Raw genomic sequence first — 72,089 nt, forward strand, 5'->3', positions numbered from 1 at the left:
AAGGTCAAACCCTGATGCACCAAGCGCTGTTCTACGCAGTTAATCCAATGCACTGCAGTAAAATAGGAGGTGTCAAATCGATTCCACCTCCTTTTCACCACAAAAACGACAAAGACTGTCATGCTTAGGAATTTGGGACCACCTACCTACAATCTGAAATGTTTTTACAGCGTTGAATTTGAGGCGCAAGTAATCCCACACAATATGGTTTCCAATACAATTACATATATATGGAGGAGCCATCTGACTGTCGAGAATGTAGGGGAAAACCTGTCAGCCGTAGACTTGAAAGCCAGGGTGATAATCAGTTGGTCATGATTGAAGTCCTCCAAGGAGGTCCTCATTGTTCTCTTGAAATGGTTCAAAACCCAACATGAAGAGTTCAACCTGAGAGCTCTCAAGCTACCGATCAATCAGGCGCTGCATCATTCCCAGCGTAGATGACTTCATAAATGGGACTTTGGTGGTAAAAACCTCAAACAAAATCCCCATAAGCGTGTTACTCTGGGAATGGGCTAGCTTCCAATAGAACATCAGAGAGTTTAACAGGATTCGTTCTTGTATCGGAAACAGATCAAACTCCATAACAATCATTTCAGCAGAGACATAAGGGGGCATTCTCACAAGTATTCTGAGCATTTTGGCTTCAAGCTTTGTCAGAACCCCGAATGATCCCAAGAATAGCACAAGAATACATGTAAACTGCTTGCTGACGCTGAACGTAACTAACATTCTATCCCCATAAAACGGCTCCATGATACCCTTGGTATCTCAGAGCGGGCACTGGACTGGCATACCTTCCTTCCTAACTGACCATTTGTCCCAAGTAATTTTGGACACCTTCCCCGGGCCAACTTCCTTCTCCACCTATGGTGCCCCCAGGGCTCAAACCTCTCCCCTTGACTCCTCAACACTTACCTTGCTCAGCTAGCACTCCTCATTTCCTCCTTCTCCGCCATCCTCCAGTGCTACGCCAATGTCAAATAACTATTTTTCAAACTCCCCGCTGACCTTCTTGCATCTTCCATCATCCCTAACTACCTATCTGCCATGCAGTCCTGGTGCACTTCCAACAATCTCTGCTTCAATGCCAGCAAGACTGAGATCATTCCCATTGGGACCCCTGCTTCCTCTTTTTTCACCTCACTCTGGCCATCCTCTATGGGCTCCCCCACAGCTCCTTTTTGTGAAACCAGAAACCTTGGAGTCATCTTCAACTCCTCGACTTCCTCCCTCACACTCAGGACATAGCCAATAAGTCCCACTTTCAACTCTTCCTTCTCAAAGGAATTCTCCCTTTTCTCACTTTCCCCCAGAAGCTCAATGCTACCCGAGCCATGGTTCTCTCTAGGCTTGACTACTGCTATAGCCTTCTCCTGGATCTATTTCTTCCACTTTTTGACCAATCCAGCTAATCCAGAATAGGGCAGATAGACTTATCCTTTGCCTTAAGCCCAGGGACCGCATCTCTCCTGCCCTAAAAACTCTTCACTGGCTCCTGGTTGCAGCACAGATTAAATTGAAATCCCTCTGCATCATCCACAAGGCTGTCTGTGGCCTCTGACCACACTATCTGCAACTTTCTCTTATTGATATTGATAATGATATTTTATTTCTATCGCGCCCATACACAAGTATTTCAGAGCGCGACAAAGACAAGGGAAGGGGAACAGGGGAGAACAAAAACAACGATCTTACTGGGCCCAGTGACATTGAGAACGTGCAAGTGCAGGATAGAGGTGGGAGGGGGAGAAGTGCATGGAAGGGGGAACAAAAGGAGAGTGCGGAGCGAGAAGGAAAAAACAAAAATAATAATAAAATAATAAATAAAAAGGCAACAAACAATGGGAGTTCAGCCAGTAAGTGGCAAGTGCTGGGTTTATGGCAGCAGGCCAGGTAGGTCTGAAAGTGCAGGAAGAAAATGGGAGGGCTGTATGGGTACAGATACAGACCCCAGTGCAAGGGGTGGCCCAGAGGCAGTGCGTGAGGGTGGCAAGATGAGCAGGTACCTGGGCTCGGAGGACAGAGGGTGGCCAGGTGCATGGTGCTGAGGGAGAGTAGAATCAACAGGGGAGAGGAGAGGAGAAGGAAGAAGTAAAGAGGAAGGTTTTGAGGTGCTTCCGGAAATGGAGATGGTTCTCCTCAAGTTTTCGAGTTGCAGGGAGGCTGCTCCAGAGGGAGGCCCCAGCCGAAGACAGAGATCTACCCCCAGCTTGTTTCTTTGAGAAACGACTGACCCTGAGGGAGTTAGAGGTAGAGGAGCGGAGTCCTCCTTACTACATACTCTCCATCTAGACCTCTGCAGTCCTTTGGCACCAACTCTCTGTGTTTCGCTAAACAAAAGGGCCAATGGCTGATCACTTTCTTCAGCTGGCTTCTTCTTATGGAACAGCCTCCCCCTTCCAATTTTTTCTAGAGCAAGACTGCCTCAAATTCCCGGAAACTCCTCAAGACTTACCTCTTCACCTCCTCCTTCCCTCCTTCCCTCCTCTGCTAATCTCACAGTCACTGTGATTGGTGACCAGGGCCCTTATGTTTCCTTTGGGACCTGGCCTCCTATTCCCAATCGCCCCAGCCTCTGCCTCCTTGCAGCACTTGCCTCAGCATCCACCGGCCTCAATCCTGTAGGCTTGCACATTCTACCCAATGCGGCTCCATGATGAATAGTACTTACCATACTATGCACTTCATCTGCTGCTCACCCACGAGCAAAGACTTTCCTGCACTTACTCCCCACTTCCCCTCTTCTCGCTGCACTTGCACGTTCTGAAAACTCACAAAGCATAGTAGGTTCGTCTTTATCTTTCACTGTATTCACTGTTTTCAATCCCATGTTCCCTCCCTGTTGCCCTGTGGGTGCTTTCAAACAGAATTGACTTACTCTATAAGCACCTAAAAAATGCACAATAAATAAATAAATAAATAAACAAATAAATAAATAAATAAAATAAGTAGCCATGTAAACCAAGATGGAAGTCGCAGTCACATCCAAATGAATGGAAATCATTAGGAAAGCCCGAGAACACGGAGAGCGGCCTGACACATTGATTCTGCTGAGAAGCCAAACCAAGCTGCCCATGGACACCAAGGGAGAGAAAGTTTCAAATTTACAGAAGATATAGGACAGCCTCAGGAGTAGAAGCCGAACATTCTCATAATTGCAAGCAGGAATATTAAGTTTGTGGTCCCTGCACACGTGATACGAACTTGATTGACACAGCTTATTCATTTGAGCCAGACATGGAACACTGTTCCTATCCAACTGAAGCCAGACGATACACAAGTAATGCTAGGATGAAAGGGAAATGTCCTTTGTCAAGGCCTAGAGGATGGGAGATGGTAACTTATTTGGCACAGACAACACCTTTGTGGCCGTTCTCACCACCTTGAATTGTTGCTCATTGCTGGTAACTGTCCAAAATGCTATGGCTGAGAAGACACTCAGTAACGAATCCCTACCCGCCTTTCACGCAATTCCACACTTTGTTGCAGGAGCCAATCATATTGCTTTAACTTGACATGCATGCAGTTTACACATTTAGGAGGTGGCCACAAGAGAAGCCATCAGGTATCCTTTTTCCAATGAGATTACTAACCCTATGGACTCTCTAAAGGTAACCTGCCGTACTAACCAATCCTATCCTAACTTAAGTCTCCGCAATCTATCATTTGTTTGTGATGTCAATGTAAAATAAAGCTCCACGGCAAGCCAGTAACCAATGAGAAAGAGTATTGGAATCGTGAGATGTCCATGCCTTCACCCATGTTATGAAAGCTTTCAATCAACAGTGAGTTTTGTCACATTTTTGGACTTTTCGGTTTTTGAGTACGGGGTCTTTCCCTGAACCAGTTCCTCTTGCTTGTATTTGGGGAAATTAACAGTCCCACCATTACTTCAAACCCATGTACGTTTTTGGCAGCAGACAATAATGCAAATCTCTGTGGATAGCCCCTATACTGCCTCCACACCTACTGCACACTTAGGGACTGTATCTGGAATCCTACAGTCCCCTGCCTTCTTGCAAATACCCAGAGCTGAGCTGCCCTGGCTGCACTTACTCAGAGCATTGCTGCCCTGACTGCACTTGCCCCTCCCCCTGGAAACTTCCCTCTCCTGCACCCAGGCACTTTGCGTCTTGCACTTGCAACATCGAAATGACACAAGGCCTAGTAAAATCATTTGTTTTGTCCTCCCTCTGTCTTCCCTCCCTTGTCTTGCAGTGCTTCGAAGCACTTATGTACAGGTGGTTTATAAATGACATATCATATAATATCATACGCCTGCTCATTACAGGTTAAAAAAACAGGCAGAATCCATAGGGATTCAAGCCCTTCACACAACAGAAAAATCCATTGCTGTTGCTGGCGTATTTTCTGCAAAAAGCCGGTGTAAGAGGCAGAGCGTACTTTACGCTCCATCCGTCAACATCCTGCTGAGAATATCTAAATAGGCTACAACGCAACTGCCCGGACCCTTACGTTGCGTTCCCACTCACTTAGCACTGCCTGCAAAATGAAGGTGATTGTGAGTTTCTCATGTCCCATCCACATTATAATCGATGTGAGAAACAGATGCAGTATCAATTAAAAAAGGCGAAATCCTCGTAGATTGTGGGTCACACAAGTATGCTGAGGCTGATCTAACACAGCTTGGTCTGGGGCCATGGTTTACTTCCACCAGTAAAAGGATGGCTCGAAGCTGCCTTGAAGGCAAGCAACTATGTTGGGAATGCTTATTAAAATGCATTTTTGGGGCACTGCCAAGAAGCCGGCGAAGATGGCTGCTTAGCTTTAGAGCTCCTGTTGGCGGCACGGAAATCCTGTCACTTCGTCGGTTCCATAACCTATCTCATACTGGGACCTTGCTGAGCGAAAACCCTGGCGATCCTCTGGCAGCCCTAAGAACTCGGTTCATGACTGCTTCTGGATTCTTGGACCGCCTGGCCTGCGCCTGCCCGCCCTTGCGCTTGATCCACAGTCCGTGACCGTTATGGCATTGCTGGCTGCGGGAGTAGTAGCCCGCTAACCCTGCGGCGTACGCGGCCCATTTGACCATCCAGGCCCTGCCTGCCCCCCCCGACTCAAAACAATTATTGAGTGCCACTGCCTGGGGGATAGGAGAGGCAGAGGCTCTCATGATCCTGGGCCGTGCTCTGCATCTGAGCATTTGGAGCGCCGACAGTGAGATGGCTCCGGTCGGGCCATCTAGACCCTCGACACACATCGGCCCGACCAAGCGTTGGGGGGCCCCTGCACCCGGAGTGACCCTCCGGCTCAATAGATCCTCCATCCCCCAGCTGCCAGGGACCTACAGCCCCTGCCCCTGACCTTCACCAGCAGGCGTGGCACCACAAAACACCCATAGCCCAAGTGGCATCCACATATGTTTGGAAATAGCTAGCCAACCAGACATCACACTTCTGGCCCACACTCTGGGCTCCACTCTAACCAGCAGGCCCGGACTTCATTGTAACACAGTGCTGCTTGTGCTCAAGGTGAGGATCCTACTTGCCCCCTTCCTGCAATAGGCCAGAAGTTCACTTTTCAAACTACCAAGCCAATAGAAACCTCTCTGAGGTTTCACTATCCGATGTGCCAGGTCCCCCTTGCAGTGCAAGGAGCACATAGATGAAAGAGTGGAGCCTGCTCAGCCCTGTCCCCCTGCAGGCATTCAGGATCTTACTCCCCTGCTCTTTTACACTGCTGAGCCACTGGAGAGTGCCCTGGCCAACATTTCAAGGTCCCTTTATACCTCATCTTCCAGTTAATTCTCTCAAACTCCCTGCAACCGGGGCGACCTAGGTCTGGCATACTCTATCATCCTGACTGCCGGCTGGTCCCCACCTCTAAACATCGGATTTGCGGTCACATTCTGCCTGGCAGCCATGACCAAGGGGGCAGGAGGGGGCAGGAAAACTGAAGCCATGGATAGGTTCGCCATAACAACTCCCTGGAGTGAGCGGGGCAGTCGCCTGAACTCGTGGCCCCTGACCTCAAACAAATGAATTAGACGATGACCAGGGGATTCGCTGCTGTTCATGAAAAACTTGATGAAATCACAGCCAACGTGTCATCAATCCGCACACAACTAGCAAAAGAAGTCCTGAGAATAAATGAGGCTTAAAAGTGGATCGGGACCACAGAAGATAATGTACACAATCTACAGACTGCTGTCGCATCACTGACCAAAGACGTCAAGCAGATTAAGAATAAATGCGACGACCTTGAATCCAGATCGTGAATAAATAACATCGGCATTGTGTGGGTACCCGAGGATGCGCTTAACAGAGGAATGGAACACTTGGTTGAGGGACTACTCAAGGAGCTTCTCAACGACCCTCAGCTTTCTCCCTTCCTTGCCATCGAGCGGGTCCACCGTTGGGACAGAGACCACATATTAAAACGTGCCAGGGAAAAAAAAGAACTGTGAATGGGATACCAAATTATCTGAATTTTCCTGGACTTCTTGGTTGCAGTCCAACAGGAGAGACGTCACTTTAACGGAATCAAGAAACCACTGCGAGAGTGAAACTTTCAGTATACCTTGCTTTTCCCCATACGCCTCAGATTCCAGTTTCGGTCAATGTTCTCCTTTTACAGGAAATCAATTAGCCTCACCACATGGAAGACTCATATAGACACGAAAGGGTGATACGTCATTGTGCACTGCTCCTTAGCGGGGTCAACAATTTTACTTGTAAACACCTATGGCCCGAACGTGGACTCCCCAGAATTCTTTGAAGAAGTTAGCGGGGTCATCTCCACATATATCGGGTTTCCAATAATCTGGGGGGGGGGGTGACATGAACCTGATCCTTAACTTAGAGCTTGATAGAACAGGACATGCCCCCAGACCGCTTTCAAGGCTGCTCACCGGTTATTGTCACATATGGAGGATCTCCAATTAAGGGACACTTGGCGCCTATTGCATCTGACTGCCCGGGAATTCACCTTTTATTCCCCACCACATGACATGGCCTCATGCATAGACACTTTTCTGGTCTCCAGCGTGCTGCTAGGCAGTGTAACCAAGGCAGATATCCAAGCACGCACATTGCCTGACCACTCTCCGGTAATCAAACAGTTGCAAAACAATATGCCCCCCACACCGAGCTACCTGCTGGAGATTTAAGTCAGAAGCATTAAAAGACATAGCCTCATCATAAGTTTGGCGGTCCGGAAACAAAGGTGCCGGTAAGCTCACCGGCTGCCTTGTTTCTGGACTGGCACACTACAAGTCTGCCTGCCGGGGCCGCTGTGCCTGACAGGTCTGACCCTGCCGGGCACAACTGCCATGGTAGACAGACTTTTCACAGGAGCACCAGCACCATTAGCAACGGTGTCGGTGCTCCCATGTCCCCACTCCCATAGAGTCCCATAGGACTCTATGGGTATGGGGATTTACCAATATACTGGCGCCTGACTTCCCAGCTGTCGGACTTGGAATGAGCTGGTGGCACCGGGAGGTCAGGCACCAGTAAATTATTCCGAGTCCTGCATCAACCAGCTGGTAGCACGAGCAGGATTACCGCAAGACTCTGAATGAGGCCCATAGTTATGTTATGCTATGTTATTTTGCATTTATATAGTGCCTTATATGTATTATTGGTATGATCTCAAAGCGCTGGTAGGTTGAACGCCCTCGGGAACTGCAGTTCAAGTCAGTTGAGAGAGATAGAGTGGTAAAGTGCGCGGGCGCACCAGGTATGTGTGCAGCTGGTGTGGTTGTTGCATGATAGCTGCTTCTTAGTGGTAGGTGTGGTGCTGAGGAGATCAGTTGAATGTGTTCAGTCTGGAGGGTGGACATCCAGACTGAGTTCTGGCTGCATTAGGCCCGAGGAGACGCCTACACTAGCCGGTGTGTGCTAGCTAGCTGTTTTTTATTAGGATGATGGGTAGATTGCTAAGCCATGTTAGTATGAGAACAGCTTTCCCGAATGTGTCATAGTACTGCTGTGTTCTAGTTGAATGGTGGTGTATAGGAGAGAGTAAGCGTAGTAGTGTGATATTGTGGTAATCAGTAAAGTGTATGCGACCAGGCACACTCAATGATGTTGGGAATACCTTCTAAATTCAACTTTTAACACTTTAACGCTATTAGGGCATATTTCTAAGTTCAACTTTAAGACAGTGACGCTATTGGGCATACTCAATGATGTTGGGAATACTGTCTAGATTCAACATTAGCACAGTGATACTATTAGGCACTCTTTCTAAGTTCAGCTTTAACACAGTGACGCTTTAGGCACACTTTCTTAATTCAACTTTAACACAGTGACCCTATTGGGCACACTCAATGATGTTGGGAATACTGTCTAGTTTCAATATTAGCACAGTGACGCTATTAGGGCACACTTTCTAAGTTCAGATTTAACACAGTGACGCTATTAGGGCACACTTTCTAAGTTCAACTTTAACACAGTGATGCTATTAGGGCACACTTTCTAGATTCCACTTTAACACAGTGATGCTATTAGGGCACACTTTGTAAGTTCAACTTTAACACAGTGACGCTATTAGGTCACACTTTCTAAGTTGAACTTTAACACAGTGACTCTATTTAGGACACTACAGTGATGTTGGTTATCACAATTGCGTCTAAATGTGGTACATGCTATCACAATTGTGTCTAAGTGTGGTACATGCAATCAAAATTCAGTCTAAATGTGGTACCTGCTATCACAATTCCGTCTGAGTGTGTCACAAACTCACCTGCTCGCCTCAAGATGGAAGTGGCGAGCAGGTTGCAGTGCAGGGACTCGGGCCGGCAACACAGATCCTATTGACCAATCAGGGCCGGGGGCGGGATGGGAAGTGGGACTCAGAAGGGGAAATGGGACCGGTGGCTGGGGGCTCATGGACAAAGCGAGCAATTGGCAAAAATAAGGCCCAGGAGGGTCTAGGGTCTCGCACACTCACCTGCTCGCTTCAAGATGGAAGTGGTAAGCAGGTTGCAGTGCAGGGACTCGGGCTGGCAACACAGGTCCTAGGGACCAATCAGGGCTGGGGGCGGGATGGGAGGCGGGACTCAGAAGGGGAAATGGGACTGGGAGATCGAGGGGCTGGGGGCTCACGGACAAAGGGAGCAATTGGCAGCAATAAGGCCCAGGAGGGTCTAGGGTCTCGCGCACTCACCTGCTTGCCTCAAGATGGAAGTGGTGAGCAGGTTGCAGTGCAGGGACTCGGCCCTATGTAAATTCATGTAAATGTCCTCCTAATGTTACGAATGCTTTGCTTCTTAGGCATGTGATGCATATACTGTCACATTATCAATGGAATACTGGCCCAATACTTGCTAAGGGGGAGAAAAATTGATCCAACCCATAACCAGGGGCTTAAATTGGGATAAACCAACTACACAAGATGACGAGTCACAGGACTAAAATATCAAGAATTCATAAGGTAAGTACCCCACCCGCAATCCTTACCAGACTTTTTGCACATAGCACCGTCCTTCTCCTGGGCGAAGTTAAGCCGGTTCTGCTCAGTGGCCATGTCATTGGTCTCTGGACTACTGTCTCGTGATGCCTGGACGGTGTCGGCTGAGGGATTGAGCTGGAAGGCCATGTCCACATTCTCCAGGGCCATCTTTAGGTGCTTGCGTAGTCTTCAAGTCCGATATCAATTCTGTCATTGAATCCTTCTTCTCCGACAATAGAGATGGGGATACATCCCTGGGCATCCGCTGGCAAGCATTTAAAGTGATCATACAGGGAATGTTGATTTCCATGGAGGTGGGGGTCCTCAAAACAATCAGGAGAGATCCACAGAAAAGTGAAGACCATCTTAAAGCTCTTGAGGGGGAACATGCCAGAACGTCAGGCAATAACACGCTGGCGCTTATTCATTTGGAATTGGAACAATTTCGATTGCACGCCGAATGCGAGGTGCGGTACCTAATGCGTCCGGTGGTAGCCAGGAAGTATTTGGAAAGTGACCGCCCCAATAGGATGCTTGCCTAAGTGGTCAGAAGGGAACATAGACAAATACGGGTAGATAGCATACTAGACAACTTAAGGGAATCCAAATGTAATGATCAGGACATTCTTGTGGTATTCCGGAAATGTTATAACTCGTTGACCATCGCCACAACCCTTCGGACATCATGGCCTGGTTGGAGGGTGTTACATTCTCGAAACTTAGCCCCCAGGCGACAGGAAACTTGAGTGCCCTCCTAACCATGGAGGAACTAATGGCAGTGATGAGGGACCTCCTTAATGGTAATGCCCTTGGCCCTGACAGACTAACATCCAAGTTCTACCGCAAATACCGCAACCTGCTAGCTCTGCGCCTTATATAGGGTTGGGATAATTTGCTGGTCAACTCTATTCTCCCTGAGTCTATGTGAGAGGCCACTATCACAGTACTATTGAAACCAGGGAAGCCCGGTAATGAGTGCAGATCCTATAGCCCACTCTCTCTTATGAACGTTGACACAAAAATCTTTGCAAAAGCACTCACTAACCGGATACTCCCACTTCTTCCTCATACTATCCAACAAGATCAATTGGGATTTATCCCCGGCAGAGCTACATCCCTTAACATGAAATGGCTGTTCAATGTGCTTGCAAGAATAGACCCTTCCTCCAAAGCGATGACAGTCACGCTTGATGCCGAGAAAGCATTTGACATGGTCTCCTGGGAGCACATTTACATTGTCCTAGATAAAATGGGTTTTGGCTCCTAGATGCTCCGATTCATCAAACTCCTATATTCGGCCCCCCTGGCCAGGGTAATGGTCAACTCCTGCTTGTCTGACTAGTTCATGCTAGTGAGAGGCACACGTCAGAGGTGGCCCTTCTCTCCTATACTGTCCGCACTGGCAATTGAGCCTATGGCAGACTTTACACAGTATTCGTCTCATGGGCTCTCCAGAAATAATCTCACTCTATGCAGATGACATTCTGCTTTATATACGGAATCTGCTAGTCAATTTAGACCCAATTATCCAAGACATTAAACTATTACACTTTTCGTAAATTAAGCTAAATCTGTGATTTTCCCCCTCACAGAAAGTACGATGAAACAACAGAGGGCGTTCCCCCTGCGTTGTTCCCCAAATGGAATTCGGTATCTGGGCGTGCAGACTTCTCGAGAAAAGACCTCCCTTCTCCTAGATAATCATACGCCCATCGAAGGGTACATCAGGGACAAGATGACCAGATGGACCCCGCTTCCCATAATTGATGCTGCTGCCCAAACCTCGGTATACTTTTACCAACATACCAATCTGGCCAGGCAAGGTATTCTTTGCCGGGATACACGGCATCCTTGCACAGTTTTATGGCATGTGGGAGCAGTCCGTAGGAAATGGGTCAACCTGACTCCGTCCAATGCAGATGGGGAATTAGCAGCCCCCCACTTCAAAATCTATTGGTTAGCGTCCCAGAGCCAATTTGCATCTCACAGGTTCGGGACTGCCCCGCATCCCCCACATGTTAAATTGGATGGACTAGCTGCGGGGAGGTCAGATCGTAACACTCTTATCCAAGATGGGAGGTACACAGATAGCTGCCCATTTGTCCCCGTGCACACAACAGTACTAGCATGGCGCTCTATCTTTCTCCGGACTGGGGCTCATCACCCATTCTACAAGTGGCTTCCAATAGGGAAATTACCGAGACTCGCCCCTTCATGGGACAGTGCTGTGAGCAGATACAGGGTCGACCAGGGTTATCATGCTCTGGCAGATCTATTCCGGATGGGTCCTTTATTTCCCCACAAACCTGGCCTCAGGAACATAAAGGAACAGCCACTGAACTGATACAATACCACAGAATAAGAGCAGCGGTCACCACGTGGTGGCCTAATTACCCCTTTCAACCCCCGGAAAACACAGAGCTACTATACATTGCTAATTCTAGTACCTGTCAGAGTATCCTTTCCACCCTGTACAAAATGATTCTGCACAACACACCTCGTTCGGCCCTCACAATCAGGGATAACTGGACGGAGGATCTGGGGTCGGAAATATCCGATGCACAGTGTAGGAATATGTGCCTACATCCGTGTAACGTCTCCCTAAATTCCAGGTTTAGACTGATACAATACGAGCTACCGAACAGACTGTACTACACCCCCGGAGACTGGGTAAAATCCCCGTCATGGGGGAACATACCTGTCCATGGTGCCGCTGCCCAAATGCTGGTCACCTACACATGTTCTCGGGATGCCCCTCACTGGGGGATTTCTGGATTTCTGTTAACAGAACTCTGTCAGAAATGGTCAATACTACACTGTTCCCTGTCCCTTTGGGGGCACTATTTGGGGGATGGCCCCCATTAACTAATCAACATCTTCGTACATTTGTTAATACGGGTTGCATGATTGCTAAAAGATGCATACTAATGAGGTGGCAGCACAGACTCCCACCCTGCGCTAAATCCATGCTTGTAGACTTAACATGGGCCCCAAACTGTGAAGACGCTTATGTAGAAACATGACCCTCTAACTCCAGACCTAAAGACACTTGGGTGGAATTCCGATCCTACCTTGCCACCGTACCCAGGAGTAGGGTTCAGAAGACTGGACACATTGTTGCCACACTCCAGCTGTTTACTGTTGTTATCATTCAAACGAAATGCAATCCAACTATTTACTCACTGTCGTATGTGCCCCTACTCGCTTTTACCCTTGTATAACATTTTACCGTGATCCTGACATTGTTTTCGGTGTTTACGCTCTGGGTGTTTAAAACATTTTTTTTGCTAATTATTTTTATGTGTGTCTGTATATATGTTTTATGGAAATGTATTTCCAAAATAAACTTCAAACATCAGAAATCATCTTCCTGCGTGTTATGGAGCACATTTTGCCTGGCGCAACGTAAACAGCTGGGGGAGACCACTTACATTTGCACTTATATGCCAACAGGTCCCCTCTGTGCAATTGTTGTCATTTGCGTTGCAGAGTACAAATGAGAAGTGTAAAGGGATGGTAGAAGCCTCTTCACACCTGTCTTTGCACGCTTAAGCACAAATATTGCAAATGTCACCTTCCATTTATGCATGGCAGGCAGCATTTAGAATGATCTCCTATGGAGTCCGCCTTCTTTTTGTTGGTGCAAAAAGCAAGGTATTCAGTACGAAATCATCGGTTTTACCGCATGACAATCTCACTCAGCCGTAAAGATGTTTTTGCGGGAAGAGGGCAAATGGGGGGCAAAAACGTCAACCATGTTCAGCCCCCACCATTCATTTTCAAACCCTACCCCCCAACATTACGCCTTTCTTTAGTGCTTCCATATATGCCCAGGGGGGACTTGAACATGTGCCCCCTACCTGCTAATAATACCGTAAAACATGTAATACCTGCATACAAATATGCATATATATTTATTTATTACAGTATGTTTGTGACATTACTTCACACCTGCAAGAGAAAAAGACACCAGCACTCACCTGTAATAGCGTCACCGTGCTGCTGCCATGCGCAGCTCAGGACAGAATGCCAGCTGCCTCTGAAGCCATTAACAATAGGTGTGCCAGCTTATCTGTCATCCTTTCTATGAAATGTCTGAAGCAATTCACAGCCTATCGATGATAAGGAAATATTTGTATTTGTAACAAACATATTTAGGGCCTCATTACGACCCAGGCGGTAAGTTACCGCCTGGGTCGTACCTTTACCACCATGGCGTAAACTACGTTTACGCCATGGTGGTTGGCGGACTTACAGCCCCATTCCGAGGTCGGCGGGGCGGTAAGTCCCCAATCCCCATTTACCCTTCCCCATTCCCATTTTTGCCCCATAGGGCATAATGGGAGTGGGGAAGGCGTTAATTACGCCACCATAAATTACGGTGGCGTAATTAACAACATGGTCCCTTAGCGCCATGGATTTTAACACCTGCTAAAAGCAGGTGTTAAATCCGCCATGGCGCTAAGGGACCTCGGAATCAGGCGGTAAGGGTCGGCGCTGTTTACGCTGCCGTAAACCCCTTACCGCCTGAGTCGTAATGAGGCCCTAGTCAGTTTGATACTAGAGAGCTGCCAACTGTCTACTTGTTCTAAACCACAAAAATGGCTTTTAAATGCATTTCATTGACTCTTCTTTGAGTATTTGTTTGCAACACATTACTAACTGTGTTTTTTGGGCCCGGCTTAACATATTTCAACTGCATTCTCGACATGAATATTTGGAAGATATCTTGCATCAGCGTGAATGCAAGACCAAGTATTGAATGATGGAATAATGGAGTTACAAAGTACTAAGCAGTAAAATACCATCTGTACTGCATACAAAAGTATATTGGAAATCACCACTGAGTTCCCGGAAAGGTACAGTCTCCAATGGGCATAGGAAACAGGGGGAACAGAGGGGACAAATCCCCCCCACAATTTTAAGTGGGGGGATATAATGTAATTTATCCCCCCCCACAATGAGAAGCGAGGCGAGGGAAAGGCAGGGGTTATTTTTCATTTCAAGTGGGAAGGCTTTGCCTGTGCCACTGCTGCGCTGCTGCAAGGGGCCAGATTACAGAAACTGTAGACCAGATGCATTTTCAATGCGTTTTTTTACCAGAGCAAAGTTTGCCCCAGTGCTAATACCATTCCGTATTAGCACTAGGGCAAACTTTGCTCGTTGCAATAATGCAGTCAAAATGTATCTTTTTTGGCCAAGGGCAATTTTTGCCCTGGTGCTTATACCATGCCAAACTGCACTTGTTATGGTGCAATCGTTTTCTAATATGTCCCTTTGTTTTAAAAAAAATAGGGCAAACTTTGCCCTAGTGCTATTACCATGCAATTTTGCACTTGCACCAGTCAAAGGTTTCTGTAATCTGGCCCCAGATATTTATTTTCTGCATGCACGTTTGAGGGGCACAACACTGCCGGGTCGGGAAGTAAACCACAGGTGCCCTCTGAGTGACTGCTGCTCCTTCCCCCAGTGCTCCGATCACATGATGCGCAGTGCACTACAGACAGTGCAAACCCAGCCCGGGGAAGGGAGGGGGAAGGGCAGGGGCAACCAGTGCCGAGTTTGCTGCATGTTGAGGAGGCGGCAAGTGGAGCAGGCAGGCAGAAACATATGCTCAGACTGGCACGTGTGTCGGGCGCCTTCAAACTACCAATGATTTTGTGCTTGACAAGTTGACATTGATTTCAGGTTAGGACAGGACTGGTCCGTCCAGTGCTGTGCAAATGCCTCGGGCTAATCTGTGTTTTTCTTTGAAAATCACATTTACAAATAATGTTGTCACGCAACTTTTGTTGTTGTCTGCTCCGTGTCTGTCAGGGTTGAGCAGGATCACTTTATCCTCCATGGCTGTCATCATGCAGTACTGAACAGACAAAAAGATGAGGGGAGGGAGTGGGACAGGCTGCTGGGCCTCCACAACCCCGCCCTCCCCTCCCAAAAAAGGATCTGCCTAAGACACAGACCCTCCCGAGGGCCTGGCCCCTCTCTCTTCACCTCGGTATTACACTGTGCAGGGCTAGAACGTGTTCCACCAACAGGACCCGACCGTTAGGACAGTGGCTACCAGTGCTGTATTTCCGTGGGATCAGGCATGAATTGTTAAAGCTGCTTTCAGTGGGTGCACCGTGTCCAACTCAGGAAAATGTCCTGTGCTGGGATTGCCTGTTAAATGCATCTACAGAGCACTTTATTGATATGCTGAAAAAGGCAAGTATTGACCAAATGAGTTCAAGGGGTGCAAACAGCACCGCATTGGCTTCTCATGCATTTTCCTGTGTAAAGCAGGTTTATTTCCCTGTCTCTCCATGGATAGGACTGTGGCAAAAAAAGGACCAGGTACCAAAAATATGGCCAGTGAACACAAATTGTGATTTATTGCAACAAGCTAGTGCTTGGATGTGGGTGTATTTTATTTCTGAAAAAATGTGTGGTGAATGAAGATCTTTAAAGCCATTGGGCCAGCATTATTATCAAAACTACCAGATGTGGCCCGCCAAGTATACCAAGTCTCAAAACTCCCTCGCGTTGGCCCACAAAACTGGTGCACACTAGTCTGTCAGGCCAGCACTTCAGACAAGCCTTAGTTTGGTCTTCTTGTCTCAGTTTACTTGCGACAGACTCATGTTCTGAATACTCACAAGGCATAGTAGGTTCATCCCCCTCTCTCTTCCTCCTCTGCTCTTAAATATTGTATTGTAATTGCTGTAATGTACTTCCCACTCTCCCTCCTTCCCTGCCCTCTGGGTGCTTTGAAACAGTATATTCTTATTGTATAAGCGCTTAACGAGTAAACAAAACATACATAAATAAATAAATGTTGCTTCTATCTCCTGTTTACAGCATCTCCCAAAGCATGAGCAAGAGCTTTGCTTCTGTGGTGTTTTAGTTTTGAGTGGTGGGGTAGCACCGAACATTTGGCATTAGCCTGTGTGTGATGTGAGCGCCTGGGTCTCTGCTGACAATGGTTGGCATATGGGTCAAATACTTACCCTTTAATGGAAATGCCGAGCACACGCTGATCATTTTTTTTTTAAACTTTGGTTTTATTGGCAATTTTTCAGAAAAAGAAACAATGACAACACCAGGAGCAATATGAATATCACGTTTAACATCATTAAACCCCCGGGGTCTCCATCCCCTCCCGCCCCCCTCTCCCCCATCCCCAACTGCTCCCCTCCCCCAGATCAGTGTCCCATCGAAAAACCAACCGCAGGAGTTGTCATCAGTACTCGTAGTTCGGTGCCTTGGAGCTGTGCTATGCGTTCGCGTAAATGCTGGCTTAGACAGATCCGCTGTCTCCCGGGGTGTGGATTACACCATTATCCTTGAGTGGTACTCTCTGGGCTCCATCGCCCTCATGCCCCAGGTTGTCTACATAATGTCAGTGAGCGTCCCACCCCATGCCTGGTAAACCCCATACCAATTTGCCTGGCGCTCGATTCGTTGTTTACCATGGCCGTCAGTTTGTCCATGAGGAACATGTTCTTAAGTTTTTTTAGCCAGTCTTCCTTAGAGGGGGTCTCCGGGCTCTTCCACCTTTGCGCTAGGGCCACTCTTCCTGCTCGCAACATAGTCTCCCACATTCTTGGGTACCTATATATTTCCGCCTCCTCCGGTGGGAGGCCCAACAACATTGTCAACGGATTGTGTGGGAGTAGTTCCTCGGTGACCTCCGCCATCTACCCCCGTACCTTCTCCCAGAACCCCTGTAGCTTAGGGCAGAACCACCATATGTGACCCTCGTCCCCACTTGGCCACATCCTCTTGGGCATCTGGGGGACACCCCCAAGAACATCTTGGATAATTTCAATGGGTCTCTATGCCATCCCTGTAAGATCTTAAAGTTGTGCTCTATGTCCGACGTAGAATGGAATGCTATTTTAAATACCCTGGACCATGCTTCCTCCGAGAGAGCCTCTCCCGCCAAGTCATTCCAGAACCCACGAAACCCTCTCCTCCCTTCCAAGTTAACAGTGTTCAATATTTGGTACATTTTGGATAATACCCCCTTCCTTGTTGTGGCCGTGTCCAGTAACTTTTCAAAGGGGGTCAACTGTCTCCGCAGGTTTAGGCCCCAAGTCTGGTCACAGAGGATGCCCTTCAGGCGCAAATATTCAAAGACTGAAAGAGACCCCCGCCAAAGCGCATCTCGCAGCTCCTCTTATTCAAGGAACTTGCCCTCCTTAAACAGTTGCCCCGCCCATTCCAACCCCCCACCCGAACAGGACTGGGCATTCCTGAATCCCCTGCTGTCTAGTTTGAGCAGGTGGCCCCAGAGCGAGGACATCGGGGAGAGCCATGAAGTAAGGTGTGCGGTTGGGGGTCCTTCCTTCCAGATCGACCAAAGTATTCCCAGGGTTGGTTGTCTCTGCAGTTTGTTTGGGATGTGTTTACGCGGCAACCACAGAAGGTCGCGTACTTTCAGAGGGTGGGCATCCATGTCCTCCAGATAAAACCAATAGGTGCCCATCCCCTCCTTCATATGCTCCAACAGGACCCTTAGCTGGGCGGCACGGTGGTAGAGAAGGAAGTCCGGCAGCCCAAAACCACCCTCCTCCCTAGGTAACGTTAGAATGGCCTTCCCTATCTTCGGGTTCCGCCCTTGCCATACAAACTCTCGGACTGCCTTCTTTAGGTTTCGAAACATCTGGTCGGGGACCCCCGTTGGGAGTGCCGTAAAAAGATACAGCATCTCGGGAGGATGTTCATCTTCACCGCCGTCATGCGCCCATACCAGGATAGGATCATACCTCCCCACCTTCTCAGATCCGATGTAATCTCCGCCATAATGGGCCCATAATTCGCCGAGGCCAATTTTGAGAGATCTCTCATGAGGAGCACACCCAAGTACCTAATGGAGTCCCTCCCCACCACAATCCCCGCAAACCTATCCCGGTGGTCCACCCCCGGGTCCTGAACCCTCATAGGGAGTAACACTGATTTAGATGCGTTCATTTTTAGCCCCGAGAATAGCCCAAAGGTCGTCATCAGGGACAGGAGGGGGGAGCGAGGAGCTGGGCTCCACCAGGTATGCTAGAATATCATCAGCAAACAGGGAGAGCTTGAACTCCACCTCTCCTCTTTTAATCCCTTTAATGTTGGGGTGGGCTCGGACCGCTATGGCCAGGGGCTCCATCGTCAGGACATATATTAAAGGGGAGAGTGGGCATCCCTGCCGCGTCCCCCGCGTGAGAGGGAATGAGTCGGAAAGTTCTACATTCACCTGTATTTTCGCCGTTGGGGCCCCGTATAGGGCGGAAACCCAGTTCCTGATGTGAGCCCTGAAGCCCATTCGACGGAGGAGGAGTTGCATGTACCTCCACTCTACCCTGTCAAAAGCTTTCTCGGAGTCCAGGGAAAGCAGACTTGCTTCGAGGTCAGATTCTTGGGCATGGTGGATTAGGTCTATCGTCTTCCTGATGTTATCAGAGCCTTGCCTGCCCCATATGAACCCCACTTGATCCCCGTGAACCAGCTTGGGCATTATCCCCTCCATCTGTTTACCTATCACCCTGGCCAGAATCTTAACATCTATATTGAGAAGGGAAATCGGGCGATATGAGGAGCATTCAGTGGGGTCTTTGCCCTCTTTGGGCAGTACCACTATTATGGCCCTCATCATGGTATCCGGCAGAGAGCCCCCCTCTAACACCTCGTTAAACACCTTCACCATATGTGGGGCTAGGATAGCCCGAAACCTCTTATAGAAGTATACGGAGAAGCCGTCTTCCCCTGGGGACGTTCCCACCTTCATCCCACTGATCGCGTGCTCCACCTCCTCTTCCGTCACCCGGCCCTCTAGACCCTCCGCTATTTCGCCTGACAAGGACGGGATCTGGACGGAGTCCAGGAAATCCTCAATCTGAGTGTCATCTCCGTCATATTCTGACGAGTATAACTTTTCATAGTAACGGCGGAAGGCCGCTCCAATGTTTGGGGTGTCGTGATCTAATGATCCCCGATCATTCTTCACTGCCTTCACCGTTCTGTTCCTCTGAATCTCTCTAAGTTTCCAGGCCAGGATTTTGTCAGCTCTGTCCCCCTTCTCATAATACTTTTGTTTCACTAGTTAGAGGCTCTGCACAGTCTTATGTAACAGGAAGTCTTTCAACTGAAGTTTATAGTTTTCTAGGGAGGCAATCTGATCCCTTTCCAGGGGTACCTCTGGGAGGCCACCCGGCTGAAGTTGGGCTATCTTTTCCCTCAGGGACTTTTCCTGGGCCTCCCTCTCCCTCTTTTTCTGGGCTCCCATTCTAATGAGAACACCACGTAAGGCCACCTTAAAGGCCCACCTCGCCATTGTCGTTCAGCTCAAAATACTCCGAGATGGCATCCTGCACTTCCTGTGCCAGAACTTCGTCCTTCAACAGGGAGTCATTACATTTCCAACGCCCTCTACTGCCACTCCGCCACCCCCCCACTATGGTGGTACGGACCAAGTCGTGGTCGGACCAAAGGACCGGGTCAACCCTGTGGCCAGAGACATGTGGAAGAAGGGGTTTGTCTACCAGGATGGAGTCTATATGGGAGTATGATGTGTGGATTGCTGAGTAGTATGTGAAAGAGGGGAGCCCCGTACTGGGAGTCAGAATGGTGTCCACCGGGCCCAGCTCCGCGTGACCCTCTGGAAGGTACGGGCCATGGTTTCATCTGCAGCCCTAGTGGGCTGGGGCCCCAAGCGTTTTCTATCTGCGGTTGGGTCTAGGACCATATTAAAATCCCCCCCCCCCACCACCAACATCCCGTGAACAAACAATTTCAATCTGTCCTTCACTCCCTCCCCGAATTGCGCTTGGCCTTCATTGGGGCCGTACACAACTGCCAGAGTCAGAGGGGAGCCCCGCAAACAGCCCCTTGCCAACAGATATCGGCCCTCTGGGTCCTTCACCATGGCTTCCACTTCAAAGCCAACATCCCTTGTTAGCAATATGGCTACCCCCCTTTTCTTGGTCTGTGGGATGCACTGAGGACCTCCCCGATCCCGCCTCCTCACAGTTTCGGTTCCTTCCCCCGAGCCCAGTGTGTTTCCTGAAGAAAGAGCAGATCAAGCTTTGCCCTCCTGAATTCCCTGCAGACTAAGGATCTCTTGGTTGGGGTGTTCAACCCCCGCACATTAAGGGAACCGACACCCAGGGCAGGCAGATCCTCAGCCATTGTCTAGGATCAACATCTTACTGGATAGCTGACTCATGGCACTTTTCCTTTCCAGCTCCTTTTGTGTTATGTCCTGATCCCCCTTGCCCCCACCCCCCGCCCCCCAGGTGGTCCTTAAACCTGTCCCCAACTGCCCCCTGGTCCCCCCTCCAAACTGAACAACCCCAACTATTCCTTCAACCCCCACCCCACACCCCAGCGTCCAACCAAATAGTTCCACCATTGCTGGTATTTGGCCGGACCACCAGCCTACCGCCTCTGGCTGGGCTAATGTTGGAAAGCACTCCTCCTTGAGTCCCCCCTTCCCCCTCGCCCCCCCAATCCCCCTTCCCCCAGGTAGTCAACATACTTGCTGTTCTGGGAGGCCCCTTACCTCCTTGGACCCCATGTTCCTGGAAGTCAACTCGTCTTTGAGCCGGGCCGGACGTTGTGTTCGTGAACTGAGTTCCCGGTACCCTTTTTCACTTCCAGTTTGTTTTTTCAGCTACCAGACTACCCCAGGCCCGACTGGCCCGCTCCTCCGTGTCCGGGGTCAGCGTCCTCCCTGTCCGTTGTCGGGGATGGCGGGTTCAGTTTCTTAAATTTCCGTGGACCCGTCTTCTTTCTCCTCTCTCCTTGTGGCCTGCGTTCTCTGGCTCCTTCCGCTGCGAATCTCGTGGGTTCTCTCTGCGGGGTCGGGTCCGACACATACTCTTGGATGGCTCCCCTTATGTCCTCCTCTGTAATCAGGGTCGACCGTTGACCCTCGTATTCAAACGTGAGGGAGAAGGGGTACCCCCATCTCTAGCGCACCCCCTTCCCTTTTAGCATTTGTGTTAGAGGGCGGCACATCCTGCGTTTGGCCAGCGTGTATGAAGAGAGGTCCTGGAAAATGGACACTTGTGCATTATTATAAGTTATCTCCCGTGTCTTCCTGGCCTCCTCCAGAACCTTCGCTTTCTCGGTGTAGTAATGAAAGCGGACCAGAATTGACCGGGGGCCCCCAGCTCTGCCCCCGCTCTGTGGACCCGATCAAACGTTGGTTCGTTCGTCATCTCGTTCGAGAAAAGGAGGGTGATGATGTCCCTCACCACCCGGTTCAATTCTCTTTCCGTTTCTCCCTCCGACTCCGGCACCCCAAAGATCCTGAGGTTGTTCCTCCGTTCCCTATTTTAGAAATCGTCCATTTGCCTGGCCCTTTCCTCGTCTCTGTTTTCTAGAGCATCTATTCTCAGGGAGATGTCCATCTCTTGGGTCGTTGCTGAGGACTGGTTGGTATCCAGCTGCAACAGTCTGTCTTCGACCTTGTCCACCCTACGGTCCATGTTCTCCATTTTCTGGGCAATGTCCGCCCGCATGTCTCTGATCTCCTGCAGGACCGAGGCAAAGCCCTTTTGCATTGTAAGGGTGGGCGAGGTCTTGGTCTCGGGCTGGGTCATTTTGGTCGTCCGTTCCGGGCCGCTATTCTCCCTTCTGGCATCCTGTTAATGGTACTCCTGGAGGGTGCTGCACCAACGCATCCGATCTCCCTTCCTCTCCCTCCGGCCAGCGGTCCTCGGGGGCCAAGAGCGATGATCCAGCTGGGAGACTGCCCTCTCTCCTTCAGGCAAAAACGTTCCGTGGGGGGCTATCTTTGAGCGGCTACGCCCCACCGGCCACTGGTGGGGGCCTCACACTCTTTACATGCCCTTTTCCCACTGCTTGTGGTCGTCTGTCCCTGTGGTGGGGAGGTGGCGACGATGTGTGTCAAATTGTGATCGGATGAAGGTCCAGGCTAGGCCCCCGGGGAAAGGGGGCGCAGCGCCCATGGCGTGCTGATTAGATTCTATCGGCCATGTTTTCTTCAGAGTTCGTCTCCAGGCGGGCACTCGCCCTGGGAAGGAGCCCAGGGGCCACCACCTGTGTAAGTCTCCTCCCGCCTGGGCCTCTCACCTTCCTCACCAGCCTTGTCCCGCTGTTGTCTGCTGTCCACCGCTCTGATGGCCCTCACCAGGGTCCGCTGGATGGGGCCTCAGCGCCCCTGTTGCTCGACTCTGTGTTCGGGAGCTTGGGTCAGGCGGGCTGCCTCTCCTTTGGTGGGTCCGGATCCGCAGCTGGAGTCACAGCCGTCTGGGACTTCTGCCCCGCACCGGTACCATCCTCCTGTGCAGCGGGGCCCCGACAGTGGAATTCCCGCCGGTGCACCGGGGTGCTCTGTAACTGGGGCGGGGTGGAGAGGTCAGGCGCGCTTGCAGGCCTCAACGGCTACCGCGCACCACGACTCCCCACGCAGCTCCGGAGGCAGGCGGGGCCTCTCGTGGATCCTCTCGTTGGGCCGCAAGGCCTTGTTCTCGGGCACCCGAGGGTCTTTCGGCATCACTCTTTCGCCCGGGGTGGGTCCCCCGAGGTTCACCGCCACTGAGAACCGCAGATGTTCCATGGGGGGTAACAGGGGGGCTCTATCCCTCAACATGGCCCAGTTTCGGCGGGAGCAGCGTCTTCAGGCAGCCATCGCCTGTGCGCCCCCTGGTGGCCTTCCACACGCTGATCATTTGATGATGATGTCTGCTATATGATCTGAGAAGCTGACATTTGATGGCACTACCTGGAACATGATTTGCTTACTTCAGCATATGAATGCAATATCTAAGGCCGCTTACATTTCATTGGCATGCCTGCTAGATGATGTCAATTAGTGGAATACCTGGCCTTGGATGTGAGCACTTGGTAATTCATGTAGTTGCCTTGCATCAGCATTGGTGGAGTAATCTTCAGAGTGGGGTGTGCTGGCATCACCTAACCAAACAAATAGTGTTTGCTAGCAATCATGGTGCGAGTGTAGCTAATAAGTGAACACTTTCGACTGCAGCATGTGTGTCAGGAAGTCTGCTTGAGGAAATGTTTGATAGACCACCACTCTTGTCGGTTACAGGAAACTATCAAATGTTTCTTTGTTCTGGCCGAAATGAGAAACAAATCACACCATTGGATAAGGTCTTATTCTTACAAGTATATGACGTCAGTCAACAAATATGTTAGCAGGCCTCAACATTTTCAGTAGCCATTGACTAGTGATAATGGACTCTTGGCGAGTAAGAAATGGAGTGCTCTGTGAAGAATTGAGGGGGCAAGTGACTATTAATGCCTGGCTAATAGCTTGCAACTTGAAATGTTTAGCCCTGATGGTAGTGCATTATAGTTGGAGCTTCCTTTGTGTTGTTCCTTTAAGTAGTGCAGCTCAGTGTGTTGCAGGAATGGGATATCTGAAAACCTCTCTTCCGTCCCATCAAAAGCTTATCAGCTCTGCTGAAAGGAGCAGTCATGACAGTATAAAGCTGTTTTTTCAGATTTTAATGTATTGAAGCTCTTCCGAGAACTGCCTGTTGTTAAGTATTCCAATCGGGCGTCACACACTGGACCAGGACACTTGGTCTTAGCCTGGGATGTGGTGCTGAATAGGAATGCTTTTTCTTTAATTTCCATGAATTCAAATTGAGCCGGTACCCGACCCGTCTCACACCCCCTTTTACAAATACCCTGGGTCTCAATGGACTATGAACCAGGCCGGTTGGTGAAAATACAATATTTAGTTATTTTTAAAATTCACAAAAATCACACAAATTTTAATATTGGGTAGCAATCACCAATGGGGTGATAATGACAATGGAAATGTAAGCAATGCGCTTGTTTAACCTTCTAGTAGAACATATCCAAAGCACAAGTGAATAGGAGCACTTTTTGAATTAGGATAGATAGCACCAAGTTAAGGTTTCCCCCTGCAATGTTCCATCAACCCACAAATAATTGAATTCTGAGTGGATAGAGAGAAGCAGCAGGTAGTCAAGGATAAGAGGCAGCAAACACAATCAAAATCTGACCTTCCCTCACAAGATAAGGATTTTAAACCCTTTGCAAAGGCCTACAATGACACTCTGATTTTGATAAATAATGAATTATATGTGTTTAAATAATGATATGCACATGTTTTATCACAATATCAGGAATGTGATATCACTATCAACCATAAGGTGAGGTATCACAAAAGCATACAGTTCACAAAACAGATTGAAATTGAAAACCCAGTGCAGCTGAATTCACACATGGAAAAGTTGAATTTTTCTGGTTTGCAGTTTTAAATGTAAAAATGTTTTTATTTTTTAAACAGGTGAAAAACACTGAATCGGAATGTGGTTTTGGGGCAGGGGAATGGATGCAATGCACAGGGACAATATAGAAGTGAAATGAGGGATATAGCTGAGAATTGCGAGAGATTTGGAAGGTAAAATGAGGTTAGTTTTTAGGAAAATAGAGCAGTTCACAAGAGAAAATCGGTTTTAAAAATGAAAGGAAAATTTTGCTTAAACTAAATTATCTCGACTATATTGTTAAAGAAAACCATGGTACGTTCAAAGATGGATTTGCAATGCCAACCTTTTCCCGCTGTGTTCAGATCTATGTGGGAATTAATTTAAATTACTCCAAATATACAAGATGAGATGATGGAAAGAATTGCGCTAACACTAGGAAACAAGAATAGGGTGCACAGAGAATTAGAACAGTCTAGACAAGTTATCAGGTTATAGATAGAGTTGCTTAGAAAGTGGAACAAAAACAAAAATCAATATGGGGTAGACTATGTGTTATGGGACACTCACAGTCCGCTCTTAAATTTGGGATTAAGAACAGTCAACCAGGTTCTGGACTCCAGGGCTCGGGTCACCAGGTAGCGGCGGACTCTCCTAGCAGAACAACAGCTGGCCCTGTCTGGTCACTGGATACAAGGACAGCTGGATGGCAGGGTTGCAGCGGGCATGCAGTTAGTGGGCAAAAAGCAGGTTAGGCCTCAGGATACTTCCCAAAAGAATACCACAGCTTTTCCCTTTGGTTATTGGGATTTTTTTGGTGGGATCTCTGTATTGAGGTCTTGCTGGGATGGTCGCAATGCTTTGGCATTGCTGTGGAATCTGGGATCTGCTTTGCTTCGGCTTTGCAGTGGAATCTGGAGTCAGCTATGCTTTGGCTTTGCAGTGGGATCTGGGATCTGGCAAGATGAATGTAGAAGATCAGGACCGCAGGCGCAGGAAATTCAGGAAAGAGTCCGTCTAGAGTTTTGTCAGCCACCCTTTTAATAGAGCATGGTGACATCATAGAATTATACGGCAGGGCAGGCTTAGCTGAGCACGCCTCTAAACAACTGGATTGGTCAGGGGTGATAGTTGCCACCTTCCTATCAGCTGGCTGGGATTCAAGGGCATGATGTCAGATTTATGATGTGAGTTTTACAATGTCCAGAACCTCCCACAGTTACTTTAGCTACAATTCCATTTTGCCATAAATGGCACATTTGTACAGTTGGGGCATCTTAACAAATTACATTAATAGGTTACATATTTTCTGCAGAGCATGCCAGTACAACTCTACAGTTTGTAAGACACTGTTTCGCCCTTCTACCAATTTTTTGTAATTTTTAGTACGAAATATTCGGCCTAATATTCTATAACTTTACACTTCTGTATGGATTTTCATCAGGCATATCAGTATTGATTTTTACCTTGGCATCATGTACGCTTTCCGTGGAATACCCAATTCTCTGCCATTTCTGTTCCCAAGGTGGCAGTGAAGGCTACAAAGTCTCAATTTAAACCCACAAAATTACATTACAACTGTTAACTTTTTACATTCCTGCGAATTTCTGTTGCAAAAATAACCGTCTTTAAAAGTTTCTTAATAAAATAATCTTTTGAAACAAATGGGCATCCTTTGTCCTTCACTGGGACCATTTTTCGCTCTTCAGCTACCTCCAAATGTCACTCCAGCCCAGTGTGGTGAGAGGTTTTCCCAGTTTGATTGAAGGTTTATGGCCGCTTCCACTTCACAGGTTGGTGTCCCGGAACTTCCATTGTAAGAGGCCTCAGCCCAGATGAAAGTCTGCCAAGGAAGCAATTATCATTTGTGTGTTCTAGCATCTACTGTGAGGGGCTTTCTGTTGCTGGCAAACCCCAAGCAAAAACCTGTTTGGGGCTGATTTCCCCCATGTAGCGATTTAATTCCTCATTTCATTTATTTTTGTTATAAATCAGAATAAAGCCTCCTGAATAAGAGCTCCGATATCTGTTACACAGCACAACACCAATTTCACATTGCTAGATAAGGGCAGGGCCTTATCCAACATACACCTTTAAACAAGTATTTTTCTTAGTTTGCAAAATTACATTTTAAACGTGTGGTGACTGCTGATATTTTCCTTGCAAATCCGGTTTTTCTCTACCCTCTGAATTCCCACATTGTTTTGTAGCCAGAGTTAGCTTCTTATATGCAGCAATGGGTTAAAACACAGATGCACTGAAATTGATATAGGCCCAGAGAGCCAGGTCCTTTTTGACATATTGATCCTTGACATTTTGTAGCCAAAAAGTAAAGCGTTTCCTGTGTAGCTGAAGTACCACTTCTTTTGATTTCTTCAGATATGAACAACAGCCTGTCATTCAGGAATACTGCTCTTGTCTGCTAGAGCATAATTTGAAGGTGGATAAGCATGGCAAGGTCTCATTAATAAAAGTATTTTGATGAGGAACAGAGGAAAAAGAGCATCAAAGCGGCATCATTTTTACATGTAAATATTTCCCTTTTTCAATGGGAACTTTGGCCTTGCAGCAAAGCAGCGCTGCTTTTCACTCGCTTGCCTGTGTACCTGTAAGAACACACTGGCAGGCTTTCTCAGTGTGCTCCCTTGGTCCATCCTGCCCAATATGTACTTGGCAAGATGGTGCAGCCATCTTTTTATAGCTGAAAACGCATTTGTGTTGTGAGGCAGTGGTGCTCACTGGAACCAGCACAGCCATTTTGCTGCTTCTGCTGAAGTGCAGCTTGGTAATGGAAGGGAGTACAGCAGAGTGGGTAAATATATCCCACACTGTACAGTGCCATGAAGTGGCTGCGAGGTGGCACTGAGCGCTATGTAAAAATTGCATTGGGCTGTTTTCCTCTGAAAAATGTATCCAGTACATACAGGCCAGGCAGCCCTATTATATTACATACTGTGGCTATAATTTAAGGCCAGCCATAATAACATATACAATTCTAAAATAACGCATACAATAATATGTGGGTCTGCAGTGTGGGCCTTAAGAGGCCTTTTTGATACTAAACAATTTGAGGGAAAGTGCTGGAGACTTTTGTTGAGATTACCCCAGAGCAACCCTATGGAATTAATCTGGGGCGATTTTGGACAGGCAGCTACCGAGTTTCTAATCCAGGGTCGTGCTCTGTGTCTCTGTGTTAAACTAATGAAATCATGGGCGCATACTCCTAATTCGTTGCTAAGCAAAGCATTGCTCAGAAACTCAGTTTGCTAGAAGGTGTGTTCACTTGCTGGTTTTGCAGCGGTATCTGAAGGCCTTAGCCGCATACTAGAGGAGGTACAAATCAAATTGAACACTCTTGATCGTTTTCCAACACCTGTGTACTAAAGTCAATTCAGGAGAATATGTAAAATAGTGTCCTGCAGTACTGCAGTAGGCATTACACCATCTCACGTGGCACAGCTGCTTCTAACAGGAAGAAGTGCTGAAAATATTGTTAAGTACCCAGAAATTGAATATTTCCTCCTCTCTGCACAATTATTATCAAGCGTCCATATGTATTCTTCCATCTCAGAATTGGTAGACATCAAAGGACTCCTCCCACAGAAAGAACTTTATTTGCACAGGTGGAGAAGCTACTGCAGATCCTTCTAACTGTTTCAGTATCTTCCTGTGAGGTCGAGAGGAGCTTCAGTGCTTTGCGATGACCGAAAACGTGGCTGCGTACAACTACGACTCAGAAAAGACTCAATCATGTTTGTGTGTGCAATATACTCAAAGATATAATGGATCTAGTTGACATACAAACAATAGTAAAAGAATGTGTCATGTTTAATGAATGCTGCAAAAAATATTTGTTTTTTTGGACAAATGTGCATGATTATCACTCACTACAAATACATGGGCAGATTTTACTCTGTGGTTTGTGTCTGTAGCAAAGTCTTCAAGGTGTCTGCTGCCCCCCCCCCCAGATTTTATGCGTCTCCTACGCCCTGACTCGTTTTGCTATTTGGTCACAGAACTCCTCAGTGACCCACAAAATACTTATAACATGTAGTTGTGGGGCATTTTCTCATATTTAATATAAAAATGTTACAATTTCTCCTAATTCTAGAATTGTATTTTAGACACTTTACTTGGACTGGACAATTTTCACTTGATGTGTAGACACAATTCTAAAGCTATTGGGCCTCATTGTGAGGTTGGCAATAACCTGCCGGTGCTACTGCCGGTTTGCCGCCGAACTCGAAACAACAGGATATTACAAGTCCCAGCAGTCCAGGATGTCAGGCGGAGGGAGCTGTAAGTCCCTATTCCAGTGGAGTCCCATAGGCACCCTTATTTCCGGACCGCCAGACCTGTGATGAGACCCATGTCTCTGAATCCACCTTATTAACAATACATTGTATTCTTCTGTGAAAGTCCATGTTTAGACGTGTTTTGTTCCCAAATGCATTTTTGATGAAAATTTGAAACATTTGATGGTGGAGTGGCATTGCCCTGCCGGCTCCCTTGGACTGCCATTTTCTACTGTCGTCTTATCGATTTTGCTAACTCTGTACATCCTGGGGGTCATTTTAGAATGTGCATCTCATTTTGCCAGCATTCCGAGGCGTACTCGGGCAGCGAATCAGAGATGGCCTCTACGCTGTGCTTGCCTCCTCCATCTCAGAAGAACATTTGGTTTTACGCCTGCATGACATTTTCACGCAGGCGTAAAATGAATGGAATCCAAAAGAATACGCCTCTTATTAGCACCTGCTAGTGATCACCATGCCTACCCCATTGAAATGCATTATAATCCGCAGTCTGCAAAGCCTAGTCACAGGCAGTGTTTTATTTCTCCCAAAGCAGAGAGTAAATGTGAAAAGTAAAGCTCAGTTGACCTTGATTTACTCTTTACTGTTAGACTCCGCTTAGGGAGGGCAGAAAATGGTATGCACCGGACCAGGAATACCTTAGTGTACGTGCTGGCATCATCTGCATTAAATTATTATTTTTTTGAAAATGTCCCCCGTCCCGTGTTTTTTTTTCTTCATTCTTCATGTTCTAGCACAAACAAAATGTCTTTGTTTTAAGGAACTTTTAACCCCATTTTAATGTTCATAATGCCAAACATATCATATCATGTCACTTCTTCTATATTGAACAATGGGAGCAGGATTTAGGTGCATGCTGCAGTTTCATGACATCTTAAACATCAATTCTCTGTGCTCTATAATACTGTTAATGGATGTCATTTATTTTTGTTCACATGTAATGCACGTTCACAGTGTTTGGCATTTCACCTGGAATTTGTTCCAATCTGGGTCTATTGTCTGCTTGTCATATCGTACATTTTCAGCAGCCTTAGCTACTCTGCAACAAGTATTTCCTCCCCAATGATACGTTTAATTACTTGTATTTTATCATCACACATGCATGCTTTATTAAGATTGCAGAGAACGTCCTTTCTGAATAAATCGATTTCGCAACTGATCCTCTGATTCCACTCCATTCAGTCTTATTTTTTTTTTAACACTTAGGTATTGTCACATTTACTTTTGAAACGTTGTCGTGGAACTGCTACTCAAGTGGAACCAGGAGCTCTTCGCTTTCGATCGCATGGACTATAGCTGGGGAGCACAAAATAAAAGGTAGGCCACAGACAAGGAGTTGAGGCATTTACATTTTCAAACTGTGATATAGTAAGCGAGGGGTGAATTCCAAGGGCTGGTGCGGGAGGTAGAAGCAAGAGCAGGAGGCACTGATAGGATGCTGTTGGGAAGGAGAGAGGATCTTCCCACCCCCCTAAGCGATTCCAAATGAGAAACAAACTATAAACCGCACCTCAAGGGATTAGCGGTCAGGGGGGCATACACACAATAGAGTGTATGCAAATTGTCCCTGCATTACTGAGTCCAACATGCCGCTGTCGTAGGCCAATGGCTTGTGGCGCCACGTTGAGCAGCCCCCTTTCCCTTACAATGCATTACCAACAACACAAATAATTGAGTTACAGGGACGGGCCCCCGAAGAAAAAAGCAATTATGTTTAAAAAGAGGGTGCAAACAATCCCCTACTGATTTATTATAGAGACAGGAGATAACTGGAAAAGCAGTTATGCCACACAAGTTACTGTGAGTAGAATTGGACCAGCTTCATCATCCATCGTATGTTTCTAAGCAGCATAGTGCTGCAGACACCCAGGAAGACTGATTTGTCCTAAACATTCAGGAGCACTTGGCAAGTTTAGTTATTCATTGCACCTCATTTCAGAGTTACAACACGGTAAACAAGGTCCTGGCCCAGGTGAATGTAGCATGTGCACCCTTCCGGATTGACCATATCGCAAAATTGACATGTACGGAGGCTATGGAAAAACCAGTCAAAGTGCACAGAGAAGAAACATATGTACTAAGCTTTTACAATGAGGGGACTGTTTCTGTAGGGGCCAAAGAACATTGCGACAAGACATTGCTCATTCCAGACCTCGAGAAAGGCACAGCTGCAGTTATGAACTATTATTGGGTGTGTGGTCAGTAGGCGTACTTGCACCTCCCATCAACGTGGCGGGGCTACTGTTTGCTAGCTACCTTGCACTCGATACTGTAATACCCAAAAAGCATCTCCAAGGAGGACAGGTGGTCTCATCACCACCAATGGCAGATTCCATCTCCGAAGGGCCTACCTGAAATCCATTACAGACCCAATAGTTCTGCATGCTCCCTGAAAGCTAAAGAAAAGAAAAGTTGCGGAAGAAGAAAAGAGCAAACTATTTATCTCATGATTCATCTGGCCTTCTCAGTGAGATACCCGATGAGAACAGACTGTTAAGTGGCGCGAAAACGTTCTTTGCATCACTGTTATTGCCTGGGGTCCAAGCAGCAGCCAACGCTAAATGGCTGCATATATTCTGCTGGAAACTGATACAGCTGGCAAATGACATGGAACAAGGGTTCAACGCCATAAAGGCAGAGTTGCCAGCATTGCGGCAGATGACTATGCCGAACCGCTACGCTATTGACCTTCTCACGGTGAAGGAAGGAGGCGTGTGCAAAAATACCAGAGATTCCTGTTGCGCATTCGAGCCTCCTAATGATGCATAGAATGGATCCCTCTCACAAATAATAGGAGCCGTACACACCGTAGGAGTATGCATGAAAAAGGAAGTTGGAATACAAAGTAAAGACTGGTTTGGCAGCATTTTCTCCTGGGCCCCATCTTGGATGGGAACAATAGTGAAGATGCTGGTACCGGTGATCGTGCTTGTGTTGGCCATCTTCTGCACCTGCCAGCTTGGCCTCAGATGTTGTGCCAAAGCAGTACCTAATAGAGCTAGGATGATGATCTCAATTGGTTTATCCAACGCACCTCGCGTAACCACAGAACATTTTACCCATACCAACCAACCAAATAAGCCCCACATGGTCCTACTCGAGGATGGCTTACAGCCCCATTGCACCATTACCTCACCCCGACTAGATCCTGAGAAGTATACTGAACATTGGGTTGATTTAGCTAGGGATGGGGGTTGTATATCTATATATATATATATATATATATATATATATATATATATATATATATTCAGTGAAAAAACTTTGTTAAAGGGACGTTATGGTTAAGTTGCGCTACTAAAAACCTATGAAATACAGTGAAAAAAGATTGCTCTCTTTCAAGCCTGTGTCTTCCGCTATGTATATGTTTCATATGATTTGACTTGACCCTAAGTCTACAAATATCGTACCTTTTCAATTTTTACTTCCTGACTGTTACTGAAGAAAACTATGTGGCTTAGATATGTCAGTAAAGGATAAAAAGAGAGAGCCAGCCATGTGATGTCATCAGTGATGTCATCAATGACATTTGTGATGTCATCTTTGATGTCCTGGGTGTTAGTGTTAGCAGTGCATGGTGGCGCGAGTTATGGTTGCTTATCTTACCATAACTGCCGAATTTACTTTGAACCATAACGTCCCTTTAACAAAGTTTTTTTCACTGAATTTCATAGGTTTTTTAGTAGCGCAACTTAACCATAACGTCGCTTTAACAAAGTTTTTTCACTGAATTTCATAGGTTTTTAGTAGCACAACTTAACCATAACGTCCCTTTAACAAAGTTTTTTCACTGAATTTCATAGGTTTTTAGTAGCACAACTTAACCATAACGTCCCTTTAACAAAGTTTTTTCATTGAATTTCATAGGTTTTTGGTAGGACAACTTAACCATAATATCCCTGACTTCATATACATGTAACATAGAACATACTGAACCCCCAGGTAGTGATTTTGATGTCCGCGGACTACCGCCATGTCCGCAGACATATCGAGAATCTGAGCGTGATGAATGTAAATTTAAATAGTGTGCCCCATTTCCCCTTTGAAGTTGGCTCTGAAAAGAGCCGTTTTTTTTTAAATTTTTTACTGATGCTTAACAGACACCTGTTATTTTGTATTTTTTTTCTTGGTTTTTTTTCTTACTTTACTCCTAAAATCTTCACATAACCTTCTCCAAAGCAACCCTTACATTCCAAAATATGAAGGCATTTCCCGTAAAAGATGAAGAGATGCCATCTTCTTTAAAATTAACAGTATTACTGGCATCGATATTCTCATTATTACAGAAGAACATACCAGCTCTAAGCATGAAGGCACATATGCCTCGGTTGATGACACACCTAGCAATGTTTTGCTGAGGACAAAAAAATGAACTATTGTCCCATATTGCCCTAGGTAGTAATCCAGAAAAAATTACTTTCGCATTTGGAAGGATCTTCATTACGGCTTGAACCAAGCATTCCAAATCAGCCAACAAAGTAGGGGCACTGACGTTGCCCAAATGGAAAGCACCATAGTGCAAAACTACCACATGCGGACTGTTCATCGTGGCCATATCCTCACAAACTTGTACAATTCCCTGTACATTGCAATCAGGCACAGTGCTCCACACCACCTCCACTCCTTTGACATCAAAGTTCTTTTCAACATGCCTGCATTGAGCGTACTGTTGTAAACCATGCACAAACATATCTCCAGGCACCAACACCCTGACTTTCTCTACTTCTGCCATCTTCACCACACACAGTCTCTTTCAACACAAATCCACAACCTCGACATCTGATTGGCTAATCCGTACAGTCTTCTTTCCATGTTGGATTTGCTGGAAAACCCTGGATGTAGCACGCCCTGTCCACGGACAGTCGCGGTGTCCCCGGACCGCGTAACTCTTCGACACCCCTTCTACCATTTCCACTTTACGCTCTGTGCCATTCCCTCATTGCATACAGCTAAGCAGTCACACAATACGAAGAACGTCCTCAGAACACCCCCATTTTGTTTATTTTCGAACATTTCAGGACAATTATCATTTCATTATTCAACATATTAACATTACAAATATTATACTTTCATCTTGTACGCTGCACACAATGCTATGTTTCTCCATTAGTAGCTCAGTATACTAGATAGAACCCCATAATACAATGCTATTTATATCAATGCATCGTTCAAAGCACTAATTACGGTATGATATTTATTGCAATGATCCTTGACTTTTTACGCAACATTATAATAAAAATCCCTAGTACACAAATTTCATGAAAAGTAAATGCACATGTGATGTCATCAGTGATGTCATCAATGACATTTGCGATGTCATCTTTGATGTCCTGGGTGTTAGTCTTAACAGTGCACGGTGGTGGAGGGAATTATGGTTGCTTAGCTTACCAGGGGTTTTTCGGCTTTACTTGGAACCATAACGTCCCTTAAACAAACTTTTTTTATTAGCACACAAACAATATACAAAGATGTAGTGTAAACAGCAAGTTCTCACAGATGGCTTTACACAGAATCTTGCAAAGTAAGCATTTATGCTCGTTCACAGTGAAGGTCAGCTGCTTCCATTTTTTTATCGCGGCCCGGAGAGGCCCACGACTCCCAGTATAAGGTTCTATTTTTTTTTTTACCTTGACAGACAGAGATTGTGCTGAATGACTTCTTTTGAAGAAGTGTAGCAAAAACGTAAGACACGATAAAGATGACATTTCTGAAATGAAACCACTTTTGTATATTATATCACTTTGAGAAAGATCGTTGGCACATGCGGAGTCGTATTTTGGGACTGCACTATACTTGGACAATGGAAAATGCAATTATAATGTAAGTAACCCTTTAGATTATTTTATACCGGAATATAATAACAATAGCGTGGCATTAAAGCCAGGCAAGTTGTACTTGTTCGTTCAATGTGACATATTGTTTTCTACCGCGCACTATCCCCGCCGAATTGATCCCCTGTTGTTTAGAGGGCTCTGAAAAAGGCAGACGACACAGGGTGGGTTAATAGAAATAATTCAACCGGTCTGTAGCCGGTCAAGCGCTCTACTCGCTGTGCCACTTCGCTGTAGCCGGTCAAGTGGCAGAGCGAGTAGAGCGTTCGCTTTGACATCCGTGCCCAGCTCGCTAACGCAGGTTCGAATCCTGGCATGGCCAAACTCAGCCTTTCATCCTTCCGTGGTCGATAAATGAGCACCACACACCGTGGGTAATAATAAGCAGCGCTGAGATACCTGATGGTTCTTAGCGCTATATAAATGCGAAAATATTATTATTTTATTATTAACATACTCCGTTGCACTATCTTCGCTAGCACATAGTTTCACGCCCTAATAAATAAAATGAATATTTTTAATAAAGATCGGCTGGTTAGACTAATTTATGTTTTTTAAAACAGGTATGTTGCCCCATTTTGCCAATGTCACGATTTTCAGACTCAAGCGGATGGATTTTTCAACTGCCAGGTGCAGCTAGATGTAAGCAACTTCATGACCCTCACCATTTTATGGGACAATTGCAAAGGACCAATATGCCCTTACGCAGTACTAGCGGCTAGAAGCAACATACCAACCATTATGGTGGTCTAATGCCTCGTTGTTGGACCAACCTTTCCGATTATCAGTGCGACCATTTCCTGCTTTTATCATAAACCAACAGCCTATCTACCGCAAAGGAACAACGCGTGGCTCAAAATAAACTTTTGCTGATCGACAGCAGAGACAATTGCAAATCGCTGAATATTCACTAAACATTTCATGTGAAATAAATGTACTTTACCAAATGTACAATCCTGCTTTTTACTTTTAAACCACAGTTTCATATTCCGAATTGTGGCGCACTGTGTTCTAAGCTGATCTAACACCCTCTGTACCGCAAAGGAACATCGCGTGGCTCAACATGAACTTTTGCGGATCGACAACAAAGACAAATGCAAATCGCTGAATATTCTCTAAACATTTGATGTCAAATAAATGTACTTTACAAAATGTACAATCTTGCTGATTGCTTTTAAATCACAGTTTCATATTCCGAATTGTGGTGCGCTGTGTTGTGACATAATGTGTGTTGTCTTCTGGGTTCTGTGTAAAGTCGCGTAGGACTGGAGACGACTGGGCGCGTTTGATAACACACCCTGTAACGTCACGGAGAGAGGCGGGGAATATGAATGCTTTCATAATGTCAGGCTATGGGGCGGGAGATATGATTTAGTGTCGCAAAAGCAAGTCAGTCAGGTCAATAGCGCCAGTCATAGGATTATCACATAATGTCGGCGCACACCAGCCTGATTTATCGTTTCTTTAGTGGACAAAAAGTAGGGTGAGGCCCATAGGAAATTGTGCTATCAGCGGACAAAAGGAGGGTTCGTAGAACACTTTCAACCTGACAACTAACAATACAAACAACGTTTTCAGAACACCCTCATTCTGTGTAATCGCAACCATTTCGGGACACTGCGAGTGTTCTTAGAACACATTCAACTTGACAGATTACAATACGGACAGCGTCCTCAGGACACCCCCAGTTTGTGTATTTACGAACATTTAAATACACTGCAAGTGTTTTTAGCTCAATTTTACCTTCCTTGCGAACAAAAAGGACACATACTCCATCCTCTGAACACCCCACCATTTAGTTTATTTACAAAATGTCAGAATAGCCGTGTTCTCCGCGGACAAATCGAACACAACAAAAGCATATAGCACATAAAAAAACAAAACATTGAACCTATGTCTTACTCCCCCACCCTCCCCAAACACTCTTACACACCAACACACTCCACTAAATACAAATTTTAATCCAAGTTTCACCGCGCTGTCCGCGGTCGACGGCAAATACAAGATGGCGGGCGCCACAGAAAATCTGACGCGCTCCACGTCCCATGCCGTCCAATCAGCGAACACGTTGCATGTCCGCGGACATGACGCAAACCCATGGACCAACCAGGGTGCTGTCCACGGAGCGAACAGGGAAGTCCGTCCGCGAAGCGAACACAGATATCACTAATTTTTTTGCCTTACATTTTGGTCATTTTTAAAAAAACTACTGGACGGATTTACACCAAATTTGCAAAAGCACGCTTTCGGGACCAAGCAGCCGCTCCTGCTGCAAATTTGGTGTAAATCCGTCCAGCGGTTCGGGCTGTAGCCGTGCGCATATTTTTTTCCCATTATGTCTATAGGAAAAAACAAAAGTTTTGGGACCCCCCCAATAAATTTGCCCCCCCTGGACCAATCCTCTCCAAACTTATATATATATATATATATATATATATATATATATATATATATATATATATATATATATGACTTGCACACTTGAAGAGTATGCCCGGTCTGGAGCAAATTTGTGCAGTGTGTGTAAAGCATGGGTTCCTAAGGAGGAACTGCTACCATATTTGGAAGCTGAATGGTTAGAAAGGGTACAGATCGTGGAAGAGAACGATTATTGGGGGATAAGCGGGGGCAACAATACAGGGACATTTGTTAATGTAGAATTAACACATGGAAGAATGTTGGGAAGGAGAGAGGGTCTTCCCACCCCTAAGCAAATCTGAATGCGAAACAAACTGTAAACCACACATCGAGGGAGCAGTGGGGAGGGGGGCCTACACACAGGAGAGTGTATGATTGCGTAGTGCATGCATTAGGAGCTATTTAGTAGAAGCAAGTTCAAATGCCATCTTGGTTATTGGCAGCCATTTTTGTGCGTAGTCCCAAGCGTGGCAAAAAGCACCAATAGTGTTAGTAGTGGATTTCCATGGCCCACACAGGCATAACCCTCATCACAAGTGGCCTTCGGCGAGTTACAAGCCTGCCATTGTCTCAGATGCTGTAGGCCTTTGCGCCCTGGAAATAATCTGCTCTGCAAGGAAACGGGAAGGGGGCAGAACACCTCTTGGCAGTTACCATTCCACGATACAGATAGCATGACACCTCTGCACCAACACCCCATATGCAGGGATGTCATGTAGGGGTCACGAGAGGTCGCAACTGCGACCTCTGTGGTCTCCATCGCGACCTCTAAAAAAAAGAAACCTTAAAAATATATAAGTTTTTATTTTTTATTTTTTAATACAAGCTCCTGGGCTGTGGCCGCACCATATGGCTCTTTACTTCTGGAGTGGCTGGCTTTCTTGTTCAGGCGCCTTAAAAAAGAAGAAAAATAAGAACAGGAGTGCCACAAGTCAAACACTTTCAGCACTGACCCTAAATAAGATGTAATAGGAATACCAAATAATGTGTCTTTCTGGAATTCTATGCAATAATTGCTGCACTCATTAAAGGTTTATTTCAGGCACACTTCAGGGGGTGAGTCACTGATTTAGTCTGTTCTTAAACACCTCAACTCAGCCGTTCATCCTTCTGAGGTCGATAAATGAGTACCAACACAAGTTGGGTGATATTGGGTGCATAATTTTTCTATATAAAGCGCTTAAGCATAAGTGCTATATAATAACACATCATTAACATTTGATCATGGACGTCTGCTTGCATTCACAGTAATTTGGAAATATGGGCCTATACACACTGATCTTAACGATACATATGGCGATCCATTCTTGTGTGAAATGTACATCACATTATAGTGATATTGTAACCATATTTTTCGTAGTGTACAATGCTATGTGATGCCACTTCCTGTTTTGTCAATGGGTGAAAGTTCGTGTTCCTCCATCGCTTCCCGCGATATCACTTCGGAGTGGGGTCAAATGACATCACTTCCTGTGATGTCATCAGGTGTCAAGGGTCGTGTGGTGTCATTTACGCTACCCCTGACATTTTGGTGAAATGACGTCCCTGCCCATACGTTAGAGTTAAAGCCCTCCTATGCTCTGATCACAAGACCCCAACATGCCACGGCACCAGCGAGGCCTAGGCCGCTGACCATAAAGCTGCAAGACCCCTGATCAATCAGAAAGATCAGAAAGCAAGGCTATCTTGCCTTCAAATTTGGGTTATGTGATTTGTGCTGCGGAGTGGGCCGCCTATGTATGTGGTCACTCCAACCAGCCTCACAGGTTTTTACTTAGGCAGTATGACCCGAGGATGGGGGACATTACCGGTCGGGTAATGCCCTCAGAACCATAATTAGAAGCGTGAGTTAAGCTAGGGTTCTACCAGAGCCCCGGGGGCATTACCAACTTGTAATTCCACATCTCCAAGGGCCATATTGCCATTAGTACCCTGGCACAACGCACCAGGTCAGTAATTGAATTTTTTTACGTGTTGAGAAAACAGTGCTGCGACCGTTTCTCGACTCGGAAAAGAAACGCTAAATAAATACCAGCCAGGGATCGAGGAGAAGGGACTACGTGCAGTTCTTTCTCCCTTTCCATCGCTTCCATTAAAATCAATGTGAAAAAAAGTAAACACAAAAATGCCTGCCATGGAAAGGGCAAGTCCTTTCTCCCTTTCCATGGCAGCCAGTCGTGGAAAGAACTCCGGACGCCGAGGAGGTCAGAGCCTTCTCGGGCAGGTGAGGCCAGCGCGAGGGCCAATGAGCTTGCGTTTTACAAGTTAATTGGCCCTCGCCGGGCACTAATGTATGAAATGACGACAGTGCTGACACCAGGCGTCCTTTTAACTTGCTGAACGGCCCCAATTTACTAGAACGTTCGACGGCAGCAGAGTTCTTTGCTGATGCATTTATATTTTGTAGAAATAAATACTTGTTATGCTTGCAAGCCGTGACTTGGGCCTTTTTCCCTAGCGAGTTGTATTTTTTCTGATGTGAGCGTGCAGGGGCGTTCCTTCACTCCCCACAATATGTAGCTAGCATTACTCAATACATTTGCTCTGAACAACCGGATTGGCTCCTGTAAGCTGATGAAGTTTTTCTTTCCCTTCCTATGAGTGCTGTGGCAACTTGTTGCATAGATTGCTGCCACACCTTTTCCATTTTAGTGGAGAGGTAGCCAAAATGATGTCATACAAAGTCACGGTTTGCATAAAGATACAGAGGATGTGCTAGATTGGTGCTTGCTAGTCCTGTAACCAGTGGGGGGCAGTTGTTGCTTTGGATTGTCCTCTTTCCAGGCCTTAGCTACAGTCATCTCTTATTGTCTCTCTCAGCTCAGTGCTGGGTGGAAAGAGTTGTTTGCTGCCCATGAGGAAGCAGCAGCGTGTATCTGAAGGCATTCCTGCTTGTCTGACCCTTCCTGGTACCATATCACATGTTTAGTCGGGTGACAGGAACTGTCTCTTTGTGGTATGCCCCATTAACCCTCTGCACGGTAAGGAGCCCATAGTCATTCCTCGGGTAGGCGATCGCCAGGTCTTGTAAACCGTAGACACAGAGGGAAGTGAGTGGGGGAATGCTTATCAAAATGCGGGTGATATGTGGGTGGCCTGCTCATATCTGAAAACTCCCAGGGATTGACTGCAAGTTTCATGAACTTTACTGAGTCAATTTCCTTAGGGCCCTCTGTACAGCCCCCAATCATGTCTGCGTTCAGCTTTACAAAGCTGGTAGATGGGGATTCTTGTGAACTATATGCATAAATATGTCATGCACAGTTGGGTGGAATGCTTAGTTTGTTTAATAGGCGTCCATGTATTGATGCTAACAGAGAGGTGCAGCTTAGTAGGGATATCATGCTTTTAAGGGGTACTCTGCATTTGTGTAAGGAGACAACGGTTTGGCTTGCTGCTTCATCCCTGTAGTGTGGGGGTTTCCAACTCAAGTCCTCGAAAGCCCCATCTACACAAGGGATTCCGGATAACCATTGACTCTGAATTTTGTGCCGGTATGATGAAATCATGGAGTGGATTTAACTTTTGGTGACCGGGCTTGCTGAAGTGAATGTATCCAATCACTATAGGATGTTGGAAAGTGGGTGGCCTAGTATTTCACATTAGACATCACCTCCAAAGCAGATGGTCACACTTCATTGCAAACTGATACACGCTCGCTCTTTGCCTTGTCGTGTCTTGAAAATGTGTCATTAAAACCCTGTCAACTATTTATCCTTCTTAGGAATCATGGAAAAATGGTTACAATCCCACCCGGGCCCTTTGCTCTTCTGAGCCTGTCCTGAAGAATACTCAACTCTTAAAGCTGAGGGAGCAGAAGAAGGGCAGGCAGAGAAGCTTTGGTATTTAAACCATATTGAGATTAGAGAGCTGCCCCTGGGCTTTCATGGAGCGTTGGTAGATTTTAAGTGTTAAGCTTCAAAATCAGGCAACCGCCCTCTCCATATGCAAGCATTGTATCCGCTGCCAGCATTGGAGACCAATGTCACAGTGGGCTTCCTTGAGCTTATACTGCCGCTGATGGAAGGAGCAGGCACACTCTGATTGCAGGCATTCATAATTCAAGGTTCATTGACCCTTCAGTTGCACCAATTCTTTATTTTAGGACTTTAATCAGACTTTAAGGCTGCCAGAAAAGAATTGTACCCCAATTTACACACACACAAAAGGCCACATCTTTGACTGCGTTCTGGTATACAATATCATCTCGAAAACTGCCTACTGTTAAATGTTACACTGAATTGAACATCTTAAAGTTCATTTAAAACTTCAAAGGCTCCAGCCAAAGGAAGTTCTGAGTCCAAATGTTGTATCCGTGATACAGAGTGTCATTCTCTGTGAATGAGAACATTTAATGTGCAAGCAGAGAAGGCATTGTCTCTAATATATATATATATATATATATATATATAAATATATATATATTCAATGAAAACACTTTGTTAAAGGGACGTTATGGTAAAGTTGCACTAATAAAAACCTATGAAATTAAGTAAAAAAACGTTGTTATAGGGACGTTATGGTTACAAGTAAAACCGAAAAAAGCCTGAAATTCGCCAGTTATGGTAAGCTAAGCAACCATATCTCGCGCCACCACCGTACATTGCTAAGACTAACACCCAGCACATCAAAGATGACATCACAATTGTCATTGATGACATCACTGATGACATCACATATCTGGCTCCCCCTTTTTTCCTTTATTGCGATATCTTGGCCACATGGTTTCCTTCAGTAACAGTCAGGAATTAACAATTGAAAAGGTACTCTATTTGTAGACTTATCCTTCAAGTGTGTTCTTACAGTAATTCCCTTAGGGTCCAGTCAAATCATGTGATACATGTGCATAGGGTAAGTGGCACCTTTGAAATAGAGCAAACATTTCTCTGCATAAACGTAATCATTTAGAACATGAACACTTTCTGCTACTACTGCTGTTTTTTTCCTTACTTCAAAGTCCTTGTATATACTCATATTTGTATGTGTTGTTGTCTCTTTGTGTTTTGTCTATAATAATGCAATTATGTAGTAAGTGGGTTTTATTACCTATCTATCACCTGTTTCACAGTACGCAAAACTGTAATAAGAAAGAAGTTATCATTTCACTATTCAACTTGGCAAGCTTATGAATATTACACCTCCATCATATATGCTGCACACAATGCCTGTGCTTCTACATGAGTAGCTTAGTATACTGGATAGAACTTAATAATAGAATGCTATTTATATCAATGCATTGCTTAATCTATGTACTAATTAGCACTTGATATTTATTCCAATATTTCTTGCCACTTTTTGGTCAACATTATAATGAGAATACCTTCCACAGAGTTTTCATGAAAAGTAAATTTACATGTGATGTCATCAGTGATGTCATCAATGACATTTGTGATGTCATATTTGATGTCCTGGGTGTTAGTCTTAGCAATGCACGGTGGTGGCGCGATTTATGGTTGCTTAGCTTACCATAACTGGCGAATTTCAGGGGTTTTTCGGTTTTACTTGGAACCATAACGTCCCTTTAACAACTTTGTTTACTTAATTTCATAGGTTTTTATTAGTGCAACTTTACCATAACGTCCCTTTAACAACGTTTTTTCATTGAATTTCATAGGTTTTTATTAGTGCAACTTAACCATAACGTCCCTTTAACAAAGTTTTTTCATTGAATTTCATAGGTTTTTATTAGTGCAACGTAACCATAACGTCCTTTTCAATAGATGAAGACCACTAGCCTCCTAGGTCCTCAAAGTGGGAACCCCGGGTGGTAAAAAAAAGATTTTTCTTCCCAAACCGGTACGCCTGTGGCATCCAGGTGTAGGAAGGAAAATCTTTTACCAAGATGGCCACCATGGAAAGGGAAGGAGGGGTGTATAAAGAGAACACAACAGGGCATCAGCGGGGGGTGTGGGGAACAAGAGATCAACAAGGGGCATCATAGGAGGGGGGGACAAGAGGAAGACATGGGGCTTGAGCGGGGGAACAGGAGGAAGACACAGGGCATGAGCGGGGGTTGGGGGGGAACGGGAGGGAGACACGGGGCATAAGCGGGGGGTGGGGGGGATCAGGGAAGACACGGGGCATGAGCGGGGGCTGGGGGAAAAGGAGGGAGACACGGGGCATGAGCGGGGGTGGAGGGGAACAGGGGAGACACGGGGCATGAGCGGGGGGTGGGGGGGAAAGGGGAGACACGGGGCATGAGCGAGGGATGGGGGAACAGGGGAGACACGGGGCATGAGCGGGGGTGGGAGGAACAGGGGAGACACGGGGCATGAGCGGGGGTGGGGGGAACAGGGGAGACACGAGGCATGAGCGGGGGTGGGGAGAACAGGGGAGACATGGGGCATGAGTAGGGGTGGGGGGAACAGGGGAGACACGGGGCATGAGCGGGGGGTGGGGGGAAAGGAGAGAGACACGGGGCATGAGCAGGGGGGAAAGGAGGGAGACACAGGGCATGAGCGGGGGTGGGGGGAACAGGGAAGACACGGGCAGGGGGTGGGGGGGAACAGGGGAGACAGGGGGCATGAGCGGGGGGTGGGGGGAAACAGGGGAGACAGGGGGCATGAGCGGGGGGTGGGCGGAAACAGGGGAGACACGGGGCATGAGCAGAGGGTGGGGGGAAAAAGGGAGACAAGGGGCATGAGCGGGGGCTGGGGGTGTCGACGAGGAGATGTAATTACTGATGGGCCCATTGGTCAGCACTCACCCTCGAAGACTAGTAATACAAGATAGCTGTATCATGCGAGGACAGAGTGCAGGATTCACATACTTCGGCAAGGATCAATAATCAGGACTCAGTAAATTGGCAAAGGGAAGTCCGTTTAATGATACATACATCAGTTTATGGAAATCAGCAGCATCACGAACACCTGCCTCACCCCGACTTCCTCGAACATTAGTCCAACAGCCTCTTTTATGGGCAAAATCCGTCATCATTGACGTCTAATTGTACAGAAAATCATCATGCAAGACAATTGGTTGGGAAAGGTAACTTAAGTATAGGTGCTATAACTGTGTATGGCAATAATGCAAGTGGATTGGATAACTCTTATCGAGTGGGCATCTACGTCCTTCCCTCTACACCACACGTGATTGACGTCACTACAAGTACGGTGTCTCATTGGTTACAATGTCTATAGGACCCTAGATTACATGGTCCCTTGTGATTGGGCAAGTTGCACCCCTAAACATAAATCTCCATTTTAATGAGCAGCATGCAGAATAGACACCCAGGTGCCAAGTGTCCCAAGATTCACCCTGCCTCCCTTCCATCAATCAGTGGTTTAGGGCTATGTGTCAATTAGTTGGCTGGGTATGGCCTCGGATCTGTAGTCTCTTATAAGGAAAAGTTAAGGGACCCTCTGGTTCTGGATGACATCAGGCGGTGGTACATCTTCGCGCCTGTCTGGTCACATGTTGGTCCACCATGAATCTGCTTCAGTTTCCAACCTTTTATGCATTTAATTCTGTATGCGCTTAGCCACCTGCATGGGCCTCTATTATCTTGACCTTCACGGGCGGGCTGGCATGCTCTGAAGTTGGAGCCTCGTGAGCTCATGCTCACCTCCCCTTCTCTGGTTGACCTCGATTTCCCCGGCATGAGCCATCCTTTGTTAAGTTTCGATCCCGCTCCTTTCCTCAGCTTGGGCCTGGATATGAAACTTGGCCAGTCAGGCCTTGGCCGCCTCGGAGTACTTCTGTTTATACAAAATGGAGTCGCACGTGTACATTGTGCTGTATTGAGGTAGATGTATACAGTCGGTGCTTGCCTCTCTAACTTCTACTAAACATTGCAAGCAGAATCGATTACTTAGCATCTTGTGTTTCAAGCTTATTTACACACGTTCAATAAGGCGGTTGCTTCCATCTTGTCTCATGGCACCAATCTCATACGTTTTTCACAGTGTCTCTCCCCATTGTCCTTTACAATTATCCTCACAGTTGTCAGTACTGGCCTGCACGTTTCAGTACTCCTTCAGTTCGCTCTTAGAGCTGCTCTGGTCCTTGTTTCATCTCCACTGGCCTTCAATTATGGCTTTTGGAGTCTCTTCATGGACCGTGTGTAGGCATTCCTCCTCATTCCGTACCAACGGCTGGTATGATTGTCTGATTGGGTACCGTGCTGCCCAGGGCTGCCTGGTTGTGGGCATTTCAACAGGTATTGATCTTCTAATATACACTGGGCAGAGGCCCATTGCAGCCCTTTGTTGGTTCAGCGGCTCATCGTACGTCACATACCTTGGTGAGTACTTTACTGGCACCTCGAAGCAAGGGGCAGGGGTGCAGGCCACGTCTGGGGTCTCCTCTACAGGGGGGAAAAGGAGGGAGACACAGGGCATGAGCGGGGGGTGGAAGGGAACAGGGGAGACACGGGGCATGAGTGGGGGTGGGGGGGAAAGGGAGGGAGACACAGGGCATGAGCGGGGGGTGGGGGGAACAGGGGAGACACAGGGCATGAGTGGGAGGTGGGGGTGAAAGGAGGGAGACACGGGGCATGAGGCATGAGCCAGAGGTGGGGGGGAACAGGGGAGACACGGGGCGTGAGCGGGGGGCTGGGGGGGAACAGGGGAGACACGGGGCATGAGTGGGGGGTGGGGAGGGAACAGGGGAGACACGGGGCATGAGCGGGAGTGGGGCGGAAAAGGAGGGAGACACGGGGCATTAGCAGGGGTGGGGGGAATGGGAGGTAGACACGGAGCATGAGCAGGGGGTGGGGGGAACATGGGAGACACAGGGCATGAGCGGGGGGTGGGGGGAATGGGAGGGAGACACGGGGCATGAGCGGGGGGTGGGGGGAACAGGGGAGACACGGAGCATGAGCGGGTGGTGGGGGAACAGGGGAGACAAGGGTATGAGCAGGGGGTGGGGGGAACGGGAAGGAGACACGGGGCATGAGTGGGGGGGGACAGGGGAGATACAGGGAATGAGCGGGTGGTGGGGGGGAAAAGGAGGGAGACACGGGGCATGAGCGGGGTGGGGGTTTACAGGGGAGACACAGGGCATGAGCGGGTGAGCGGGGGATGGGGGGAACGGGAGGGAGACACGGGGCATGAGCAGGGGGTGGGGGGGAACAGGGGAGACATGGGGCATGAGCGGGGAGTGTGGGGGAACGGGGACACACGGGACATGAGCGGGGGTTGGGGGGGAAAGGAGGGAGACACGGGGCATGAGCGGGGGTGGGGCGAACAAGAGAGAGACACAGGCCATGAGCGGGGGTGGGGGGAACAGGAGGGAGACACGGGGCATGAGCGGGTGGTGAAGGGGAACGGGATATCAGCTCCTCGCCCTCTGCAGGCCACCATGTGGCGATGGCGTGTCTCCTGGCAGTCTGCAGCAGCCCGGGGTGGGTTGTATGCAGGGTCTCTGTTGCCTCTCAATGCGAATGATAAACTAAGATGGCGGGCGTCACTGAAAATACGACGCACTGCACGCTTCACCGCAGCCAATGGGAGAGCGCGTCACATGTCTGCGGACATCACGCAAGCCGCTTGCCCAATCCTTGTCCTGTCCGCGGAGCGAACAGGGAAGTGTGTCCGCGAAGCGGACATAGATAACACTAATTTTTTTCACTCAGTTTTTTGCCATTTAAAAAAAAACTACTCGACGGATTTACACCAAGTAAAAAAAGCACACTTTCGGGACCAAGCCGCCACTCCCGCTGCAAATTTGGTGTAAATCCGTCCAGCGGTTTGGGCTGTAGGCGTGAGCAAAGTTTTTTTTATGTCTATGGGAAAAAAAGAAGTTTTGGAACCCACCTATAACTTTGCCCCCCCTGGACTAAACCTCACCAATTCAGAATGGGCCATATACTTCTTTTCCAAAGTTTGGTGAGGATTCGTCCAGGGGGAGCGAAGTTATAAGCCGCCCAAAAAATATATATATATATATACACACTTCACCGCCTTCTTCAGCTGTCCAATGCACGAGCCCACTGATAGCCAAACAAATGATGACAATTGCAAAGGTAAAACGGTGATAGAAGGAAAACAACAAAGATGATGGCTTGACGTTTTCGAATGAATCTTAAACTCTGGCATTGCTCTGAGCAACCCTCCAGACCATTGCCCACCATCTTTCCAAGTAATTACAGAACAGGGAAAGACCACAGGCAGATCAGGATTTGTCCCACCCCTAAAATATCACAAGGGGGTGCTGTAATGAGTGCCTCTGCATCCCTGAACTGATTCACTTTCTTTTCTGCTCATGGAATATAAGAGTTGAATGTTTATGGTCTTGGCCCATGATCACAAGACTGCTACACCGCTCCATCTACAATTTCCCAATGTTTGTAATGTGCTATAATTGCAGACAAGCCAACCCACTAAACTAATCAGGATGTGGAGTCAGTGGGGAATCAAAAAATATCACACAAAAAATAGTCCAAGTCAGACACAAGCGAATACATAATGGAGCACACATGTATTCAGATTCAGCACAGAACACATCAGCAATTATGGGCATACAACAACTTAGTATCTTGAAAAAAGATTTATTAGTAATACAAACATATTATAAAAGCAGAAACCAACTAGTTCCGCACAACACAAACACCTAACACACAACCAAATCCACAAGCATTCATCGGCAATCAAATCCCATATGACTCAACCACGTCACACGTTATCGTCATGCATGAAGATAGTAAAAATAGCATATATCTATACACAAGAGTGTGTGGAACTACCAATTCCCACCCAACACCGATTTTACTGATACTGTGTGCCACTACTCTGTACAACATGGAATACGATATTTTGACACCCATATAAAATTCATTTGAACACAAATATTTATAATGCATCTATTTCTACAGCATGAACTACATTAAACAATTGCCAACTTAAGTTTCAGCTCTGTGGGTCAGTTAGTAGATTTACACAGCACAGCCTTCTTCAGGACACATAACCATCAGTTAAGTCAGGTATATCATAAGTAGAGTGGTGGCACCATTTTACCTTTGTACACCAAAGCACAGTTATTGTGCAGTCAGATGTAGAAAGGTTGTGGATCCTTGCACACTGCGGAAATACCACTTTGCTGTGAATTCATTAGAGAAGAGTGGTGGTGGGACTAAGCCATCAACACACCAACTGCAGCAAGTTCTTGCGAAGCACTTGAAAAGCACAGTAAATGGGCAGTCAAATTGAGAAATTTTGTGGATCCTTACACACTGCTGGAGTACCAATTTGTTGTAAATTCTTTCGAAGAGAGTGGAGATGGAACCAGGCCATCAAAACCCCAGCTGCAGCAAGAGTTAGCAAAGTGCTTGCAAAGCACAGTTAGACTAGTGTCTCAGAAGGGCAGACACAATGGTGAGAGTTCTCAGCTGGAGTGTTTTGGAGTGTTTTGGCAAATGTTGAAGTATAGTTTCATACGAGTACATCTTCTGATTATGACAGTAAAAGCACATACCAAGATGAAGGGCAAGGCTGTAAAACATCCCACTCCCCATCCATATGCCTTGCAAAGTAGTTTGAACATCCCTGTGGGGAGCCGAGCTGCCAAAAAGCTGGGACAAGTGTTATCGAAGCTGAGTTGTAAGAGACTCAGCGATCAAGCATAAACAGACCCGATAGATCAAGTGAGATCAGAGGTTTGTTCCCAGCCGCAACTATTACAATCACCTCAACAGATGACTCTGTATTCCAGAGACCCCCGGCCGGCCCTTAGATCTGAGGTTTGCTCCAAAGTACTTTAAGAGGAGATAACTGCACCTTTCAGATGGATGGGGGTGCAGATGTATTACTCCAACACCAAACAATAAGGACAACTCAATGGTTTGGCAAAGGGAGTCCGTTTAATGACAAGTACAAAAAACAGGGAGTCATGGAAATCAGCAGTGATGCGATAGTCCGCCTCGCTTCAACTCCAACGAACTTCATACAAGCAGTGACATTTATATTCAAAACTCGTCATAATTGACCTGTAACACTCAAAAGTTAACATGTAATTCTATTGCTTAGAAAAAGGTAACTTTAATATAGGTACTATATCTGTATATGGTAACGGGGTGAGGGGATTGGGTAAACACTGTCAGGTGGGCGTCTAAGCCCTTCCTTCAAATATGACTAGTGTAGACATCATTAAAAGTACAACGTCCCATTGGTTCTACTAACTATAGGACCCTAGATTATTTGGTCCATTGTGATTGGGTTGGCACCAACCCATGCATACATTTCCACTTTGCTTAGCAGCACGTAGAATGGTCAGCCAGGTGCAGGGTACCCCTAAATTCACCCGGCCTTCCTTCAATCAATCATCACTTTAGTGGCTATGTGTCAATTAGTTCACTGTGGTTGGCCTCGAAACTGCATCTTCTGTCTGGAAAAGTTCTGATATCTCTGTCTGGGCGGATGCCAAGCGTAGGTATGAACCGTGCTCCTTCTCGCTTGGCTGGTCACGTGCTACGCACACCGTGAATTTGTCTAGTTTCTCTCAATTAGTCCATTTAATTCTTATTTAGCTTGCCACCTGCCTACGCCTTCTTATCTAGACCTTTCAAAGACAGGTTATTCTGTTCTTACTTTCAATTATACGTGGCTACTGTTTGTTCCTTCTATTGGTAAGACCTTGGATCTCCTGGAATGAGTTGCATCTGCTGAGCTTCGATTCAGCGGTCTCTTCTGGTTCAGCTAGAATATGAATCTTGTCTTGTTTGGCCTCTAATAACCTGAGTTGATTCTGCTTTTAGTGCAAAGTGGAATCACACTTATAATACTGTGCTTCGTTTCGAGGTAGATTATGTAAAATGGTGCTTGCCGCGCTATTCTTCTACTTAGCATAGCAAGCTGCACTGTTTTATTAGCTTTCATGAGGTTCCAAGCATATGTACAGGCATTAGCTGGTTGAATATCTTCATCCTGCTTACAGCTCAAGCTTCTTTGTATTTCAACAGTGTTCTCTTCTTCTAGGTTCACGATATCCTTATTCATGGCGTTTCATCTCTTTGTGTCATCCTTGGGTCGTCATTTCTTCTATCTGCGAGTCTGTCCGAGTCCTTGTGATATCACCATTCGTCTTCCATTAAGGTATTTTTGGTTTCTTCCGGGACGGTACTTAGGAAATCTTCATTTTGTGTCATTTGCTGGTATGGTTTTCTCAATGAATACCTTACTGTCCATGGTTTTCTGGGTATTGGTACTTTAATAAGTGTTGCTCTTCTGATAGGTACTGGGCTGACCCCTACTGCGTCTCTCTGCTGGTTTATTTGCTCATCATACATCACATATTTTGGTGTGAATGTTCCTGGTACTTAAAAATGGGCGACTGAAGTGCAGGCTTTATTTGGGACCTCCTCTAGACTCCCCCTCTGGGCAATTCATTGACCACTTTCACTTCCCCCTTTGGATTCATCTTACTCGGTTCCTCTGTGTTTATCTTCACTTCATCGTCTGAGTTCATTCCTTCTTCATATTCTGGGTCTGTACATGATGGTTTGAAGAAGTGTCTCTTTGGAGTCCATATCTTTATTACTCCTATCAGGCTTCCTGCTGCCCTTACATGTTTGTCTTTATTCCATGTCATTAGTTGACATTGTCCCTTTGGGCTACAGTAAATCCATCTTCCCACATAATTTCTGCATTTCCTGGGATAAAGAAACTATGTTCCCTCAGGTGCATGCCATGCTGGCCTTCACCAAGTCTCTTATTTCTTCATCAGTCAGGTCTTTGGGCTTCCATCCTGCTTGACATCAATCATGATCTTCATCCCTATGGCTTTCTTCGCAGTCTTCTGGCACTGAGAGATTATTATCTTGATAACACAAAATCCTAATAATATCATCACTAGCAGGGCTCCTAGGACCTTGAATATGTCTGCCATCCATTGTGGGACCAACGAGAAAAGTGATCCAAGCCAGCTATCATCATCAACTTTGTCAGTCTCATCGAGCATCTGGTTCTGTAGCTTCGTCAACATACCTATGCATTCTGTTAAAGTTCCATTTTCCTAATCGTGAGATGGTATAAATGTGCAACATGATTCTCCAATTTTTGCACAAACTCCTCCATCCATGGCTGTGATCATGTTAAGGACATATCTGTTCTGGAGAGTCATCAGTCGGATGGCTCTTAACTCTTCCTTGATTGCATTGAATCATGTTATCGTCGTGTTGATCGTCTGTAGCAATTCCCATTGGTTATCTGCAACCATTTAGTATTTACTCCAACTTGGATTCTTGGCATGAAGAGCGTTGTGAACGCTGATGACGTGAGGCTGAACAGCCTGTGTTCATATGGGATTGCATGAAAGGCTTCTTCTGATTTAGCAGAGAAGTAATTTTCTTTCTTCATTCTAGTTATCAGTTCCACAGATCTCTTCTTTCTCAGGTGAGAATCTGCTTTCGGGAAACTATCAATATTTAGGTCACTTTTCGGGATCACTAATGCTGGAATGTGGACGTTCACTATTGTGCATATGCCTCCCCAGTCTCTCGGCAGTCTGATGTATGCTTTGGATCCACAAGCCCAAAAGTGATCCATAATTACTGCAGTTACATGCACCATTCCTGGGGCATCAAAGACTCGTCCACAGTTCTGATTTTCTTCCATCTTTCTTGTGCCATTATTCCTGAAGCACAATTTAGCACGCACTATCTGCAAGGGTCCTCCTCTGTCTTCGACCCATGTCAGCAGCTTCACAAGTTTTGGCCATAATGGCTTGCATATCCTTTGTGAATTTTCAGTTGCCTCCTTTCATGCTCCAGTGACCATCCATGCTCTGCAGATCACTGCTCCTTTCTCCCATTCGTCTGGTGAAAGAACTGTTCCCCAAATCTGCATTTGGCCTCTGTTTTTCCAATTTTGAGCCTATTCTGGAGTTTTTCTTTGGACATTTAATCTCGGGTTCACTTCCCATCTTATTCTTGCTCCTTTAACTCCAGGCTTCTCGTACCTGATAACATGATTCCTAGTATGTGCTCTATTCCGTGTCTTGATGTCTTGGACATAATCATCTTCATCGGGATAGGCTGTTTCAGTTGCCCATATTAATGAGGCATCACTTCCCATGAACTGGCCTCTGTTCTTGCACATTGCTACGTGTGAGAGACAGTGTGCTGTTGGGACATCAATTTCTACAGCCACGAAGATCTTGGATTTTCCCATGCTGGATGGTAGGAGTGGACAAACAAAGCATTCCCCTTCAGAATGTTGTCTTCCAACCTCCTTCATGTGCTGGTATCAAATGTTGTTTCCTTGGTGTATTATGCTATCCATGTAATCCTTCAGTTCATTGTCATCTCCATGCATGCTTCTCTTGATTCTTAAGGTTTTCCTGTAGTTTGCAATAACTACATCCCTAAATGCTTCTGTATGGCTTTTTCTTGCTGGGGGATCTTTGGATATCCCAGTCCATGGTGCAGGCCTCCTCATCTGATCCATTTGAGGGGACAAGAGTCTGGGGGTTCTTTCCTTCTGTGCATACATCCTTTTCCTGCTGGATACAAATGCCCATGCCAAACAGCCTGACGCTGGTCTGGTATTTGGCTGCACTGTGGAACTGGTACTTGTCCCTTGTTTGGGAACATATATGCTTGGCAATACAGTCTCTGTGGTTTTGTTTTTCAGTTCCTCATGCAGTTTCCTCGCTCTGGCTATGTGCTGGAATAATGAGTCCACTATCAGTTGTGTCCATGCAGAGAGCTTCTCCGGGTTGGCTCTTATTTTCTTAACAGTTTCAGATATGACTGCTTCTGTTGGTTTTTCTCTTAACTCTTCTAGTTTCCTCACAACATCTTCTGTGAAGTTTCTTATGGCAGGCAGTCTCTTCTTTTCTACTGTTTTGATTTGTGGTTCTGCAGTCATTGATGCTAGGCCTGTTTCGTGTGCATTCAGTGTTTGCATGCGTGTAGTTGTCAGTGATTTTACTTCACTCATTCCATGCCGACCCTGTCTCCGGCTTTCCTTTTCATTTGTTACCACAAGTGTGTGTGTGTCATTGCTAATCACATTCATTTCAAGTTCATTCACTCCACCATCAGATCTTCTAGGGACTGGGATGACTATATAAGGTCTGGGTGTTTTGTGGGTTTTATGCGTGCATCATTATGTGGGTGCACTGAAATTGGAATGCTTTGTGCACCAATAAAGAATGCAGTTCTGATTGTTAATGACAGAAAAAACAATAATGAATATGATGCATAGGTACATTATGCCCCTGTAGGTCAGGCAGAAGCATTTTCTTCCAGAGAAGCCGGGGTGCCTCTCTTCTTGTGGGAGAACCAGGTTGCTGCTCTGGACCCCCATCTTGATCATTCGTCAAATGTCAATGCTCTTATTCCCTCACCCAATATCTTCTTTTGAGTTCTGTGTTTAAGAGAGTCAGGTACTCCACAAGTGTCCCCCCTCTTGTGAGTGACAAATTGTCTCTTAGTTCAGGATACAGTTCCTTTGCTAGACTATCGGAAAAATCAAATTAAATAACACTTCAGTGAGTCCCTTTACTGTGCATGTTCAAAGTAGGTTAGCTCCCAACCATTGCTCGGATTTGCTTCAGTCCTGAGTACATATTGGACATTGATCAGTATGAAAAAATACGGAAAAAATAACAACAGGTCCAACAAGTGATGTTCTTGACTCTGCTTCCTTGATCTGTCTCTCGGTGGAAGGCTTTTTAGAATCTCCTCAGATAGCTCCTCTGATGGTTAGAAAGTTCCACTTGAAGCACGATTCCATGCAGGAGCATTCGTATCTGTGCACCATTAGCTGGATCTCTGATGAATGTGAGGACGTCAACATTGATTGGTCTCCCCACTAGCTCTGTAAAGTCAGTGACTAGACGAAAAAGGACGTTGTGTGCCAAACTGCTGTCTTCTGGTGACAGGGACATCTGTCCTGTCTTTGCTGAGATTTACGATCATATGTTTTCTCCTAAATGTGAACAATGTCTGCACTGTCCGGTACTGGGCAGAGCCCTACTGTGGAGTGCGACTAGAATTATGATCTTATTCAAAAGATGGATTAAATGTTCAGTGTTTGCTGGGTCTCGAAGAAACGTGAGTGTATCTGTTGTTCTCCCGATAAGAGCTGGACAGTCTTCGATTATACAAAAGAACAGTGTATTGATAAGCTCATCTATTTCCACCTGTGTTGGGAACATTTGATTCTTTCTCACTGTACTCAGGGAGTAGGAGAAATTGTTCGGCAATGACAGTGAGCAGTTGTCTTATTGGGCCTCATTACGAGGTATGCCGGTAGCCATGCCGCTATTGGCGGCATGGCTGACGTCAAAACCGCATCCGTGTCCATGTCCTCGGAATGAGGACTTACCGGACCATTCCGAGTTCGGATGGCCCAGTAATTCCTCACTCGAGGACACAGACACGGTTCATCCCCATTCCCATTTCAGCCCCCATAGGGCTGAATGGGAATGGGAGAAGGAGTAAACAACGGGCCATTACGATTGGGCCCGTTGTTTGCTCCCTCTTCCCCTCGCCCAGGTCTGCTTCTCGTGTCCCGCGAGGGGACCTCATAATGTGGCGGAACGGGTTGAACGGCGCCGCAGCCTTTTACAGCGCTGTTTAACCCATTTCGCCAGGGTCGTAATGAGGCCCATTGTCTTTTCGTTTTCAGGATCTTGAAGAAAGTCGTTGACACTGGTGAGCCTCCCTACCAATGATGGGTATATGATCTTAGCACTAGAACAAGATAGGTTATTATGTCCTGTGATGTCTCTACTGTGGGACACCATAAGTGATTCCGAATAGTGTCTTGATATTAAACGAATCGGGATACTGTAGTTGTTTCCTATGTAAGTGTCCTCGGTCGAAGTTTGGCATATTCTTTTCTCATAAAGGCTTAAGTACACCTCAGTCCAAAGATCAGAAGTCAATAGACTGTGTTGTGGCTTGTATGTGCAATGTTCTTTTTCACCCTGCAACTAGGATGCACAGAGTTTCAGTTTTTTATGTCCTTATCCCCTTGTTTGCTCAGAGGAAGTGTCCAATTTAAGCCACAACTTGCAAAAGGTTCTTTGTCCTTGTTTTGATGGTCATGCGTCCTTCTTCCTCGTCATGGATCTCGTCTGCACGTGCTGTGGTTCTTCCCCGTCGCTCGACAATTCCTATCATTGGGGTGCAGGCATGGGGCCTTCTCCGATGTAGGGTTTGATATCACTGAGAAAAACCTGCCTTGTAGCTTCACTGCGGATGGAGTGCAGTCCTCCATGTAAAAGGACCATTGAATCTTGGCTCGTCCCACTTTTCCCTTGTATGATTCTTCAGAAGGACGGCGTCTCCAGGGAAGATGGGTGGCAGACAAAATCCTTGAGCTGGGTCTGTTGTAGCATCTCTTTCTGTGTTCCGTGCTGCCCTGCACCACTTTCGTCGTCGCTGCAGCTGGTCTGAAATTACAGTAGGGCAAGATGTCATGCAGTTCAGATAGTTTTGCATTTCAGACCCCTTACATTTCTCCTGTTGACTGGACATCACATCTGGCTCTATCTTGGGGTGTCAGATGAGTTTTCATTCTTCTTCCTGTGGCTATCTCGTGTTGCATAAGATGGTCGGAACCGGGTTGGTTCCGAAGTGCATACAGTGTCAGTGGAAGGCAGTGCAACCATCCCTTCTTTAGAGTAAGCTTCAACTTGGCTATCCTTTCCTTTCACAAGCCGTTGAGCTTCTCACAGATTCCATTACCTTGTGGATGAAAAGCCGACGAGAACTTGTGCTTTATACCAAGCAGCAAGCTAATCTGCTCAAATATTGATTTAACAAAGTGAGGGCCATTATCTGAGCTCATGACTTTGCATACCCCCACCTTGGGAAAACTTCCCTCACTAAAAATGTGGCCGCACAGGTAGAGTCTGGGTGTGTACATGGACCTGCCTCAATCCATCTAGAGAATGGACACACCACAAAAATGTAGTATCTGTACCTGTTACATACTTGAATCATGTTAACGTAATCTAAGTCCTGAAAAGGCCCATTTGGCCTGGTGATGACTCCTCTCATTACTTTTAATGTGTGCCCAATTCGGTAAGAATCAGTCTTTCGCAAGCGTTGCTGCTAGATTCTCTTTTGTCATATGCGCTAGGTAATGTAACTGCTCCAGCACTATTTTCAACAGGGTTATAGGCATTACTGGTTTACCAGTGCTGCCTTGTCACCACAAGCTGTCAGAGGGGTTTAAAGAACACCCTTGACGTTTCCACAGGTTGTTCTCTTCCTGTGGTGCCTCCCCTTGCAGTTCCATTATCTGCATTTGTCCCAGATTACTGTAACTCTCAGCTGTGGTTCGTGTAACCATCATTCTCTCGCTGGCATGGACAACTTCCACTGCCATGATCGTTTCACTTTTGGATGCCCTACGCTTGGCCTCTGTGTCTGCTGCTTGATTTCCGCGTGAGATAAAATCTGCCCCTTTCGTGTGGGCAGCTCATTTCACGACCGCTATGCCCACTGGGAGCTGTAGTGCCTTAATCAGCCTATCCAATAAGGCTGTGTGCTACACTGGTGTGCCGTCTGCTCTGAGGTAGGCCCTCCTTTTCCAGCACGCTAGGCCTTCGTGCACTGTCAACGTCACATAGGCGGAATCACTGTACACCATTACTTCCTGGTCTGCGTGATTCTCGATGGCGAGTATCAATGCCAATAATTCTGCAGCCTGTGCTGAATAATGAGATGGTAATCGTGTACTAAGAAGCACTCAAAATTCTGCATTTGCTTTATGCTTCATCACAGCAACGCCTGTGTATCTTTGCCCAGAGGCGTTGCTAGGGGGGGCTAAGGGGGCTATAGCCCCTGGTCTTTTGGTTGTAGCCCCGGATAGAATCTCAGGAGCTACAACCAAAAGGCTAGCTAGCCCTCAGTCCCGACAGTTCCAACATTAGCGTAGCCCCGGATCTTTTTCAGACCTAGCAACACCCCTGTCTTTGCCCATCACTTTGGTCGATCCTTGAAGACCCGTCAATAAAGACGATCTCTCCTCCTGCCAAGGCATTTTCTTTCACCCTGGGGATTTCTTCATAGAATTTTTCATAGTTTGCACAGTCATGTATTAGCTCTCCTTCAGTGCCTGGCTCTGCTATACACATAGCTGGGTTCACTATCTTACGTCAGACTATTTTAATCGATGGATTTGATATGATCACTTAATACGCAGAAGCTCTCTGAGATGTCAGTGTGCCCTTTGGTTTCTCTAGAATGGCAAATAGTGAGTGCTCGACGTACACTGTCATGGAACATCCCATTACAATGGTTGTAGCCTTCTCTATGGCGAACGCTGAAACAGCTAAATTGTGTTTGCATGGGAAATGACCTCTCATTACTGGGTCCAAATTTACACTATAGTATGCCAGGTGCTTGTACCTCAACGTGGTTCTTTGTGTGAGTCCTGCTGTCATGACGCTGCTATTCGTGTGTGAAAACAGGTAACATTCCTCTGCATAATTGGGAATCCAGAGAACTGGAGCTGTACAAATAGCCCTTTTGAGTTCAGAAAACCCTTTCTCCATGGTTTCAGATCATTCAATCTTTTCTTTCATCACTTGGGCCTTCTTTAGGGCCTGAAGTGAAAGCTTAGTGTAAGAGCTGTAGTCGAAGACCCATTCCCTGACATAGTTGCATAGGCCTAAAAAGCTCTGCATCTGCTTTATCGTGTGGCTTAGCCGTGTTCAATATGGCTTCAGCCCTTTCTGGGGTCACTTTCTTTCCCTCGTGTGAGATCAGCTGGCCTATGTACAGCACTTCTTGTTGACAATTTTGTAACTTTTCTTTGTCAACTTTATATCCTTTCTCAGCCAGCATAGTCAATAGCTGAATAGAATCGTGCCTGCATTGCTCTTCTGTGGTGCTGCAAATTAAGATGTCATCCATGTATTGCAGGACGACACTTTCTAATACAATATTGCTCAAGTCCATCTGTAGGACTCTGTTGAAAATAGAAGGATACTCACAGTACCCCGTGGCAGCCTCATGATTTTCAGACAGATTTGTCTGCACGTGAATGACGTCAGATTTTGTGAGTCATGGTGCAACGGGATTGAGAAAAATGCATTTTTCAAGTCAATCACCGTAAAATATTTTGCCTTAACGGGTATATTACATAGGATTGTAGACGGGTGTGGGACTAGAGGGAACTCGGCCTCAACAATATTGTTTATTGGCCTCACGTCTTGCACTAGCCTCCAAGATCCCCCGTTACGTTTTTTTCACAGGGTACACTGACGTATTACATGGTGATTCTGATGTCACTAAGGTGCCCTAGTCCATCATGGCAGAAATTGTCTTAAAAATCCATTCATCTGCCTCTCTGGACAAGGGATATTGTCGTGCCTTTGGTAAAATGGCTCCTGGTTTCAATTTAATTCTTACTTCTCCAACCCTCTTCAAGAGGCCTACGTCATAGGGTCCTGTAGTCCATACTGAGACAGGAACCTGGGCCATGTCATCATCAAAATATTCAGGAAGGTTTTGTGCCAACATCATTCTCTGGCGTACCTCTATCGTCATCAGTGACGTCAGTCACTCGATATCCTTCTTCAATGGCAATTATTGCGAACCATTGTCTGCCCTCGTCATTGTAACCATCAATCAAGGCCACTTTCCCTAGTATTGCAGCTGTGTGTATCATCAAGGGAAATACTTGTCCCTTCTCCTTGTGCATCGGTATTCTGGGTGTGAATAAGAACTCATCAGGGGTTCTCATGATCTTGCCTGCAAGGCCTGGCAATCCTGCCATAAGCACACACATACCATATGTGAAAATGTCAGGTTCTAATGGTATGGCACTCATGGCTATGTGTCCTGAGTATGCCCTAATCATTTTCATACATTTGAGTAGTGCATTCCTGGAGTGGAACATACTATGCCCTCCTCTGTGAACGAGATTGTCATGTCATTAAACCTCAACCCAAAATGTTCACTGGGGTCTGACGTGAATATATTAAAGGCACGTTCATCTCGCATTCTCTTATGGAGACTGGAAGTGCATTAGTGAAGGGAACACGACTGGTAGCTCCTGTAAAACTTTGAGTATTTATGGCCTCGCCGGACAAGGAAAAGGTGCCTTCACGTATCCAGGAGTGTGTTGCGCTAGTGTCAACTAAGAAGGAATATTCTTTATCCCCTATAACGACATCCACCCTGGGTTCCCTGTGAGGGTCTGGTGTCACTGATAGGATAGAACACATCAGGGTTCCCAGTGAGCTGTCCTAGTCCATTTACAAATTTGGTCCATATTTACAGCTGAATTTCCTCCATTCCCAGGGTTATTTCCCATTCCCCGGTTTGGAGTCTGCCCTGTGCTCATCATCTGTGATAACAGCAACAGCGCCTGTTGGGATTGTCCTTGTGGAAAATTTCCCATGTTCTCGGGTTGCACGCCTTGTTGGACTCCTGGCTCTTGTTGTTGCGCTGTGTGATTCTGCGCAATACCCTGTTGTAACACTGCAGGTGGATTCGCCATGCCTGCTCCTGTCTCTTGGCCGTTCTGCATCATCTCTTGGTTTCTGTATGTGCGTGCCAAGTGTCCTGTCATTCCACACAACCAACATACTGGGCGATGGTCGGATCATTTGTCCATTTGACATATCTTGGTTACCATTTTCCATATTTTGAAAACCTCCTTGATTACTCTGGAAACCTCCCTGATTACTCTGCCATCCTCTTCCCCTAAATCCTCTTCCCCTGGGGTAAAACCCTGTATTGCCCTGATTATTCTGCTGTGGATTAGTCACCTGCTGCATGCTCGATTCAGCTGCGCTAGTTATCATGGTTCCCTCAAGAGCATATTTCGACAGTTTCTTTTGCACCAATTTAGCTTCCTCACCTTTACGTGTAGCCTCCTTTTTATGATTATTTTCTTACTGCAATCTACAATAGTGTGCGATGGTCAACTGTATTTCAGCCCAAGGCTTGGCCTCAATTCCCACCAATTTCTTGAGTTGTTTCTGCACCGGCTCTGGCAGCCCTTGCCACAATATATGCTAAAACACAGGTATAGATTTCGTCCAAGACTCATGAAATTCTGTATATAAATTAACGGATCCTCAGAATGCTTCCTTTTTCGAGTCATTGTAGCTCCCATATCAGAAGTATCTGGTTCTAGCACTCGTAGTGCTTTCCATTCTGCGGCTCTACAATTGTTAAATGGAGCTCTGTCATGCAAGGTATTAATTGTGGTTACACCAGGGTAGCCTGCTCGTGCCCACACATCGTCTGCTCTCTCACCAAGTATGGCGATCAGGAGATCTTTGATGTCCCCTATAGCTAGCGTGTTTCCTCCTGTCATTTTTTCTAGCTCATGTATCCACTTGCCGGCTCCCGACGTCAGCGTTGGAAGTTTATTTTTCAGATTGTCTCGATCCATGTGTGGCCATGGAATATATTGTGGTCTCACTCCCCCTTTCTCTAGTAACGGAAACTGGGATGCATAGCTCTCTCTTTCTTCCCTCATGGTTCTTCCATCTGAGGCAGGGATAATATTCCTGCATCGTCGCCTGCCTGGTAGGGATCTAAGTCTGTCTATGTAGGGCAGTAAAGACACCCCCCTCTGACCGTGAGATACTTCTCCATGCCGGTCTAACTGTGTGGCTGATTCTGATGCTCTTGGTGCAGACTCACTAGTGTCTTACCATCTTATTTCCTTTTCCCTTGGGAGTCGTCTTTCACTTCGCCTCCCTTCTTCATTTCCCTCTCGCTCCACCCTTTCAGAGTTGGACATTGTCTGTCCCCAATTCATGCAGCTTCTTGTATCTTCATTGTTTCTACTGATTTCTAATCTATCCAGGGATAGTTAAATACTTCGGGTGACATCCTCCATTATCGTAGAGCTGGGTGCTCTAGGGGCTCTCGTCTTCCCCCCTCCCCTCGGGGTGTTTCTTCCAGCCCCATTTCATCCTATATCCTATTGATCGTTTCTCTGATGCTTCTGGTATCAAAGTCATCTTCCATATTTGCCCTAGACGTGCCTGGTACTGAATCGTACGAAAGAAAGAATTATTCTATATCCCAATATATTCCCAATCTACTACTGGATCAGGTTTTTTAACCTCTCTTCCCAGATATTCAAGATCATGTGCTCTCTGTCTCTGCTTACATTCTATGTCATCATTGAATTCTTTGCGCTTCCTCGCCTCTTCTCTTACTCTTTCCTCTTCCTTTTTCTTTTCATTTCTACATTCATCGGGCCTTCGAATGTCCTCATTGCTTCGTCTCTTTATTCTTTTCTCTCATATTTGTTGATCTTCTAACCTTTCTGTCTGCTTAATCGTTGGCTGCTCTCGGGTTGCGATCGAGCTGTCTTTATTGATCTTCGTGATATAGCTGTTCCCTCCTCTGTCTGTCTTTCCTTCTTATTCTTTCATCTCTTAATTCCTTCTCTTTTCCCTTTACCTGTACATCCTCTATCCTTTCTTTCTGTTTCATGTCATCAATGCCTTTGCCATCAAGTTTTAATAAAATTTGTACTCCCATCCATTTGTCTTTTGCGAATGCTATCTCATCAGTTCTATCTTCATTTCCATTCCATCTCTTCCCTTCTCTCTCTTTGTTGAGAGATGCACTGGTCTGTGCATGATCTCTTCTTTCGTCATCACGTCTCTCCTTATCCCGTGGGATCGTGGAGGTAATATTCTTATACTTATCTTTCCCTTGATTTTCGTCACTACTATGTGTGACTCATATGCGGGATTTCTGTACCCCGTGGCTGCTTTAAGTTCCCTCAACGGATACAATCCTGTCGTCCTTACTTTCTTCAACTTTGTTTTGGGTGGGGAAGGTGGCGCGGTAGACGTATCCCCCCCCTCTCTGCATACATTAAGTATCCAATCTGTTGGCGGCTCCTCCTCCTTTCCCTGTTCATGCATTTTCCAAAGCTCCAGAACAGCGAGACGTTTTTCTAGCTTTTTGCCCATGTATGTGGCATGCAAATATGTCATCATATGTTGCAAGACGGCTTTAGATAAGGACCCACCTTGTGGCCATGGCATGAACATCTTGTGGGCAGTCCCTTTAACCCACTCTGTACTATATTTCTTCAGTTTGGGTGCGTGTTTCGGCAACTGTTTGCATAAGTGTGTCAATGGAGTTATGTCCTCCATGCTTTAATCTATTCCCTTTCCTTTTATATAACACTGGTCAATGCTTTTGTGTGCCTTAAACAGTTCCAACAATATGAGCGAGCACCAAAAACTGCAAGCTCCAATCCAAATTTTTCACAAAATTTTATACCTTCTAATTTACTCAAAAAACATCATGTTGTATGCGATTTTATCTCAGCTGCTGAATCACGTAAATTTGAAATCAGTTTTCTCAAGGAAAATTTTCAATATATATGACATCACAACAAAGAAAACATGTAAGACAGCCTCTTAACAGACAAGACGAACACCAGCTGGACACAGTTATCTCTGCCTCTAATCATTACCCATTCATGGAGTCTAAACGTACCCCTTTCACAACGTCTTTAACCGTCGTGGTAGTCTAATCATTCCCCCTTTAGCTGGGACTCTGGGTACACATTTCTTCTAGTCGCTATATTAAAGCGTAGGAATAAGGCGAATCCTCTCACTTCTCGGGTGTCTTCCCCGGTAACCTTTCACTTCTCCGGTGTCCTCCCTGGTAACTATTATTTATTTAATTATTCTCGAGTCATTACCCCTTATATATATATACAGTCTTCTTTACCTCTAACTATATTTTGTTTTTCCTCCTCCCTCCGTTACCTTTTCCCTTTACTTGTTCTAAGGCATGCACTATTTGCCAAAACATTGCATTTTTTGTTTCACTCACCATTTGCATGGTTCCTCTCTGGACTCTCAGGATCACTGCCTTTTTTACCGCCTTCTTCAGCTTTTCACCCGCTCAGCTGCCCGTAGGAATGGAAATGGAAGTGTGGGGAACACAGGTCCCTTCAGGCCCTTTCTGCAGGTTTTTCTAACCTACCACTGTCTACGGAGAGCTTCACGGACTACTCAGCCGAATCGCAAAGGACTTGTGATATTGCTGAAGACCTAGAGTTACTTTATGTTAGTAGGTGTCTTACTTTAATCGATAATCGATAAACATCCTCTGTTACCAAGTGTATTCCGGAGACCCCGGCCAGCCCATAGAGCCGAGGTTTGCTCCAAAGTACTTTAAGACGAGATAGCTGCACCTTTGAGGTGGATGGGATGCAGATGTAATACTCCAACACCAATCAATAAGGACAACTCAATGGTTTGGCAAAGGGAGTCCATTTAATGACAAGTACAAAAAACGGGGAGTCATGTAAATCATCAGTGATGCGAAAGTCCGTCTCGCTTCAACTCCAACGAACTTCATACAAGCAGTGACATTTATACTCAAAACTCGTCATAATTGACGTGCAATACTCAAAAGTTAACATGCAATTCTATTGGTTAGGAAAAGGTAACTTTAATATTGGTACTATATCTGTATATGGTAACAGAGTGAGGGGATTGGGTAAACACTGTCAGGTGGACGTATAAGCCCTTCCTTCAAATATGACTACTGTACACGTCATTAAACGTACAACATCCCATTGGTTCTACTAACTATAGGACCCTAGATTATGTGGTCCATTGTGATTGGGTTGGCACCAACCCCATGCATACATTTCCATTTTGCTTAGCAGCACGCAGAATGGTCAGCCAGGTGCAGGGTGCCCCTTGATTCACCCGGCCTTCCTTCAATCAATCATCACTTTAGTGGCTATGTGTCAATTAGTTCACTGTGGTTGGCCTCAAAACTGCATCTTCTGTCTGGAAAAGTTCTGATATCTCTGTCTGGGCGGATGCCAAGCATAGGTGTGAACCCATGCTCCTTCTCGCTCGCCTGGTCACATGCTATCCACACCATGAATTTGTCTAGTTTCTCTCCATTTGTGCATTTAATTCTTATGTAGCTTGCCACCTGCCTACGCCTCCTTATTTCGACCTTTCAAAGACAGGATATTCTGTTCTTACTTTCCATTATAAGTGGCTACTGTTCGTTCCTTCTATTGGTATGACCTTGGCTCTCCTGGCATGAGCTGCATCAGCTGAGTTCCGATTCAGCCGTCTCTTCTCGTTCAGCTAGAATATGAATCTTGTCTTGTTTGGCCTCTAGTAACCGGAGTTGATTCTGCTTTTAGTGCAAAGTGGAATCGCACTTATAATAATGTGCTTCGTTTCGAGGTAGATTATGTAAAATGGTGCTTGCCGCGCTATTCTTCTACTTAGCATAGCAAGCTGCACTGTTTTATTAGCTTTCCTGAGGTTCCAAGCATATGTAGAGGCATTAGCTGGTTGAATATCTTCATCCTGCTCACAACTTAAGCTTCTTTGTATTTCAACATCGTTCTCTTCTTCTAGGTTCACAATATCCTTATTCATTGCGTTTTGTCTGTTTGTGTCATCCTTGGGTTGTCATTTCTTCTATCTGCGAGTCCGCCCTAGTCCTTGTGATGTCACCATTCGTCTTCCAGCAAGGTCTTTTTCGTTTCTTCCGGGACGGTACTTAGGCAATCTTCATTTTGTCTCATTTGCTGGTATGGTTTTCTCAATGGATACCTTAATTTCCATGGTTTTTTGGGTATTGGTACTTCAATAGGTGTTGCTCTTCTGATAGGTACTGGGCAGAGCCCTACTGCGGCTCTCTGCTTGTTTATTTGCTCATCATACATCAAATATTTTGGTGTGAACATTCCTGGTACTTCAAAATGGGCGACTGGAGTGCAGGCTTTATTTGGGACCTCCTCTACAACTCTGCCATGAGACACCCCCCAATGAGTTCTCCTATCACAATGCCTGGGCTTGATAACAACATCTCTTTATTAATGCACTGCCTTAGACTGCAAAGAGAATCGCCGGATGGAGTGCAATCAGCCTTCATCTGTAGTATGTTGTGAGTCAAAATGTAATTATGAGTAATAATCTCTCTGCAACGCCCAATTTAGAATATATTACCGTGTAATTGGCGGCTGAATCGGAAAATAATTTCAGTGACAAGGATATCTCTTTCTGCTCAGAGTGGTCAACCCAGGAAGACACTCGGTTTAATCCTAGTTTCAACACCACAGCAGTGACCGTGGATGCCATTCTTGGCCTTTGTTCCATGCTGGTGCAAGAACAGTTAGCCATCAAGCAAGCTTTAGCACGTGTGGTAGACATGATTTTAATGAACAGCCAAGAAGCAAGTAGCAACAATGGAATGGATGTCAGTGGAGAAAGTATGTACATCCTGAGTGTGAAGAATCTGGATGAGAACATATTCGCAAGCATTATTATGGAAACGGTGCTTGACGGAAGACCTGAGAGACAAAAGAACCTCTAAAGTGATGAAACAGACACCCGCTGATAGAGAACCAGAGGTGGAGTCCTCTGGCTTGATTGACCAAGGAGCGGGGAAGGGCAAAATCTGTAAACATAACAGGAAAATGAAAGCTCAAAAGAAACGGGCCATTAAGACTGTCACAGAACCTTGAGCTAATGCGCTGCCTTGGCTGAAATAAATACAACAGATATAACTTACACAAGCAAGGTGTATTGCACCAAGATATAATCTAAAGAAAATTGGTGCGAGCCACCGAAAGCTATTAAAAACACACATACTAGATAAAGGGTTGCAAGTCATGGACGGTGACGCAGATTAAATAAACCTAATAGAAAAAACTTGTTTAGAGCTTCCTGAAGATTTCAGCGGGGTAGGTAATTGCGGGAACTCAATGGGAAACTTTCCAGCAACAGGTTAGCATAGCTGACCCCTGGCAGGCGCATATCCCTTCTATAACGTCGGCATCTGCAAAGTATGGAGAAGGGCGAAAACAACCTCTGCACCCCCCGGCCCCCTATAGCATGGCTTTCAGTCTAACATGCTTAGGAAACTCAACCTGACGGCAATAGATCCCACAGATGAGAGACCCTTCTCTATTGGACTAGGCTACTTGATTTATCATATCAAATCCCAGATTTGAGAATTTGTACTACTGCAGACATATAAAGCATAGAACTCTGGGGCCAGATTACAGAAACTTTGCACCGGTGAAAGTGCAATGTTTGCATGGCATTAATTAGCACTAGGGCAAAGGTTGCCCTATTTTTAAAAACAATGGGACACATTAAAAAAACATTGCATCTCGACAAGTGTAGTTTGGCATATTAAAAGCACCAGGGCTAAAATTGTAAAGGTAGAGGGGTTTTGGGCACAACCCAATGCTACAACCCAAAGCACTGACAGAAAACCAAGGAGGGTGTGATGTGCTTCTTATCGTGGAACACAGGAAGACATCAATCAGTTTTGAGTAATCCTTTTGGATCAAATTCTTTGATATCAGTGGATTTTATTTTCTCAATGAAACATGGCCCCTAAATGACTTTACCTTGGATGGATACAATTGGGCCTCATTACGAGTCCGGCGGTAATACCATTCCGCCTCCGTGATTGCCGGCATTACAACCCCGGTGACCCAGTAATTCTGGAGGGGGAATTCTATAAATCCCCATTCCCATGGAGACAGTGACCATGGAAACACCGGCTCTGTCTATGACGGAGACGGTATTTCCATGTCCGTCTGCAGGCGGGTGGTGTTATTTCCGCCAGGTCAGACCTGGCGGGAGTGATCAGCCGGTCTGGAAACAATGGTGGAGGCGCATTTACAGCAACCATTGTTTCCGGACCGGCTGACTTTTAATGAGGCCCATCTCGACAGGCAGAGGTTGTAAAACAGAATCACCCATAGGGGGGCTGTGTTTGGGAGCAAGGGCATACTTGAACGTGAATGAACTTAATATAGGAAAGCCTAATTCTAATTATATGTGTGCTGAGAGAGAGAACCTTTTGGGGGCAATGTCTAAAGTCTTAGTAATTACATTGGGCCTCATTACACGGTAGGCGGTAAGGGTTTACCGGTACCGGTATTTTACCGGTACCGGTAAACCCTTACCGCCTTACTACGAGGTCCCTTTGCTGGTTAGTACATTAACGCCTGCTTTTAGCAGCAATTTGCGGTACCGTAATTAGCACCTTCCCCATTCCCACTATGCCCTATGGGGCAAAAATGGGAATGGGGAAGGGCAATGGAGGAAGGAGGAATTACCGCCTTCCCAACCTTGGAATAGGGCGGTAATTCCCCTTTCCTCCAAGGCGGTACCGGTAAATTACCGGTATGAACCATGGCGCTAATAGCGCCATGGTTTACCGCCTACCGTGTAATGAGGCCCATTGTATGGCCCTCCCGATGATGTATTCACAGAACGAATGGTGACTAACATATGTCAAACATTGCTGGAGTGGAAGACACATGTTATACACACAGTGGTGTTATAGTGGTGGGAGATTGTATTGCTAACTGTGAATGTTTTATAGACGATGGATCTACTTATGGCGTGTATGATGAGATGGTAACTGAAAGGGATGCAAGTAGAGGTACTCATCAAGGAAACGTAAACAGGAAAGGCCATAAGTGGAGGCATATGCTAATTGAATTTGATGTGTTACCACTAGGACCAGGGAAAAATAATGATAGGTCACTAGCTCACTCTGCCAGTTGGATGAATGGGAAGACTTTCTCCCACCCAGATTATATATATGTTAGAGGAGATGTACACAGGCACATTTTTGGCTATTCTTCCAACTTTACTGCAGCTAGCGATCATGAAATGTTATGCATGGAGATCCTGACAAGAAAGCTTTGGGGAAAAAAAATCTCTCCCCCAAAGTTTCTATAAATGCGCAGGGAGATCGCATTATCTGGTCTGAAGTTAACATAATTCCCATAAATCGTTTGCTTACGCACAATGGACTCTACTCCCAACATATGAATGGAATATTCGTACTATACTGAATCATTTTTAATAGATTCAGGGTAGAAATGTGGTGGTCTGTATAGATGAAAAGACACATTTGTCCCTATTTGATTTTGAAATACATTAGAAGAAAAAGACACTGAGAGCGACAGTAAGAAAAATCAAAAGGGATAAGACTATGACAATTGGGGAAAAGCATAAAAGCAAGGCAGGGTATCGCACCCATTATAGAAACTGGATGCGAGGCCATAAACATAGTCTGAAGAGTGCTAATTGGTTGATGGTTTCCAGGGTAATAAAGACTCACAATTCTAGGAAGTGCTGACTTTTATACCATACATTAAAGCCTGATGAGTCCCCTAAAGAGATGTGCACCACCTTGGAGGAAGGATGGGGCACTTATATAGAAATTACATTTTGGGATAAAGATCTAGCCAATCAAGATCACACTCCTTTCTCTGAGGTGACAGCCCTTTCCCCTATTATATGTGAACTAGAAGATATCCATCTTATTGTAAGATCAAAGCATCTAGATTGCCAGGTTCGGATGGCATTTCAAATCTAGTGATTAAACAAAATACGGATCTGCAATAGTTGTTCACACATATAATAGGTAAAGGGAAGATCCTGAGAAGTTGGCAAGAATTGATAGAGCTCTTCTCTCTGGATTTTCTACTGGAGATGCTTCTCAGGGTCTTCCAGCCATTATGGAGGTTCTGAGCAGTGGGGGTGTCCCTGGCACCCCCACCCTCTCTCTTGCTCATTCAGATCTCGAAAAGAAATAAAAAGACATTAAAAAAATAATTAAAAAAAGCTGAATTCTGAAATGGAAAACACTGAACAAGCAATGAAGCAGTCATTCTGCCATCATTTCCTGGAGACCTGAATCTTTTATTGGCATGCCGTCCTTTTCAGCAAAATTAAGGATCACAGACTGCAAAAGGTAATGCTGGATTTCACACAACCATAGAAGATGAAAGGAATGCCCCTTTCAGAGTTGGCAACAAACCTAGAGAGAGGAACCTAGAGCAAGGATGCGAGAATCCTATGCAGAGCGAACTTCTAACGAAGGAACATCCCAGAGTGGAGGAGCTGCTCTGGGTCTCAAAGCTAGCGGCAGCACAAGAGAATCGAAAGAGCAGAGACAGATGCTGGAAAAGATAGTAGTGAAGCAATCGCTGCATGGATGTGGACGAGAAGACTGTCCCGCTTGGTGGCGTGACCATGAAGTACCCATTGTAGTACTCAATTGTGCCCTCCTTAGCTACTACGAAATTTGAGTACTGGCCAGGACTGTGCAGTGCAGCCACCCCCAATATTCTTTTCCACTTCCCTCTCTTTGTCTTTTCTCTGCCACTGCAATGGCACTCACCATCTCTCCTTTCTTCTCCAACTGCTACACTATCACCTATCCTCTCTCTCTCACAAAGTCTGGAAGAAAAAAGATATCCAAAGTGCAGACCTGGCCTTCCCATTGCAGACATCTATGTCAGTGCATCTTCCAGAGAGGTCTTTACTGATATCCTTTTCTCTGTCCCCTCTCCAGACCTATGGACTCCTCATCTCATCTCTACTCTGTTTCCTTTCACATCCTCTCCCATTAATGGTGGCACCAAGTGGGAAGTCCTTTTGGTGGGCTTCTTCTCATTACGCTGACTCGTTATTGTTTACCACACGGGCCCTATCCTGGTTCCTGGTTCACGGTCCTCAACCCAATCTCCTTCTCTATAACCAGATTTTGCCATCCATCATTAACTTCCTTCCTTCACCTGCCTTTCCCCCTACAGCTCTGTCTGTTGCTCCACCTCTGACTGCAATACCACACCCCTGTACTCCACCTCAGAAAACTTTTAAAGGCAGAGTCCACCTCCACCTGGCAACTCTTAACGCCAACTCAGCCAACAAACACTCTGCTGATATCTGCCTCCTTCTTGAAGACACTGACCTCGACATTCTCGCTCTTACCGAAACATGGTTCAATGCCAGCTCAGTCACTGCTTTTGACTCCCTCCTCCCTGAAGCCTTCAAGATCATTTAAAAAAAACATAAACCACACCGTGCTGGCAGTGGGGTTGCCTTAATCTTTCCTGAGTGGGTTCCTTCCTCCATGCTACCCATCCAGCTCTACTCTTCCTTTTACAGCCTGGTATGCAAGATGATCAAGTCTCCCTTCTCCACCCTGACCATTGCCACTATTTACATGCCTCCAGGTGCTTCCACCTTTTTTTCTTTATAAATGGGCTGATTTCAGTTTTTCCTTACTGTGATGCTGGAAATGCATCGGAGGGACAGGGCCACCGTATCCTTGTCCTTTAGTGCTTTTTATTGTGTGCTCTGTCGTGTTTTCCATGCAGGAGTTCATGTGGGACTACTGGCGGTGCAGCTCTCTCTTTTAGTTTGGTGAACAGACCCATAGGATACCCTTATGGCACCCATGGGCGGGGGTATAAGCCTGTGCCCCTAGTGCATGTTTTTGAGCACCTGTGTGTGGCCCACAGAGCAGAGTATGGGCTGGCGGCAGCTCCATGCTGAAACTGACAGGTGCTCTGAGTATCCTCCATTTTGGGATACCCAGGCCCTGCCATTGGGATCAGTTGATTCCTGATAGGAAACAAGATGGCCCCCGTGGCCTCTTGCTTTCTATTGCCTATTACCTTGTTTTCCCAAAGTCCTGGGAAGCCCTGACTCTGTCCCTTCCCCCTGACCGGCTGTTGGGTGGAAGTTCCACATATGGTGGTGTTGTGAAGTCCAGGCCAGACTGGCTGGAGCCTTCCCAGTGACTGGATGTTTTGGGTACACCCTGTGGGTGGGACCTGGGTGAATGGAGTGTGTGACAAATACGCATTCTGTGTTGTGGGTGTCTAGTATCTGGTGTTTGACACAATGACTGAGACAGCCCTGCCCAAAACTGGTATGAATGCAGTGTGGAGTGTTCAATGGCTGGGTACTTGTCCCAAAACACATAACTTGTTGTGAGTGTCTGGAGAGGAGTGAATGGCATGAATGCACAATGCACCTGATTGGCTGCCTGCCTGCATGAAGTCCCTTCTGACCGATTGGTTGCCTGAGTGTGAATCAGCAGAAAGAATGTGAGACCAACTAATATATCTGGGGGCCTCTCACTGCTAGAATTCATGTTCCGAAGCTGAAGTCAACTACGACGTGTAACTGGAGTAACTGAAGCTTGACCTTGAAGCCCTGCTGGACGAGAAGAATTGCTGTTGCTCTCCTTCACAATCTGAAAGCTCCTGTGTCTCCAAGAACTGACCCAGAGAGGACCTGGTAAGGCGCCATCTTCCCGAGCTACGAGGGACCATCATGCACCAGCTGATCTTTGCCAAAGCTCCCTGGTAGACAGACTTATGACAGGCTGCCGACCTGAGACGGGGACTGCCGCGGAATCCCAAAGAGAAGCTCCCGGACTGTTGTCCGCCACTGTCGATGACTGCTGCCGCCGACTGGAGCCGCCGTGCTCCCGTTTGCCTAAGAACTTAATTTGAGCCAAGGACGCTCTCATCTGCATCGCTGCCCGCTTTATCCTGCTGGAGAAGGCCTGACCGTTGACGCGCCGAGGAGCATCTGCCGGTGGGTTTCCCGCCACCTAAAGACCACAGAGACGCTGACGACTCGAAGCCCTTGCTGGGCCACAGTTCTTCAACATCTCTTTGCGGTCCAGAACTACCGTCATCGAGGTGCCCCGCACGCCTCTTCCCTGCCGAACGCCAATGCTCCGTCGTCGACAAGCAACACTAGAAACGAAGCTGCCACTTCACCGCCGTAGTTCACCCTGTTCTCCATCGAACGTTTGACGACCCGTGACTCCTGCCTTAAAGGGAAGGCACTCAAGAGGGCCGTTGATTTCCCGTTGACGAACGCTACAATTCCAGGTACATTGGGGCTGTAGAACTATTGTAGAGGGAAATAAGACTTGTAGAACAATATATGGACTGGGCTTGTGATACATTGTTGCTTTACAGGTTGCCCATGTGGGGGATCTCCGCACAGAATTGTGCCTATTTGGTAAAGGCCAGTATTCTGCCAACTGTTCAACCATCTTGCTTTCCTTCCCCTCTCTACTGCTGGTTTCCCCTTTATTGAGCTGTGTGGCATTTTGACAGTATAGTTGATGCACTTTAATGAGATCTGATAATATTTGTGGTACCACTTTAGAACTGTATATATTT

Source organism: Ambystoma mexicanum, chromosome 9 (genome assembly GCF_040938575.1).
Source record: "Ambystoma mexicanum isolate Mex_15411 chromosome 9, UKY_AmexF1_1, whole genome shotgun sequence".
NCBI classification, from domain to species: Eukaryota; Metazoa; Chordata; class Amphibia; order Caudata; family Ambystomatidae; genus Ambystoma; species Ambystoma mexicanum.